The sequence below is a fragment of the Pinus tabuliformis genome, chromosome 4_2 (assembly GCF_031772625.1).
Source record: "Pinus tabuliformis cultivar Carrire ecotype Pingquan chromosome 4_2, CPIR1, whole genome shotgun sequence".
NCBI lineage: Eukaryota > Viridiplantae > Streptophyta > Pinopsida > Pinales > Pinaceae > Pinus > Pinus tabuliformis.
This window is the reverse complement of record NC_142304.1, coordinates 1069701281-1069773369: the sequence shown is the minus strand read 5'-3', so window position 1 is coordinate 1069773369 and position 72089 is coordinate 1069701281. Positions and strand designations below refer to the sequence as shown.

Here is a 72089-nt window from a genome sequence, read left to right as displayed (position 1 = left end):
ACATGGGCAAGAGTTAACGAGCCTGTCATAGGGCATTAAATGCCCGCTTAGCTGCATACTCGATAACACACAAGCGCGCGGGGACTAGATAAATAAAAAATAACATCGATGTGCTATCAGGGTATGGAGTATGCAGCTAAGTGGTCATTTAATGCCCTATGACAAGTTCGTTAGCTCTTACCCTCAGACATGTGGAAGATTGGAGAGTGACAATAGCAAGTAACTGTTGACGCCGGACAAAGACTTTTGAAGGATTTTGTATCTCCAACTCAACGTTTGACGAAGGATGGATTTTGCAAAACTTCAACGTTGTGATTTTCTTTATCACACTCACTTAGAATAAGCACCCACGTTTATGCAAATCAAAAGAAACGCATCAACTCTAGCTGCTATTTCCGAAGAAAAGTGAACGCAACTTTTCAGGACTCTAGAGATCATTGGAGATACATTTTATTAGATTTATAATTGAATAACCAAGTTAAATAAGCATTAATATTATTTTAAAATATTTTCAATTTAACTTCGAATATTAAATTAAATTAGTCACTCAATCTAAACTCTGAAATAATCATAATCATATGCACGGCTACGATACTTTTGCTAATTTTTCTTTGGTGATGTTGTTGATTTGAGCTGTTGAGTGAGTGATTATATAATTACGCCGATAAGCCTTCCTATTAATCAACACAGTCGTAAACACTTTCATTTTCTCGTATTCACATCTGGCATGGTTTCTTACTCGACACCTAACCCCATTAGGTGGCGCTGCATGTTTCCAGAACCTACGATTCTTTCTCACACGTGTCGAGGCAGTGGGGCAGTCCGCCAACCAGATCCGCTGAGAACAGGGAGTGATTCGAACCGGCGACCCCACACATTCTGGTATTAAGATCCCGTCAAAACGTCTTGTTTTCTGGCATATCTAAAGCCGGTTCACGGCGTCGTCATCTTTCCGGCGTTAACAGAGAAAGCGAGAACAGCTCAGGGAGAAAAATTCAGGCCGATCGCATTTATTGGACTTCCTTCCAGGGGTCTCTGTAGCACAAAATCTTTGTTTCGTTGGCAGAGTAAAACGCTCAGTGATTCAAATCCTGTTAAGTCTCAAGTGCATTTAATTATGGCGTCTACAAAAGCTAGGAGCAGTAGAATTTAAATAAGGAGGAGGTGTGACCATGTGTAAGATGTACTGTGAATTGCGTGGATGCATCGACGCGTTTCTCATCCATCATTTCTACAGAAACCTGTATGTTGTATTTGATAGACATGTACAAAATTGTTAAGACGTAGGATTAGGATATGTGGTTTCGTTGGCACCTCTCCATAAATTTAATGTCGGTTCCACGTTCCTGTTTGCTTCTAATTGCGTAACCGTTTACTCCTTGCCTGAGAAAGGAGACCTGCGAACACACGGAAAAAAAAAATCACCCAAATATCCACTCGGTGGTAAACCCTTATTAAAATATTACATGTTTATTAATTTTAAAAATTTAGCAGACAACTTTGTTATGTGATTTGTAAAGAAAATTATATCAACATTGCATATTCGTTAATTTTTATTTTAGTTTTAAATATATAATAGAGTTTTGTAAAATCTAGATTTGTAGGGTGGGTGTATTTTAATTGTTTTATATTTTGATTTTTTTTATTAAAATATATTTTTTAAGTAAGATTATATGTTTTTTTGAATGTACAAATGGATTTAGTATTTGAAAATTTCCAAGATATTTGAATTGTGTAGATTATAACATTTCCGATCATCAGATTTTTACCAGTTTTTCTAGTGGATTTATTAATTTCCCCACCGCTAAAAGCCTTTCTGTTGTAATTCCCCCTTTAATGTGGAGCATTTGCGAGAAAGAAGGGCACATTTTGTCCAGTTGCTTAACAGAGACACATCTCTGGAAGACTTGCGAGACAAATCCAACAGTGGAAAACTTTGACAGATCCAATGGTCGAAAATGAAATGGTAGACGATGGGTGGTGGCTTAACTCATTCAAAACGTACACCTTCAGTGTAAAAAAAATATTTCTGGTGGAAAAGCGGACTGGCCTGCCCTGATGTGCGCAATTTTGAATGATTGATTGGATTTTATTATATAAATAATTGAGAGAAACCAAGAATAATAATTTGTATAATTTTGATTAAGGATTTATTTTATTTTGGGCAATTTATTGACAAGGTTTAGTTTGAATGATTGAATTATTATAATATTTATTATTTTGAACCAAAATACAATTCTTTCAATTTAACATTTCTATCGACCTCTCTTTACACCTTAATTAACAACACCCAACACTTTTAATTCAATGTCTCTCGTCAACATGACCATTGCATATATAACAAATGGCATGTATTACATTTTATAATTCAATATTATATTATATGCCAGTGTTTTAAAGAATAAAAGTTAGTGGTAAAAGATATATTTTATTTGAAATAAAAGCTATAATAATTTTATTTTAAATATTAAATAAAAAAATTATATTATTTATATTAAATAATATAGAAAATATATGTGTATTTTAAAAATTAATATATTAAAGAAAAGAAAAAGTGGTACTTAATATAATAAAAAGAGATTTTAAATATGAAATTTAAAATAAGACGATATTATTTTCATTTGAAAAATTTAGTATAGAGAAAAAAAAGGTCGTAAGGTTAAATAATTTCATATTTAAAATAAATTATATTAAAAAGATAAAATAAATATAATTTATTTAAAATATATATATATATATATATATATATATATATATATATATATATATATTAATTTCAACGAAAATTAAAATTTAAGTGAGTTTAATTAACATATTTTGAAATTATATTAATAAAATTGTTTAAAATAATTGTTAAAATATATTATCATATCTTTTTATAAAGTATAAAAGATTTTATTAAATTTGTATTAAAAGGAAAATAACAAAAAGAGGTTAAGACAAAGTTGTGCTAATAAAATATTAATAATGAGGAAGGCACAAACTTGAAATCCTTAATATTAACAAATTAATGAAGGGTGAGTCAAATTCTTTTTTTTAATTAATTTTTTCAATCCATAAAAGATAGTATATTTTGATAATTAATATTATTTTTTATTAATCTTACAGTTATATAATAAATTATTTAAAAAATAAATTTTATATTATTTTAATGATATGATACGTTATCTAATTTTAAGGTCACAAACAAGCTAGGCACCAAATTAGTGTATGAGACCCCTTGTTTTTGGGACAAGGGATGCACCTTTGCACAAAGATTTGATTGCTAAAGTCTATGAAGGCATCCCCTCTTGCTTTGAACCTTTGACCTCTTACTAGGAAACACATGCTCTTAACCATTAATAAACAAATTCATAAATTATAGATTAATTGTTTTGTTTGGTGTTTTTTTATAATTTATTGTTTTGTTTGGTGTTTTTTTCTCTAACAAGTTTTAGGGTTGACAATAAAAACCACCTTCTAAGAATTAAACTATCAAGGAGGGTCCAAACTTCATATAATCCATTTATCATTAAATGAAATAAATAACATATGTAATATAAAAATTAAAATATTAAAGAAAAATATAAATATACACCTTCCCTTTTATTATTATTATTAAAATATTTTTAAGTAGATATTGTAATGTAAATACATATATCTACATAGTTATTTGTATTTTTGTTATCATAAATATATATACAATTATTCAATTTTCACGATCATATTATAATTTAAAGTGATTTTTTGTTACTATTATTATGTATTTAAATTTATTACAAAACCTATTTTTTTATTTGTATTTTTCACTAATTTTATTTTGAAATTCAAAGTTAGACCACATCATCATGAGCTTATAATATTTTTGTAAATCTTTATTATAAAGAATAAAAAATATCTAGATTGCTTTTGTTAAAAAAAAATTATCTTATTTTTTAAATTACACAATTAAAATATTAAAATAAATTAAATAATTTTATTTTTTTAATGGATTTTCAGAAATCAAATTTATTTTCCTAATAATTTTAGTAAATATTAATAATAAATAAAATTTAAATCTTCATTAATAATGATGAGTTTTTTTTGTTTTTTGTTTTTGTTTTAGTTTTGTTTTGTTTTTTTTTTTTTTAAGAAAAAAACATTATATATTATATCTATCATAAAGGTACATTATAACCATGATTTTGATTTTTGCCGCTATAGGAAAAATTACAAAAGATAGAGATATTTCTCTTCAAACAAGATCCTAGGTCCTACTTCTCACAATAGACAAAACCATTCTGGCAGAATTGCTGATATTAGTGCATTTACAAATCAGTAGCATGTCAGAAAATACAAAAACTGTTGCAAAAACTGAAAAGAATCATATGCCTCAGTTGAAGCTGAGTTGAAGGAACACATTCCAGATTGGAGAAAAAATCCTCGTATTTGAGAGAAAACTGTGTCTTCAAAAGACCTGCTCCTTATAAGTCATGTCAGAGGTGAGTTGAAACAAAATATATGTACCATCAGATCAGAAACGAGCTTTTACTTAGATTATGACACCATCTAACAAGGAGGTACATGCCTTCCTCGTAGAGGACACTGTTTTTGCCCAGTGGCCAGGCAGATAACCTTCCAGAAAATTTACAGAGAAAAATATGAATATATGCTTACAAAAAATTCCAACACTTCAGCTTTTATAGGGCAATTTTGAGAGATCTTTCTCTTCAAAGTTATCCTAAAATTGATTTAACAGTATGTACTTATCTAGCAAAATTTACAAAAATAGTAGAAAAGACAGTTTCAAGTGGCAAAACATAGTGTTCTTTAACCTGGATTTGGAAAACATCCCATGTCGAAGGTGGCCTACTCCCATGTAATCTCTAGATGCCAATTGTCAGTGTTTGTTAGTCAGACTTTTTTTGATAGAGTGTCTGCTTCCATATTAAATTGTCTTCCAATGTGCTGTATTGTGCAACTATCTTGAGCTTTCCATTGAAGATCAATTCTTTCCATCCATCCTTGCAATCTGGGGTTGTTTATGGATGCCTTTCCCAAGACTTTGTCAATTATTATTTTGGAATCACCATATATTTGTAGCTGTGGGATGCCCAGGAAGCTGTTGAACCACAGGAGACCCTAGAGAGCTACAGCTTCCGCTTTGGTATTAGAACCACTTCCACAGCTCCAATGCACCCTGTATGTCAATTCAGCATTGAATGCAATCAAAAAGCCAAAAGCACATTTGTTTCCCTGCACTGCTCCATCAAAAAAACCCATAGGATAAGTTAATTGTAATTCTTTCTTCATTTTGGAATCCTCTTTTGTGATTAAAGGTTTTGCAGAATATAAAGAGAGATTTATGATTATTTTATCTAAGATTTTGGAGAAATCTTCTATACTGTTATGAAAGATGCTTCTATTCCTCCACTTCCAGATTTCCCAGAACATGACTAGAGGTATGATTCTCCAGGTTGTTTTCTGTTTACTCCACCATTGAAAAGTTTCTTTAATGCATGTGTGTTGTATATAAGGGAAGCCGATAAGTGAAGACAGTTTTTTCCAAACCCAAGTAGTAGGAGTGCAGTGTAAGAATATATGGTCATTTCCCTCCGAGTGGTTTTTGCATATGTAGCATAAACCAGGTCCATACCAATTCCTTTTTTGTAAGTTTTCCCAGACAAGATTTCTGTTATGAAAAACAAGCCAGGAAAAAATTATAATTTTATTTGGGGCTTTTGTTTTCCAGAAAGCATGGAAGGTGTGAATCCCCTCATTCCTCATTACTTTCCTTGTTAAAATCAGATATGTATCTGCTACTACTATATTTTCAGTATTCATTTTTCCGAACCATACAATTTTATCCTGGGAACCTATTCTACAAATGCCTAGAAGTTTCATGGAAGTGATAATCCTTACCCATTCATCTTGCAAATGGTCAGTTAGGCCCAATTCTTCCCGTTTTTTTCCAGATTGGGAGATTTCCATTCCAGCCGGTAATGACTTGTCCCCAGAAAAAGACACCCTGCTCATTTAGGAGTTGCAAGATATTGGATGGGATGAATAGATTTGGTTCTACCCCCAGGATTGGGTCAAAACCAATGAGAATGTTGTTTCCAGATTGGAATTTCCAAGTCAAAAGATTAATGAAACTCTTTTCAATTTTCAGGAAACTTGTCCAGATGGTAGATCCTTGTTTTTTCCCTATCGCACTAGAGCGGTACCACCATAAGAAGTCCTTGTTCTTTAAATATTTATGTTGTAAGACCATACTCCAAATTCCATTACCAAATAAACCTCTCCATAGAGATTTTATGAGTAAGGCCTCTCCAAATCTACGAAGATCTAAAATTCCCCATCCTCCCATGTCTTTTGGAAGGGTTATGTTAGATAGTTTTGTTAGATGGAATTTTTTCCTAGAGTATGACCCAGCCCAGATGAAATTTACCATGAGGCGATTTATATCATTTATAATGGATGAAGGATTATGGAAGAGATGTGCCTTGTATACTCCCATTTGAGTTAGAACAGATTGCATTAGAATGGATCTCCCCCCTATAGAAAGACATCTACATTCCCAACCGGAAATTCTTTTGTGGACTTTTTCAAAGAGCCATTTCCAATCAGCTATTCTATAACAAGACGATTTAAGTCTATATCCTAAATACTTCATTCCATTTTTCAGAGGTTTTTCCATAATTCCAAAAAGGTCTTTTATATATGTTATAGTTGTCATATCCGAATGATTAAAATAAAGAACTGTTTTGTTGGAGTTCATGTACATTCCAGAAGCATTTGCAAATCTGCTAAAAATATTGAAAAGATAATACCAAGAGAAATGACATAACATACCCATGATGAGGATGTCGTCGACAAAGAGATTATGTGATATGTTTATGTTGTTGCCCAACTTCAATGGTTTGAATTGATACTCCATCACTGCTCTTTTTATATGAAGACTCAGAGAATCCATTGTCAGAATGAATAATAATGGGGATAACGAACATCCTTGTCGAAGGCCTCTTTCAGATCTGAAGAATCTTGTTGGTAGACCATTTATGAGAATAGCAAATTGCACGTTTTCCACACATGCCATTATCCAGTTTATGCCATTTTGCCTTAATCCAATCTTGAAGAGTATTAGTCTAAGAAAACCCCAGTCCAAACAATCATAAGCTTTACAGAGATCTACCTGCAGTATGGCTGGTTCCATCTTCTTTTTTTGAATAGAGTGCATACATTCCTGTGTATTTGCTACTGCATCATCTATGATTCTTCCATGGAGGAAACCATGTTTTTCAGGAGAAATGAACTGCGAGAGGGTGTTTCGTAATCTCCCCGCTACCGTTTTTGAAATAATATTATAGATTACATTGCATAATGATATGGGTCTGTAATCCTCAAAAGTTTCAGCTGCTTTTTTCTTCGGAATCAAGGCAATGAATGTAGAGGAGATTCTTTGCTATATGCAACCCAGATTTCTTGGTTCTTCGATAATTTCTAACAAGTCTTTCTTTATAATGTCAAAGAAATGAGTGAATAATTCAATAGTCTAGCCATCAGGCCCTAGACTTTTGTCACTTTTAAATGATTTTAGAACCATCAATAGTTCTTCCTCAGTGATTGCCTTTATAAACTCCTCATTTTTCGCCAGATCAAACATACTTGGATAAGGTTCAATTCCCTAGATCAAATTTTCGATGGAGGCATCTTCGTTCCTTCTATAGGCGTTTTGAAAGTGGTTTACAGCAGCGTTACTAATCTCTTCTTGTGTGCAAACTATATTCCCTTCCCTGTCCGTTATTTCCCCTATTGTATTTATATTGTGGCAGAAATTTGCATATCTTTGGAAGAATTTAGTATTTCGGTCCCCTTATTTTAACCAAATAGCTCTGCTCTTCAATCTCCATGTTACCTCTTCCATCTCCAGAATTTCCTTCTTCATGTTCTCCAGTTGTTGTATATTGGCTCGGATAGATTCTGGAAGGAAGTGTGACGACATTGATTTATCGAGATAATAAAATTGGAACTGAATCTCTTTTAATTCTTTTTTGTTTTCTTTCATATTCTTTTTTTGCCATAGCTTTACTAATTCTCGAAGATAATGAAGCTTTTCTCGGATTTTATTCATTGGAGAGGAATCCATGGATATGGTACTTTCCCAAGTTTCAGATATCATTTTAGTAAAATCTGGATCCTGTAGAAGAGTTCTATTGAACTTGAAAGGAAACCCCATACAGGGAACACTTTCTTTCCATTGCAGGATAATAGGTCTATGATCAGATATAAAATTACTTATGGTACTTGCTCGCACGTGATCTGAAAATCATTCGTAAGTGATCTCAATTAATTAATTAATTAATGAAGGTATTACAGACTCATGTGCTGGTGTGTGTCTATGTTATCTTAGGCAACAGATCGATTAGATTGCAAAATACACAAACACTGAATAATAGAAAACAGTAAGAGAAACAAAGTAAGCAAATGCAAGAACATAATAAATTAATAAGGAGTTCACCCAATCCTCCTGGGCTACGTCTCCGGTCCAACTTTCAATGGTCGCCTTCTTTATTGTGTCTTTAAAGTAGAGATTTTACAGTGAGGAGCTCAATTTGAGTCTCCTCAAACAGATAATGCTTAGTAGGGTGGTTCTTGGATTCCCCAAGCCACTAGAGTGCACAGACTCTTCCTTACCAAGTCTCAACCTCAATTGGTCTGAATGGGATGAGTCCAATTTGGTACTCAGTTCCCGACAGATATCCTCTTAGGGATTTGCTTGAACCTCTCAAGCCTGGTTTTGTTTGCTCGATGCTACCTTAGGTCAGCTTGACTCTCTGTTTTCTGCTTCTTGCTTTTTCTTTGTTCTGTCTCTCTGTCTCACTGTCTCCTTCTTTCTTACAGTGCTCTCTCACTTTTTTTGTTCTCTATATGTTCATGGCTTAAAGCCAATCCATCCTCTAACTATTTGCTTCCCCTTCCGTCTCTTCGGATCACCTGCTGCTGTTCGTTTGGAGTTCCCTGCCTCTGCGTCATCGCCACTGTGTAACATCTCACAGGGAAGTGGCCACTTGTCCTCTCACGAACTGCGCCAGCTCTTCCTAAAACGGTTCGGTATTTCGGTTATGTTGTTAAATGATTCATCTGCCAACTCAGTGGTCAAATCGGACTTTATACTTTTATATACCGCAGCTTAATTACCCCTCGAAATTCGGTTTTCCATTGGGTGCAATCTCTTCCGTTAGATCTGGAGTCCCCAGATCCTACGGTGTTCGCTCTTATTGCGCGGTTGACTTGCTCGAACGTTAGCCCGTGATGGGAGTGGTTTTCTCTCTCATCCGCCGGACATGCATTGTTCGCTGTATGGCATCGCTGGGTCTCTTGACAATTCCGCTTACCTCCCAACACGCCTCCAATATTCCAGCGGTTTTGGAGCACGGGACTCGACTTTTGGTTTAGCACTTTTCCCACGGTTTTCAGCTTCCGTTGTGACCGAGTGCTCGAGGCCTTTCCCTTTCGAGGGGTTTTGCCCAGCGAGTGCTAATCGCACATCAGAAACGGCCTCCATTTTCTGATCCGGACTTCCTAACTACTAGTTTGCATCCTGCGCGGTCTCCATGGGCCTCGATCAGCGCGCTTTGACCGAGGTCCTCGTCGTTCCTTGCTGGCTACAAACTGCCACTATCCAAAGGTCCTTCTTGATAGCTCTTTATTCACAAGTTTTTGAAGTCTGTCCTGATTTGATACAGTCATAAAACTTTGATAATTTTCATGGATCTAATTCAGATCACGACCTTCCCACTGAAAAAGCTTTTGGACCACCAAAAGTTAGTTTTCAAGCATCGACTAAGTGAGGGTACAATTGTCTCACTTGTCCAATCTCTATCCATTTTGCACTGCTCGGCTTTGAACCCTTGAGCCCAACTCTGAGGTACTCAACATATCCCCTGCGTGTCGTTCTTACCTTCCTATCCAGAACGGTGTCTTCCTGCAATTCATTATGATATTCAGGTAATAGGTCATCAATAGAAGGCAATTGACTCTGCTCTTCGGGATCCTCAATTAGTGAAGGTTCAATCAATCTCAAGCAATCTGCATTCACGACTGAGTAGATGTGCATGTAAGCTGGTAGATCAAGGCGAAAATCATTCTCACCAATTTTCTCAAGTATCTTGAAGTGTCCATACCTGATAGGCTTTAGATTTTTACCTTCACCTTGCATCCTGTCCTTGCTGATATATAGCCAGACCTGGCCACCAACTTAGAAACTATTCTCCATCCGATGCTTGTCATGCCTTGCCTTGTATATGGCTTGGCTCTTTTCCAGCTATTCCTGTACTGCCTGGTGGATCTCTTGGATCTGTTCAATGAACGTAGTTGCCTTGTCCAAAACAAGTCTCAAAACGAGATCTCTATGTAGAAGAATGTTTTGCTCTTTTGTAACCATGCTACACATAACATAAATGTTCATCCCAAAGCTTAGGATGCTTGCTGCAATATCCCTTAAGCAACTAGATCACTGTCATGTTGACTACTTCTGTCTGACCATCAGTTTGTGGATGAAAAGCTATGCTTTTCTTCAGTTTGGTGTCCATTAGTTCCCATAGACTTGACCAAAACTTTCCCACAAATCGGGTGTCTCGATCAGATACAATGGAAGTGGGTAATCCAAAATGAACCGATACATGTTGAAAGAACAGTTTTACAGTTTGTTCAACTGTAATCTGTTTATTACAAGGTATCAAAATACACATTTTGCTGAACCTATCCACAACAACATAAAGATAATCATGACCTTTCCTGGATTTAGGCAATCCTCCAACAAAATCCATGGAAACACTTTCCCAAGGGTGAGAAGGAACTGGTAATGGAGTGTACAAGCATAGTTTTCTATTAATGGGCTTGCTTTTAGCACACATAGTACAACCTCTTACATATCTAGAAACTGTCTCATTCATTTTTGGCCAATAACAAAATCTTTGCAGCTGTGCAACTGTTTTACTTACCCCAAAGTGACCTAATATTAGAGAAGTGTGTGCTTCTCGAATTATATTTACTCTTTTAGTTTGTGGAATGCATAGCTTCCCACAATGATATAGGAGTCGGTCCTTTACATGATAATCCAATTCTTCTACTCGTTTGCCTTGACTTAAAGTTGCATATACATCTTTGGAATCTATATCTTGAGCATATTATTCAACGTAGCTCTCATGTAACACATAATTATGCTTAAGTATAGTAGATGCACTTATAATGGGTCTAGATAACATATCTACAACTTTATTGTGTATGCCCTTTTTATATCTGATGACTAAATGAAACTGTTGTAGAAAACCCATCCATCTATAGTGTCTGGATTGCTGCAACTTAGTTTGGGAGTGTAGATATTGAAGTGGTTGATGATCGATATGTATTACTGTCTCTTTGCCCATTAAGTAATGTTTCCACTTTTTCACACTTTGTACTAATGCATACAATTCTTTATCATATGTAGGATAGTTAACTACTATAGAATTAAATGTCTCTGAATGATAACATATGGGTTTACTGTGCCATGTCAACACTGCTCCCATGGCACAGTCACCGGCATCCGTTTGGATCTCAAATGGTCTTTGAAGACCAGGCAGTGCTAGTACATGTGTTGTACTAATCTTTTCTTTCAATGTGTCGAAGGCTTTCTGCTGTTTGCCTCCCCACTGAAACACCTTGTTCAATCCTGTTAAAGCATGTAAGGGAGATGCAATTAAAGAGAAATTAGAAATGAAATTTCTCCAATATTGTGCTACTCCTAAGAAGCTCCTAACTTATGTAGCAGATTTGGGTTTAGGCCAGTTTACAATGACTGCCACCTTAGAGGGATCTATCTTCAATTCACCACCCCTACTATATGTCCCAAATAATTCAAAGATGTTTTGCCAAATTCACATTTTGAGAGTTTAACATAACATTTTTCTCTTTTCAAAACATCTAGTGTCTACTTAACATGCTTTAAGTGTTCTTCCCATGTTTTGCTAAATATCAGAATGTCATCCAGATACACAATAACAAAATCATCAAGAAAAGGTCTGAGTACATCATTCATTAATCTCATGAAAGTAGCAGGAGAATTAGTCAAGCCAAAAGGCATAACCAGCCACTCATACAATCCCTGCTTTGTTTTGAAAGTAGTCTTCCATGCATCTTGTTCTGTAACTCTGACCTGATGGTATCCACTATGCAAAACTAACTTGGAAAAATAAACAACTTCTTTCAATTGATTTAAAAGATCATCTATGTGAGGAAGGGGATAACGATTTTTTATTGTTATCTTATTCAGTGCTCGGTAATCAATGCACATTCTCCATGAGCCATCTTTCTTTCTCACCAAAACGATTGGTGACCCACATGGTGATGTGCTATGTCTGATGAACCCTTTCTCGAGCAACTCCTGCACCTGCTTCTTGATTTCTGCATTCTCTAAAGTGGACAACCTGTACATTCCAATGTTAGGCAATGGAGCATCTTGCTGCAAAATAATATCATGCACTATTTCCTTTTTGGGTAGCAAACCTTTAGGTTCTTGAAACAAGATATCATACTCTGAAACAACATTTTCTAAATCAGCTTGTTGTTTAGCATTACAGCCCTCAAATACATTGGTTTTATCAGGTTTCTTTTCCTTTACAACCATTAGTAAGAATTGTTTGCATTAATTTATTATTCGTTTCATCTGCCCTGAGTTTATGAGATTATAATTATTCTTGAGCTTATGAGCTCTTACAAAGTATTCGATTCCATCTCTAACAAGTAGATACTTGTTCTCAGCTCTATAGAAAATAGCTTTTCTGTCATACAAGTAAGGACTTCCTAAAACAATTCCACATATATCCAAAGGAATTATGTCTAACTCGACCTCATCTACAAATGTTGACCCAAAAGAAAACTTGAGTTTGCATTGTCTAGTCACTTGTAGTTGTGCTTTATCATTTAACCATCCTAATGGGTATGGTTTCTTGTGAGGTGTAGTTACTAATCCCAGCTTCTTTACAATTGCTTCAGAAATTAAATTTACTTGTGAGCCACTATCAAACAAAGTATCAATCTTTTGATGTTTGGAAATAACTCGAATATGGAAAAGCTCATGTCTCTTTCTCTCATTTTCTTCATCAATAATAGATTGCGCATAATTACTAGTAGATACTTCAAAATTCTTACCCCTTATACCTGTGGCTGCAATGGTTGTTTCATCTCCTGAGTCTGACCCCAAATCTTTCTGAATAGTTGCAACAGTCTGCTTCTTCTTGCCCTCGAACTTCTTAGGTGTCAGCTCTGGATGCAGAATCCAACAGTGCTCATCATCATGCCCATCCTTTTTACAGTGGGTGCATGAAGACTTGCTCTTTTATGCAGTGTTAGCCTTCATTTCTTTCCATTTGTGCTTTCTTTTCTCCTTATTCTTGCTTGTAGTGGGTTGGGATGATCCCCCAACTTCTAGACTTCCATTCTTTCCTCTAGCTTCTAGATGAGTAGCTTGTACAGATACCTCATCTGTACTAGTGGGATTAAACATGAGGATAGTGTGCCTCATGTAGCTGTGTAGACCACCAATTTACTTCAACAGAGTCTCAGGTGAGTCTAATGAGATTCTTAGAATCAATGCTCTCTTTCTAAATTCTTGGGCGTAACCTTGTACACTTTGCCCTTTCAATTTTCGAAGAGTTTGCCAGCTCATCATAGCTTGCTGCATGTAGGCCAATGGATAGAACTATTTTTTGATTGCAGAAAAAAATTCACTCCAGACAGAGATAGTCTTACCATGTCTTTTCATGTCAGCTTGGGTCCTGCCTTCCCACCAAACCAAGGCAGTGCCTCCAAGGAGTAGGCTTGCCAGCTGAATATTGCTCTTATCTGAATCGATACTCTGCATTTTGCAATAAACATCAATTTTTCTAATCCAATTGTCCAGCTTTTCTGCATTCAACTCTCCATCATATATAGGTAAATCAAATTTAACATCTAGTTTAATCAAAGATGCCTTCTTTTTATGTTCAGGGCTATTAGGAGGTGTGAGAAAGCTTTCCTCTTTCCCTTTGCCTTTTGAGTGGTCATGGAAGTGAGACTCTTCTTCTCCTTTATCTTGTTTGGAGCCTGATGAGTCTTCATCTTTATGTTTTCTAAAGTCCTTATACATTTCCTCTACCATGGACCTTATGGCTAGGAAACTATCTATGAATTGAGGGTCTGGCCCCATAGAACCTTCCTTTGACATTGTCTTCTGAGGATAGACTCTCCCAATTTTAGGATTAGTTTCGACCAACTCTCCTTCTCCTAATTTGAGCTTTGATCTAGTTAGCATTCAACAGCTAAATCCAACACAAGCTTGTCTAACCTTAACAGCCTAAAGCTCTGATACCACTTGATCTGAAAATCACTCGTGAGTGATCTCAGTTAATTAATTAATTAATGAAGGTATTATAGACTCATGTGCTGGTGTGTGTCTATGTTATCTTAGGCAACAAATCGATCAGATTGCAAAATACACAGACACTGGATAATGGAAAACAGTAAGAGAAACATAATAAGAAAACTCAAGAACATAACAAATTAATAAGGAGTTCACCCAATCCTCCTGGGCTATGTCTCTGGTCCAGCTTTCAGTGGTGGCCTTCTTTATTGTGTCTTTAAAGCAGAGTTTTTACAGTGAGGAGCTCAATTTGAGTCTCCTGAAACAGATAATGCTTAGTAGGGTGGTTCTTGGATTCCCCAAGCCACTAGAGTGCACAGACTCTTCCTTACCAAGTCTCGACCTCAACTGGTCTGAATGGGATGAGTCCAATTTGGTACTCAGTTCTCAACAGATATCCTCTCAGGGATTTGCTTGAACCTCTCAAGCCTGGTTTTGTCTGCTCAATGCTGCCTTAGGTCAGCTCAGCTCTCTGTTTTCTGCTTCTTGCTTTTTCTCTGTTCTGTCTCTCTGTCTCACTGTCTCCTTCTTTCTTACAGTGCTCTCTCACTTTTTTTGTTCTCTGTCTGTTCATGGCTTAAAGCCAATCCATCCTCTGACTGTTCACTTCCCCTTTTGTCTCTTCGGATCTCCTTCTGTTGTTCATTTGGAGTTCCCTGCCTCTGCGTCATCACCACTGTGTAATGTCTCACAAGGAAGTGGCCCCTTGTCCTCTTATGAACTGCGCCAGCTCTTCCTCAAACGGTTCGGTATTTCGGCGACATTGTGAAATGATTCATATGCCAACTCAGTGGTCAAATCGGACTTCAAACTTTTATATGTCGTAGCTTAATTCTCCCTCCAAATTCGGTTTTCCATCGGGCACAATCTCCGCCGTTAGATATGGAGCCTCTAGATCCTACGGTGTTCGCTCTTATCGCACAGTTGACTTGCTTGGACATTAGTCCGCGATGAGAGCAGTTTTATCTCTCATCCGCCTGACATGCGTCGTTCACTGTATGGCATCACTAGGTCTCCTGAAAATTCCGCTTACCGCCCAACACGCCTCTAATATTCCGCCGGTTTTGGAGTGCGGGACCCGCTTTTTGGTTTAGAGCTTTTCCCACGGTTTTCAGCCTCCCTTGTGACCGAGCGCTCGGGGCCTTTCCATTTTGAGGGGTTTTGCCCAGTGAGCGCTAATCACGCATCAGAAACGACCTTCGTTTTCTGATCCAGACTTCCTAACTGCTAGTTTTCATCCTGCGCGGTCAGCATGCTTTGACCGAGGTCCTCATGGTTCCTTGCTAGCTACAAACTGCCACTGTCCAGAGGTCCTTCCTGATAGCTCTTTGTTCACAAGTTTTTGAAGTCTGTCCTGATTTGATACAGTCATAGAACTTTGATAATTTTCATGGATCCAATTCGGATCTGCGCGTCTCCCAACAGATCCAGTAATTGTTCATGAATTAAAAAGCGGTCTAGTCTTTTGGAAATATATGCATAACCCGATCGACCATTATCCCATATTGGAGAGATTTTGTTTGGGCATGTATCTACAGATTATTTGTGATGATGACATTTTGTATTTTGTTTTCCATAGGATCAATCTTCCTAGAGCATCCCCAGTTCTCATCTATGCTGATAGTGTAATTTAGGTCTCCTGCAATAATGAGGGACTGGAGATCCATAATACCAGATGATATGAATCAGTTCCAGAATGCCCCTTTTTCTCTGTATGGAGAATATATATTTAAAATATATACATATCCCGTCATGCCACAAATGTTCCCTTCCAAGAGAATACCTGCAAAAAATTTGAAAGCTTTCATTCTGACTCTTATCGGGTCCCATAAAGCTACCAGACCTCCCGAGAGACCCATGGCAGGAGTAGTTGATATGTGCCAAGACGAGTACATTTTTTGAAAATACTGTATGGTATCAGGTACATTGTGCATCATTTCATGGATGAGGATTATGAGCGGATGTATTGATTTCAGGAGGTTTTTGAGAGCCAGATATTTAGGGGTAGCTCCCAGACCCCTAATGTTTAGGGATATGATGCACATCATCGCAGGTCTTTTTCAGGCATCTATGCTCTAAGGGCCTGAGAGGGAGATATATCCACTATTGGAATGTCAACAAGAAATTTGTCTATGGGAGAAGAGAAAGGGTTTTTGTTGGTCCATCCCCTGAAGTGGCGACTTCCTCGGCTTTGCTTTTTCCGGACTGTGATATTCCCCGCAGAATTTGGACTAATTTGGGGAGATGAACTATCTTGTGGTTTATGAATGGTGAGTGTACAAAGATCTACGGTATTCTTTTGTAGAAGGAGGTCCAGGTCACTCCCCACCGAGTTTGTCGGAGAGGCAGTTGGAGAATTTGGAGGAGTAACACTAAGAAATGGTTATTTTCCTTTAGATTGCTGACAAGGCGGGGTTTGAGTCGAAACATAAGCTATCTGTGATGTGGATGGAACATCGAGATAAGGATGAGGAGCTGCTCCCGGGATAGGAAGGTCTTGTAAAATATCAGGCTCTGGGGGAGGATGGGAAAAATAAGCTGGGGGGTTATCAGATGTTGGAAAATCTAATTTTGTTGAGTTTATCGGAGATGATGGAATAGTAATGGGCGAAGAGATGTAAGATCCAAAAACATGTGAAGGCTAGAAATTTTGATGGGAGAGAATACCTGAATGCTTTAAAGGGTTGTTATATGTCAAATTTTCCTTTCCTTTTTGACTTTGACACCCTTTACGCCCAGAATCTGATTGAGGTCCCATGATCCCTTTATGGCATCTCTTCCCATGTAAGCGCACACCCGGCTGCAAAAGACACTGTTGTCGCATATGACCGTTCCTATGGTAGAAGGTGCATTTAAATGGGACTCCCCAATAATCCAACCTCTGATGTAGAAGGATGTCACCCCAATTCAGCTCTATATGGTTAGGGAAGCCCCCTCTGTAATCTTTCTCAATGAGGATCCATGCCACTCTTTTATCTTGTGCACCCAGACAACGGGGGTCCACATATATAAATTTTCGTATGGAATTCCCAATGTCAGTCAGAGCCTGCTTTGTCCATAATTCTAGAGGGAGTCCTGGCAGTTTGACCCAGACTAGCTTATTTGAAGGGGTGTTACGAAGAGGATTGTACCCAATGTACGATTTATGGAGGGCCAGAAAACTTTTTCCATGAATCCATGGAATAGCTAGGATTTTTTCCAAATCTTCATGGCTTAGGAAGTGGAAACTCTACCAGCCTTTGAGCAACCTAACGACCGTAGGCATGTACCCTAACATTGATTTCCATTTCATCTTAATCCAATTACGTGTATCAGAGCCTTCCATATCCGAAAAGTACCCTCTGGCAACTAGATCTCTCTTTTGTAGACTAGATATACGATAAACTAGAGTTTCACTATCCAAAGCTAGAGCGGGAAGAGGGGGAGATGTTTTAATGGGGCGGTTTTTGGAGCGATGATGATGTTGTACCAGATCCTCCTCCAAAGGATCGAGGGGTCTCTCATTCACATCTGGCATAATCCCCACATCTAACATAGATTGCCATGCATCCAATGAATGTGGCGTTTTTTGATTTCCATGTATATCTGCCCCGGTTCTCTTAGATTCTACCTCCATAGTAGCACGGATGAGTGCCGAGGTGGCAGAGACATCCGATGGGTAGCTCGCCATCCTAGTCAATCAACAAGAGGGAAAATATTTTGCGTAGGCTGACGATTGTCTGAAAACATATCAATGACTCATATGACATGAAAGATATTGAAAAGTTGTGGATCTGACATGATTAAGAGAATGTTCTCTTGGGAATGTAAATTTCAGAAAAGCTTTCCACTCTGACTATTGAGTGTACCCCGTCTATTAAGGAAATTTATGGATAATCGCCGGCGATGACAAGCCTAATAAAGATTTTTTCCAATACAAGTCTGACGAAAAGGATATATCATACGATTAACCTGTTGTTACAATATTGATTTGACAATTTTTTTTAGTATTTAAAATAACACTAAACTATACCAAAATCAAAATATTGAGATCAAAATTTGTTAAATTTTGTAATTGATTTTAATGTATATTTCATTGATAATGAAGTTTCCATAAAAATGACAACTAAAAATAGAGAAATTGTTAGGAAATTTTATTAAAACTTAACTGATAATAAGTTGTTGATGAGCCAAAATAAAATGTTTGAAAAAATCATTGTTGGTGGCCTTTTAACCCCATCCAAAAATCAGAAAGAAGAATATGACATCTCTACAAGAATTTAGAAAGAAAAATAATTCATAGATTTGGAGGACCTTAGACTCTCTTGATAACGTCAAGTTCTAGTAATATTGCGATTTATTTTCCTTATTAACCTTCTTTGCTCCTCTACCTCACTCAAGTCAAGTCAATAAACTAGATTTTCAATTTTCCAAACCAACGAGCAATAATATCGTGTTATTGGTTATTTAATACTCCAATAGGCATCCCAAAAATTCCATGATAGTACTTGATGGCATGCCCACCATACATACATGACCATGATCATGTTTGACAACTGCAGGGTCCCTCGATTTACCGGCGGTTCTACTCCAGCTTTTTTGGTAGCTTTCTTTACAACTTTGACTCCAGATGTGATCACAAGTGTTGGAGGATAAGATAACTCCATTATAACATTCAATGCTAGCTTCGTGTGAAAATTTCAAATGCTATCAGCCTGCCCAAGATTTCAAACTAAAGGGTTTCCCGCAAGATTTTTGAAATGAAATTTCAAACTAAACAATTGCCCAGAAGATTTTTGAAATGAAATGAACCCATGGCAGGATTGTCGTTGAGTTCCTGAATACGAGTTTATCCAGGATGTCATTTATGTCATTAATCGGTAGAATCCTGGGGCTAAATACAAGAGATCCAAAATGGTGTGATATTGAATGGGATGCAACAACCAGACCATTGCAGATGAACTATTATCCTCCTTGTCCACAACCATTTCGTACAATGGGAATGACTCCTCAGACAGACTCTACACTCCTCAACCTCCTTTACCAGGGCCGAGTAAAAGGTCTTCATTTTTAGTTGTAGGATGAAAGATGGATTATCGTGCCTGCTATAACCAATTAATTAGTAGTCAATATGGGAGACTTACTACAAGTAATTGTATGATAATGATTTAAGTTGTTGTTTGATGGATTAAATGCTTATATAAATTATGGTGATTGTTGCTACTTGCAGGTGTTGAGTAATGTAAGATGCATAAGTGTTGTTCTTAGGGTTGTACCGAATAGAAGAAGCAACATGCTCTTTATTACATATCTATGGGGTCCCCCTTCTATGACAGTCATAAGGCATGCGCCAGGGCTGGTAGATTCAGAGCATCCACTATTGTACAAACCACTTATGTGAGGCACAAGAGCAAAGAAGGCTAATAAGGAAATAAAAACACAATATTAACATAACTTGACGTTATTAAGAGAGTCTAAGGTCCTCCAAACCTGTGAATTATTTTTCTTTCTAAATTCTTGTAGAGTTGCCATATTCTTCTTTCCGATTTTTGGATGGGGTTAAAAGACCACCAACAATGAATCTTTCAAATGTTTTACTTTTGCTCATTAACAAATTATTATCAGTTAAGATTTAATAAAATTTCCTAACAATTTCCCCAATTTTACTTGTCTTCTTTATGGCAACTTCATTATCAATGAAATATACATTTAAATCAATTACACAATTTTACAAATTTTGAAATCAATATTTTCATTCTGGTAACATTTTAGTATTTTTTTTAAATATTGGAAAAAATTGTCAAATCAATATTGTAATTCGTTGACAATGGTCAATACTAACAAAATTCACAAACCATTGTGATGCCTAAAATAATCCTCCCCTTAAATAATATGTCTTGTTAAAAGACCTAATAGGTGGGACCTCTCTTAAAGATATACCTCTCAAATAATATTATTCAAGAAATAACTTATTATGATTAATTGTATGGCATCAGAGCTATGTATTATGGCTTGGATATATATGTGATCATATGGCTTATGGTATGATTGAAGGGTGGTTGAAGTTGTTGTTTAAGAGCATGAGAACAAACATTTTATATAAGATTATAAATTTATGCATTGTGAACATTATGGTAATTGGTATGTGAGTATGTTGTAAAGTTGTGTGTAAATTATATGTGCCATACAACAATTGGACTTCCAATGTTATATATCTTTCACACCAACTATCAAATATTTCAACCTCTGATTGACATATGTTTGAGTGACATTTTAGCGATTTGTTTTCCGGAATCAATATATCAGAACTCCATAGATTAGTATTGCAACTATTTGTTTTCTGGCAAAAAACTTTCAATTTAATTAAATGTTACACATTCCAATACAATGCCCATCCCATCGTTCCTTAATGCAGTGTTTTGATTTACGTTGATAGAGTGATGGGGTAAGCGATATGGCCCATTCTAATTTGTTTGATTGATCAGTTCATTGGTTGGCAACCCTTCCGTGGCACGTTGTAGACCCAAGTCAACTCCTTGACACGTAAATGTTATACTTTGGAAACTCAATACTTACCTTGCTCTTCTCCTGCATTTACTCTGCCACCCTTTAGTTCTTTTCTCGATGTTTGGAATTTTGAAAACCCTCTGATGCCTTGACTCATTATGTTGCAAATATCGTTACCCCACGAGGTTGGTTTCATGAGATGCTGGTAGAAAAGTTCATTGCTTTAATGGTTCAATAACGCAATGGAATTGAGTGTATAAACTCAGTTTATTCTTTACATATTGCACCAGGTATGTATCTACACACCACTATTGTTTTCATGTGAAGCACACAGATTTTTCTTCCTTCCTCTTTTAGCTTCTTCCCCTTGACTGTTTGCGAACTATGTATGCATGTTGGTCTTTCTTGGGTGATTATAGAATTTGTTTGTTGGGTTGTGTGTCTCTTAGGGTTCAGTTAGAAAATATTTGCATGGTTTCATAAGCTTAGTCCTTGTGCATTAGAGACTTGGAGCCTTTGAGGTCTTCAAGCCTTGGGCTAATTGGTCTGGCATTTACTTAGGTGTTACCATAATGGTCATGGCAGTTTATGTGAATGTAGTTGTTAGTTAACAAGTAGGGATTAACCCCTACTTACAATATACCAGCCTGAACAAAAATGTTATTATTTTCCCTCCTCAAGAACTGTCAACACATCTCGCTATATTTTGTGTCGTTACAATTTGTGTTTATGGCTAAAAATGGGTTTATTTTTATTATTCCTCATCAAGTGTATTGTTCTTTGTTTACTCTAATTAACTGCACGCAGGAACTCTAGGGCCTCAGGGTCTTGAGCACAAAACCCATGTGAAGGTCATGCACAGAGAACTGCTCAGATTTTCATTTGGTGTGGTCATTGGAAAATTTGAATACACATTCCAACTGAATAAACAAACCCGCAATTCTGAGGGTTTATATGTTTCTTGAGCCATTATGTTTGTTTTTTTTAAACATTCTTTGAGTCTATTTTAGCCCCTGTCGTATTACAATTACCTATGAGGCAACCCATAAGAGTTTTACTGTCAAATCGTAATGGACCATTACATTAGGGTTCTTGATTCAACCTTATGTTGAAAATTGTATAATTTTGTTGTTGGGATCTTTCGATTATGATGTGTCACTTCATTTTCATCTCCTCCATTACAGGTTTGTTCTAAAAATCGTAAAATAAAAAAGGTATGGACCCTTCATGTTGTTTCTCTTACTTTTATTTTTTATTACGAAGACTCATGATTTCGTATATATGTTGGCATTTGTTTTTTTTGTAAAATAAAAAAGGAGAAAAGGCATCTACTTCGAATTGACCATCAAATTTGTTTAAAAGTTCATGTTGTTGCCTGGATTCATCTTTCTGCATACAAATTTTTTCCCTATCCTTATTTGATTACTTTTTCCCTCTATTTTTTCTTCAAGCTCAGTGTTTCATTCTTGAAATAACAAATGGCATTGAATCATTAGTCGCATGTGTGTAATTAGTCATTCATTTATGCAGAATGAGTTTTTTTAATATGAACAGAGGGAGAGGTAGGGGAAGAAGGACCAGAAATAGAGATCAACATTTTGGTGTAAGAAGGGATAGGAAACCAAGGGCCTCTATCCACTTTGATGCAGATCCCCAAGAACTAAGACAATTGCTTAACAATGGTGTTATTAATTTTCTGGGCTAGATAGAACCTCAGTCTATGGTACAATCACAAACATAACAACCTCCTTTGGTACAACAACCTTTTATAGGCGTTCTTGTTCCCCCACATGTTTCTGCCCTTGTTGTTAACCCAAATAATGATGGTTGGGGACCAATGATTTCTGCACAACCTGTGCAATCTATACATGGTTGGCCCACTGTTTCACCACCTAATCCCCCTCACCACTCCCACATATCACACTTATGATATGATGCCTCACGAATAGCTCACACTCCTCCTACAACACCCCTACTACTCATCATACTCCTTTTGCACATCAGAATTCTAAGCAGCTTGTAATAATGGTTGGTCCTATTGCTCAGCCATCAAAATGCCCAGTCATTCCCATGCCAGTTACTTGTGAACAAGAAAAAAACACATAAGCCTCACCCTATGGTTCTTCTCACACACCATCTCACTCAGTCACTTCACACCCACAACAAGAGGAGCAATAAGCAGAATCATCTCCTTCTCATGGGCAAAGGAAATGATCAGGGTTCCTTTTTATGCACTTCAGTTATGCTACAGTACAAGTTACCTTACTTAGCTTGCAGTTGTGTTAATATGTTTATGAGGTGAGGTTATCCGTCTAAATTGATCACCAGATACTATGCTTATCATTTTGACAACTTATCAATTTGAGGAGAATGGTTATATTTATGTGCATATTACGCTTTGTATTTTGTGGTACCACTTGGATATGAGTTTTATGGAGTAGCAAGGAGCATGGAGGTACAAGGAGTCATTTTTTTTTAGTTTATGTGATGATTACTTTAATGATGCATTATATGCAGTGGTTGTTTATTTGTGATGGTTAATTCTTATTTGTGTTATATGTTACAACCAACAATTTGATTTGAAATGAAAAAGTTCAACAGATAAATGACACATAATGACTATTTATGATAAAATAAAGAGGAAACTTGATCGAATGGATTATAGAGGGTCCCACCTATTAGAGTCTAGTCTTAATTTAATTATTTTAACAACCTTTAAAATTTTCTCCTCTTATTTATCTAATCAACTTTGATTAGAAAAACTAAAGAAACTAATCATTTTAAGACTAAAGAAAAAATACCAAAACTGCTTGAAGCCTTCTTAAAAGAGGATAAATCTATGAAGGAAAAAGGAGAATTGTTAAGGGAGAGGTATGCTATAACTTCTGGCCACTATTTTTTATAGTTTCTCACAAACTCTGAAGCTAATCCTGATGGTGACAACAAATCTATATCATCTACGGGCAACAAGCTAGGTGACTCCTTTGAAATTACTAATTATTATTTAGGTATATTGTGTCTTTCTGATTATTTTTATTGTTGTTTTAAGGTCAAGCTAATCTACTTCCAGTGCTAACAACTAGTTATTTGCGGAAAAACAAGTTGCCCACATCTTACTCGCTTGAAGGATTTCATTTTGCTGCTACTCTTGTTTCTTGCTCGAATTATTATATATGATAGCTTTACATTGCAATAGTCTATGATTGGGTTAGTCAAAAGTCTTCACAAAGGATTGAATTTTAGAATTTTGGTTGTCTTTGTCTCATTTCAATAAAAATCAGCCATTGATTCATCAAATACCTGTTTATATACCTCTCTATGTCTTATTTGTTTTATATTATTTCTCAACAATTTACTTACTTTTTTTGATATACAAGGTTGTTGCCCCAATCCTCATTAGCTTACTTCCTTGTTTGTAATTATAACAACTTGTGTTGTACAAAACCTTGGGCTCTGATTAGTTCGCTACTTTTGTCTAATCTTTCATTTTGAATTTTCTATTTATATGTTGCATATTTTTTTATTTCAATTGTAATTATAATTGTACTTAATGTATATACAACTATTTTAATTGCTACTCTGTTTTTCTACACTTGATAAAAATCTAGAAAACTCACAAAATACATAAAATAATCCCACACCCCTTCATATATGATCTAGCATGTCTCATTATATCGTTGTGAGAATGATATTGGAGGGATTTGATTTGTTAATCTTATAATAACATCAACATATTTTTTGGTGACCATAATAGCAAACGATTTGTTCCCTCAATATTTTGAAATCTCAGTAGTTTCCTCAATCTTTTGAAATCTTATTAGTTCCATGACAATTTAGTCTCGAGAACAACCTAACCTTAGCTTTTGAATCCATGATCAAACTAATATTGCTCATTCTCTGCTTGATTTTATTTTGAAAAATTCACTTTCCAATGAATAATGTGCTAGGAATTGGACCATTATTTCCCAAGACATTGAGTTAGAGGAAATAATATTAGCTCTAGAAAGACGAGTAAGACAATATCCCAATCATTTTAAGTCTGATATGTTTAATTCATGACAATACAATCAAACATACAAACTAGTCTTATCCCTCGATTAAATGATTAAAGGAACATTGCTAATTCCTTGATAGATTATATCTTGAATAACGCACTTACTATCCGGGAACTAAATCCAGCTGTTAGGTTGTTTAAATACTTTTTTGATGGTGGAAGTTGATTTGGCACCATCAAAAACCCTCGGGGCACACAAAATATTTTTTGATGGTGGAAGTTGATTCAACACCATCAAAAACCCTCGGAACACTCAAAATCATGAAGCTCGACAACTGTAACCTAGATTTCCCGGAAATTTTGCTGAATTTTATTTAAAATCTTGCTGAAATTTCCACTATTTTTAGAGTCAAATTGTGGCCTAGTTAGACTACTCTATTTGTTATTATTAAGGATTTCAATTTTGTGGCTTCTTCATTATTAATATTTTGTTGGTGCAACTTCATCTTAATGTCTTTTCTAATTTTGTTGCCCTAACTTCATCTTAACCTTCTTTTTTTTGTTATTTTCCTTTCAATATAATTTTAATATCTTTTATACTTTTCTAAGAAGATATGATAATATATTTTAACAATATTTTTAAACAATTTTATTAATATGATTTCAAAATATGTTAATTAAATTCAAATAATTTTAATATAAATTTAAATTCACTTTAAAAATATATATAGATAATATTTTTATTAATTTTTAATAAGTTTTTTATTATTATTATATCATATTAAGTATCACTTTTCCTTTCTTTACTATATTAATCTTTAAATATACATATTTTATATAAGTAATATAATTTTTTATTTAATATTTAAAATAAAATTATTATAACCTGTATTCCCAATAAAATATATTTTTTACCATTTACGTTTATTCTTTAAAATATTGGGATATAATATAATATTGAATTAAAGAATGTAATACATGCGAAATGTTGTATGTGGGATAGTTATGTTGACAAAGACATTGAATTAAAAGCGAAGTTGATGTTAATTAATCATATAATCACTCAACAACTCAAATCAACATCACCAACGAAAAATGAGCAGAAGTATCGTATCCGTGTATATGATTATGATTATTCCATAGAGTTTAGATTCAGTGAGTAATTTAATTTAATATTCTACGTTAAATTTAAATATTTAAAAATAATATTAATGTTTATTTAACTTTGTTATTCAATTATAAATCCTGAAAAATTGTTGTCGTCGAAACTCAATCTTTGTTAGGAAATAAGTTTTAAAAATGTGAATAACAGCGAGAGTTGATGTGTTTCTTTTGATTCGTATAAACGTGGGTGTGTATTCTAAGTGATTGTGATAACCAGAGATATATAGTTTATGAGAAAAAATGTTTTTACGTAAATTAAATGATAGTACATTTGTCGACGCGTTTCGAACCAACGAATGTGGTTCATTCGTCAGGACAAGTTGAAGAATCAGATCATGGCTACCATGAACCACACTCATTGGTTGGAAATGCGTCGACAAATGTACTATCATGTGATTTACGCCGAAATATTTTTTCTCATAAACTTGATATGGATCAGAGAAGCCTCAATTCAACTAGAGAAATATATAGTGAGAAAATTACAACGTGGCAAACTCCATCCAAATGTTGATTGGAGATACAAAACAAGGAAAATGAAAGATGGAGAAATCGATTTGGGAAATCGGAAGACAATTACAGAGCTCTGAGTGTATTGACTTGACTTGAGTGAGGCCAGGAGGCCCCTGGGCCTAAAAATTGACTTGAATGGGGCAGAGGGGTGAAGAACCTATGAAAAAGTTTCTTCATAATAAAAAAATCACAGTAAAAAAATTGTAGTAGTATTCAGAAAATTTAAGGTCCTCCCAAACCTGAGCTCTCCGTCTGCTTCGTACTCGCCATCTCTTTTACTTTTCATCTGCTCTGCAAATTCAAACACACAACAAGGATTTTTTCATTGTCGTAGAATCGAGTTCCTTTTTATTTACAATCGCAATTTTTTTTAATTTATTACTTAATTCAAATTTCAATTGCGCGCCCACAGATCTCTACCGTCCAAATTCTACTTCTAATCGACGGCTGACCTTGTGATCCTCATCTCCTGTCACACGGATCAGGACAACCTGCACTTTCTATCAATAAATGTAAAAAGAACAGTAGTCGACGGGATGGAGACGAACGCCGATAGAGGGACGGAGTAGTCGACCAACACATCAGTCGGAAAAGAGCCACCACTCCCTGATCTTTGCCATACTATGTATGACCATCATCCATGTGAACCAGCACTGATCTTTGCCATACTATGTATGACCATCATCAATGTGAACCATAACTGATCATTGCCATACTATATATGACCATCATCAATGTGAACCAGCACGGCCCTTCAAGAGGGAAACTATTAAGAACAAGTCACTAAGACAGTGATTGGCTTAATGACTAGTGATATCCCCATACGCGTAGTCCAAAGAGGCAGAGGAGTTGCTCGGATAGTTATGGAAATTCCGGTCATATTTAGAGAAAATCCGACAAGGAGTTTTGTAAATCCAAGTTATAGTTGTTAAACTTTAAAATTTTAGGTGTCTTAGACGTTCTTGATGGTGTTGAATCCATTTCCACCATCAAAAACAGGATTCAAGCACTGCCTCTACAAAAAAATTTGAAATTTTTTCCTGGATTCCGACCACTTTTAGCCGTCCAAATAATTCCTCCGCCTCATTAGATGACTCCATTACCATACATGCCCATACATGATGATTTCATTTCCGATGGGTTCCATAGCTCTGACTGCAGCAGGCTCCACGGTTACTCCCGCTCTGACAGGCTCCTTCGCTCGGCAATGCCTATTTCGACCCCTATAGGTCCATTAATACACTTCAAAAGTACAGGGTGATTATTACCGCATGGATACCATGAGGATGCATGTTTTTTCATGACCATTAGTTTTCTGACGGCTCTATTTTTCCAAGCAATCGAGACTGGTCGTAAAAAATGGATGCATCATGCTGGTCATTATGTCTGGCAATTTCAAAAAGGAGTTTTCGACGGCTCTTTCTTCTGATAACGCTGACTCATCTCCCTACCTCCCATCAATGCCGAACTCCGCCCCCGAAATTTTCAAATTTCAAATGTTATCTTCTCGCCTTCAAACTAAAGGGTTGTGCACGGTATTTTCTTTGCCTACATAAATAAGAACTGGTTAGTTTCATCAGGTCGTCATGCGTGGTGCAGACTACATTTTGTTATTTGCAGTACGAATTATAGCCTGCTGCGATCGTATATACTGACTCTGTTTCTATGGAGTTCAAGAATGTTGATTTAATGGCGGAAATTAGAGGGTTTCTTGGCTTTCCAGCGGATCAAAGCATGTTAAGCTTGATACTAAGGACCGTTTTTCTCTACGGGCTTTTCACTTCGCTGTTTCGATATGTTTTCCCGAAGAAATTTAAGCCCTTTTTCGACAGCAAAGCTTCTGAAAAAGCTTTAATGGCGGATAATAAAATCGATGGGGTTCTGGACAATGCGGTCGGCAAAGAGGAGCTGAGGAGGGTTTTCTCGACCTTTGATAAGAACGGCGACGGGCTAATCAGCCAACAGGAGATGAAAGAGTCTTTTGAAAAGCTCAGGTTGTGCATTGGCGAAGAGGAATTGCTCCACACGATTCGAACCGTGGACGTCAATGGCGATGGGTATGTGGATTTCGATGAGTTCGTGACGCTGTATGAATCGATGAGTGGTAAAGGAGGTGAGAAAGAAGAAGCGATGGCGGATCATATGGACGGAGACGCGGATCTGGCTGAGGCGTTCGGCGTTTTTGATGAGAATGGAGACGGTTTGATAACTGTGGAAGAGCTCCAGTCTGTGCTCAAGTCGCTGGGTCTCAAGGAAGGCCGAACGGTTGGGGATTGGAAGAAAATTGTTGGAAATAATACTTAGGTGGGGTGAATTAGTATTAGCAATTTAACAATATTTCATTTCATAAACAGAGTTATATATGCTACTTCTGTTAATGCAACTTGCGTATATACGCAACTGTGCTTAGAGCAACCAACGTATACCTTGTAAACTTATAATTTAGTCAGTTGATCTTTAATTTGTGTATCAAAACCATATAAGCAGTAATAGGTATAGTAAAAACATAGCAGACAATCACACAAAGAACACAAGATATAAGGTGGAAACCCAATGTGAGTGAAAACCACCTGCTGTAATTCGCTCTATCCTCTTTTAATAAGAAAGTTCTTTTTACACTATTTTTGTACTGGTGCAGTGTTATCCCGGTACGCAGGCTTCTACCTGCAGAAGGCTACAACCTTCTCTCGTTCTCCAACTTCTCCTGGAAGGGAGCTACAACCCCCTTAGCTCTTGTACTAGCTAATGTACTAGTACGTAGGTGCTGACCTACAGAAGGCTACAACCTTCTCTTTTCTTCCAGGGACCACGTTTCATAAATTTTTAGACTAGATCCATCAATAGCATCAATCAACCATCAAAATATATTTTCATCAATCATCTCCCTTGCACTAACCAAAACTGAATCAAACAATCACTTCTCTGAATTTTGTAACCAGAATACAGTAACAGTACCAGAACCCAAACCAAAACCCAGATCACTGCGACAGTAAACAGAAGTAGCTAAAACATATTTTATGAGATGTACGCTACTTCAATGTGTCGAACCTGCATTCATACGCACTTTTCTCAAGGCTTACCTGCATATACACTCTTTTGAAATGTCGAACCAACATGTATACACACCTTTGCTATACTAAACCTGCATACAAATCTGTAAAACATGATTTACGCTTTACAACTATTTAGACATCAGTTATACCCAGATCATCAGATTTACATATTAAGACATGAGCCAATTATAAAATATCAAAACCACACAAAGATACTTCTCTTCAAGCCTTAAGATCTTGACCCATCAATAGCACTTATCTTTCTTCATGCGTTCATGTTCCTCCTTGATTCAGATCTGGCTATGCACCATAACCCAATGACCAGTATTCTAGATCTTGCTTTTCATTAGATATTCAATACTTGAGTGCCTTTGCCTAATGATCTCCTCCTCCTTTTAAAGTCTTATTCCTTTCTCAATACCATGGTCCAAAACCACTTAGAAGCAATACCTTGGACCAAATACTTGGGGTCAACACTTTGGACAAGATACCTTGGACCAATACCATGGGTCAAAATACCAAGGACCAAATACCATGGACAAAAACCAAGTTTTCCAACATGTATGTGCTTTTCCTTGCGTGAAAATGCATGTATACACATACGTGCCTTTTGGTCGGCGAACCCGCGTGTATACGTGGCTTTGTCAAGGTAAACCTATGTATACCTCTTTTTCCTTCATTCTTTGAGCCTGAACTGTGATCTGTCATCTAAGTGAGTTGCCATCAAGGACAACACCTGTGTCATAGTGCCAAACCTGTGTCATAATGCCAACAATCTCCCCCTTTGGACTTGATGGCAACTCCAAGTCACTCTCCCCCTTTGTCATCAAGGGCAAAGGGTTATGCTCCCCCTGAGTACATGCTGAATTTTCTGATATGCTGAAGTGTGTTGGTCATGCTCCCCCTGACTGTAAGCAAGGTCTGCAAGGATGTTCTACAAGAAGAACAAGACTCTATACATCATAAATGACCTTCCTATCACCAACGACTCATACATACATCCATCTCCCAACCAAGTGGGGATATACCAAGATTGACTCATCCACCCAACCAAGTGGGGATACATCAAAAGGTTATACATGATAAGACAAGAACATTACATCATCCATCCCAAGCATAGTGGGGAAACAAAATAGGTTGTTACATGACCTTGATAATAAAATATATACATGACAGAGACAAAATATCTAAAACAAGAGAGTTATCAGCAACTATCATCAGCAACATCTGTTAATCACCATTAGCAACCATGATCTCCGTCTGCATGTGTTCCACCTGAAACAAGAAAACAACTGTGAAATTGTACCAGTATCTTCTAAGATAATGCTAACAATACATTATTAGAAGTATATGCTCCCCCTGAACCTGTGCCAGATGATCACTGTCAGACCCATATCAGACTCTTTTCATCCTGAGTCTGTCCCACTGATATTCTTCAAACCAACATATACGCGACTGTATCCACAGCAACCGGTGTATGTACGCAGATACACTTCATGAAACTTGTGTACAACCACTTTTCTCTGAAACAGATAAGTATCAACTGCAAGAAGATGCATCAACTACTCCCAGCGTCTGTCTGAGATATTAAAATGTCTCTCTGGGCAGTGGTTTGGTGAATATATCAACAACCTGTTCCTTGGAGGGAACATACTCCAATTTGACCTTTTGTTCAAGCACTTTTTCCCGGAGAAAATGATATTTGATAGGTATGTGTTTGGTATTCGCATGCATGATAGGATTCTTTGAAATACTAATTGCACTTGTATTATCACATAGAATGGAGATGGGTGGAGTACACGTGATTTGAATGTCTTGCAATGTTTGCATCATCCAAAGAAGCTATGTGCAACAAGATGGAGCAGCCACATATTCTACTTTAGCTGTAGATAATGCAATTGAAATTTGTTTCTTGTTGAACCAAGACACTAATCTGGAACCCATAAAGAATGCACCACCACTAGTGCTTTTTCTATTATCCACGCTTCTTGCCCAATTTGCATCTGTATATGCATGAAGTGTAACATCTGTATCTCTAGTATACCATAAACCAAAGTTTTATGTTCCTTGAAGATATTTGAAAATCATTTTGACTGCCTGAAGGTGTGCTTCCTTTGGATTTGCTTGGAATCTTCCAACTATTCCCACTGCATGCATGATGTCTGTTTGGATACATGTTAGATAGAGCAGACTACCAATCATGGATCTATAGGTTGGTTGATGCACTGTTGTTGATTCATCGTTTGCGCTAAGGCTACATCATGTTACCATAGGGGTACATACTGGTTTAGCATCTTCCGTTCCATCTTTCTTCAAGATCTGCTTGAGGTACTTGGTTTGTGATATAAAAATACCATCTTTATTTTGTTGAACTTGTAAACCAAGAAAATATGTGAGTTCACCAAGGAGGGACATTTCAAATTATTTTTGCATTACCAAAGAAAAATTTTGACTCATGGCTTCTTCATTACTACCAAAAATGATATCATCAACATACACAACAAGTATTAACAATTTGTCATTGTCAATTTTTATATATAGATTGCTATTAGCTAATCCTTTTGAAAAACCTTGTTGATGAAGGTATTTGTCAAGACGATAATACCAGGCCCTTGGAGCTTGTTTTAGACCATAGAGAGCCTTTCTGAGTCTGCATACAAGTTTTGGCTAATTTCCAAGGATGAATCCATCTGGTTGCTCAATATATACTTCTTCTTCTAGATCTCCATTAAGAAAGGCAGATTTCACTTCCATTTGATATACTTTGAATTTATGATAGCTAGTAAGAGTAAGGAACATTCTTATGGCTTCAAGTCTAGCAACATGTGCAAAAGTTTCTTCAAAGTCTATACCTTCTTGTTGAGCATATCCTTTACAAACAAGTCTAGCCTTGTTTCTAACAACCTCCCCATTTTCATTCAACTTGTTTTTGAATATCCATTTGGTTCCAATGATATTCTTATCATGAGGTCTAGGAACTAATTCCCAAGTATTATTCTTTTCAATTTTCTCAAGCTCTTCATTCATGGCCTTGACCCAACATTCATCTTTGCATGCTTCATGAACATTTTGCAGTTCGATGGAGGAAAGAAATGCTAGATAGCTTGAAGCTTCTGTAATAGTTCTTCTTGTTTGTACACCTGCCTCTTTCTATCCCAAAATTTGAGTCTCTGGATGATTTTTCTGAACATATCTGGATGGAATCTTTTCTTCTGTCGTTATCTGCTCTTTTGGTGCTTCATTGGTTTCTTCTTCTTCAGCATTAGTCTGATTTGATGTGGAAGGATGATCCTCATCTTCTTCCCACTCTTTAGTTTTTACCTGCTTTGGATTTTCGCCTGCTTCATTAATCACAACATCAATACTTTCAACAATTTTCCCTAGTCTTTTATTACAACACTTGTATCCTTTACTTCAGGAAGAGTAACCAAGGAGAATACCTTCATCTGCTCTAGGTTCAAACTTGCCAAGTTTTTCATCAGTCCTTTTAATGTAACATTTTCTTCCAAAAACTTTGAAGTATTTTATAGTAGGAGTCTTACCATACCAAAGTTCATGAGGACTTTGAGTGTTGTTTACCCGAATTTTGTTTTTGTTGAGAATAGTGACGAAAACAAATGCAGCTTCACCCCAGAAGGTTGCAGGAGTTCCAGACTCATCTAGTATAGCACGAGCCATTTGTTGAATAGTTCTGTTCATATTTTCTTCCACTCCATTTTGCTAAGGAGTCCTTGTGGTAGAGAATTCCCTTCTTATTCCATGTTCTTCACAGAAGTTGAAGAATTCATCCGAGGTAAATTCCCCTCCTCGATCAGACATGAGGCATTTGATTTTATGATCTGATTCGTTTTCAACCAAAGCTTTGAATGCTTTGAACTTTTCAAATGCTCCATCTTTATGCTTTAGAAGTCCTATCCAACACATTCTGGAAAATTCGTCAATGAACAATATAAAGTATTCTTCTCCACGAGGTGACTTTTTCCTTGATGGACCACATAAATCAATATGGACAAGTTCAAGTGGCTTACTAGCTGATCCTTCTTTCTCAGGGAAATGTGTTCTGGTTTGCTTACCAAATTGACATGATTTGCATATTTTATTTTTTGGAATTATGATGTCTTGAAGATCATGAACAGCCTGGAATTTGCATGCTTTCCTTATCTGAGGGAAGCTTAGATGCCCCAATATTTTGTGCCATAGCCAGTGTTCATCATTTTTTCTTAGATGGCATTGTTGTTGTCCTCCCTTGAGTATGTATAAATTATTTGGAGTTCTTATGCCTTTGATCACTGTTTCTCCTATATCAAGCTCACGAACAACACATCCATTTGATCAAAATACTACCTCATTTCCTTGATCACACATTTGACTAACACTCAATAGATTATGCTTTAAACCATCAACATACATAACATTCCCAGTTTTGACCTTTTCTTTTAAGAGAACAGAGCCTTTACCTTTTATGACTGCAAGGGTGTCATTTCCAAATGAGACCTTCCTTTCCTTTTCTAAGGCACTATATGACTTAAGTTTTTCTTTATCACCTGTCATGTGTTTCAAGCATCCACTGTCGATATACCATTGATTTTATTGTCCTTCTGCATATAAGGCTATACCACATATTTTGGTTTGTGGTTCTTTCTTTTTCCATGTTTTGGGACCCAATGAAGCTTGCTCCGTTTGAGATGTTTTTCCGAAATTTACTCCTGCATTCAGAGTCTTAATGACTGAAGTTGTTATAGATAGAGCATTCTCATTCATTTTCAAGAGCAGAAAAGTTATTGTAGGTCCTTTTCATGATCCCAGTCACATTCCTTTGATTTCGTGCTTCTCTAGTCATGATGGTCTTGCAAGCAACACATTGAGTAGCTTTGTGTCCAAAGTTATGACATGAAAACCATTGGCCATTAAAGAAATTCCTGCGATTATCGAATCTACTAACCTGATGATTGTAGTTTCCATTAACATTCATTCTTGAAGAAAATTGAGAATGATTTACCTGTGGTTGGTTATAGCTTCTGTTCATCCTTGAAGTAGATTGAACTCGATTTACCTGGTGATCTGATTTAAGCCTCTGCTGACGGTTGTCAACCTGTTCATTTCTCCTTGCTGCATCAAGATAGCTTTTGGAGGTTGATGGCTTTTGTGCTTGAGATGGTTCTTCAGTATATCCAAGATCTATCTTTATCAGAGGAGAATGCTGCACTTTGATAATTTCATCTAAAGTGTCTGATCCTTTAGCAAACCTAACATTGAGAGCTTTTGTTTTCTCAATTTCTTTTCTTAGACCCACAATTTCATATTCTAAACTTTTCATTGCGTTTTTCCCTTTCAGAAAGTTGGAATGCCAGATTATCTATAATCATACTCTTTTCTTATAAACAGATTTTAAGTTTAGAAATTTCTTCATAGAGACCATCCTCATCTAAAGCATCCAAGAAATCATCATCTTCAAAAGCCATCAGAAGTCTATAATCATTACTATTTTCATCTTCATCACTATTTGATAAACCATCACTATCTTCATGCGCATAGTAGCTCTTCTTATTTACACTTTGTTTTCTATTCCATTTTGTTGATTCCTTACCTTTATCAAGCTTATCTTTGTGAGGACATTTGGCAGCATAACGACCTACTCTTTCACAAGCAAAACATTTGAAAGGTAGTTTACCTCTGAATCTTCCAGAACCCCATTGAAGGTTCTTGACAAAGTTTGATTCTTCCTCTCCTTCTAACGTATTGAGTTCTCCTTTTCCTGAGGCTTTGAATGTGGCTTCTCTCATATTTTATGGACCCCCTTTTCTCATGTCGAAAGCAGTTAGGATTCTGTGCAACTGTGACATAATAATACTCTGAAGATTTTGTTTTTCTTCTATGGCAGAAACTTTTTATTCAAACTTAGAAGACAAGGATCTTAGAACCTTTTCAACTAAAGTAACTTCTTTTATCTCTTCTCCCAAGTTTTTCATGCGATTAAAAATCTCATCTATACATAAGAAATAATTAGCTATACTTTCATCATTGCGCATTCTGAGAGTTTCATATTGAATTTTGAGAGATTGTAGTTTTGTATGTTTTACTTGATCATCTCCTTCATAGCTTAGAATGATCTTGTCCCATATTTCTTTGGCAGTTTTGAGCTGCATAACCCTGACAAATTATGATTGTGACAGACTCCCCAATAGAGTATTTACAGCTTTTGCATTTGTTTCATACTGCTTTTTACCTACCGTATCTGTAGGAATTGCTGAAGGAAATGTGTATCCTCCTTCCACAATTTCCCAAACATCTATTCCAAGAGATTGAAGATAGGTTGTGGTTCTTATCTTCCAATAGATGAATTTTCTCCCATCAAAGATTATTGGCCTGATGGATGCCTCTCTCTCGTAGTTTCTCATGATGATAGATCTTCCTTCAAGCAATCAAGATTCTTCTGAAGGACCTGCTCTGATACCAATTGTTGGAAATAATACTGAAGAGGGGGTGAATCAATATTAGCAATTTAACAATATTTCATTTCATAAATAGATTTACGTACGCTAATTTTGTTAATGCAACTTGCATATATATGCAATTTTGCTTAGAGCAACCAACATATACCTTGTAAACTTATAATTTAGTTAGTTGATCTTTAATCTATGTATCAGAACCATATAAGGAGTAACAGGTATAGTAAAAACAGAGCAGACAATAAACACAAAACACAAGATATAAGGTGGAAACCCAATGTGGGTAAAAACCACCTGCTACGATTCATCTCTATCTTCTTTTAATAAGAAACTTCTTTTTACAATATTTATGTACTGGTGTAGTGTTATCCCAGTACACAGGCTTCTACCCATAGAAGGCTACAACCTTCTCTCATTCTCCAGCTTCTCCTGGAAGGGACCTACAACCCCCTTACTCTTGTACTAGCTGATGTACTAGTACGTAGGTGCTTACCTACAGAAGGCTACAACCTTCTCTTATCTTCTAGGGACCACGTTTCATAAATTTTCAGACTGGATCCATCAATAGCATCAATCAACCATCAAAATATATCTGCATCAATCATCTCCCTTGCACTAACCAAAACTAAATCAAACAATCACTTCTTTGAATGTTGTAACCAGAATACAGTAACAGTACCAGAACCCAAACTAGAACCCAGATCACTGCAATAGTAAATAGAAGTAGCTAAAACATATTTTATGAGGCGTACACTACTTTAATGTGTCGAACCTGCGTTGATACGCACTTTTCTCAAGGCTTACCTGCGTATACACTATTTTGAAATGCCGAACCAGCGTGTATATGCACCTTTTCTATACTGAACCTACGTACAAATCTGTAAAAGATGATTTACCCTTTACAACTATTCAGACATCAGTTATACTGATGCAAGAGCATCTAGCTCACCATGACCGGGTGAAGTCTCTGCCAGGTTGGAAGGTTGTTTGAGTATCTGGATTGTTTTTTTTTAATTAGTTTATGAGGTCATGAGATAGGATTTTAGTTTATTTTACTTTTAGTTTCTAGGTGGTCAAAGTTAAATGTCAAAGTTAAATTTCGGTTAAGGGTTGTTATGATTCAAAAGTAATAAGTGGTAGTTTAGGAATTGATCTGTCAACTTAGGAAAGAAAAGACAAAATTATCTAAATGCAGATATTATAATGACAACTGAAACTGTAGTTGCACAACCAATTGTTTCTGTTCAATTGACAAACAATTACAGTTTCAATTAACTGTAACCAAAATGTATAAAAGCAGCAATGTAAGACAAGAGAAAGGTTCAGCAATTTCATGACAGAGAAATAAAGAAACAGAGACAGATCTTATTTCCAAAAACTGTCCATCTGTATTCATTGCCTATTTACTGTAATACCGTGTTTTCTTTTCATTTATCGAATTGTAAGGAACAATGTTAACAGACAGTGAATGACCACAATAAGGTCGTGTTATCTTTGTGTTCTCTTCGAACAAACAAACCACAACAAATTCATACAAATGCCCAAATACAGAGCGAAGGACCAAAGAGTTGAACCACAGTCTGAATAGTGAGATACAACAAAACGACCGAGAGCAAACAGGACCGGAAACAAAGTGCCGGAGAAGCAAACTACAACAAAGGTATTCTCGAACGATTCCTCATAATTTTCATAAGTCAAACAGATATAACAAAACTATGTTCTCATTGCTACTGACCGAGACATAGATGTATTACATTCATTGATAAAAAAAAACAAGTGCCGCGTCCAGAGTGGACAAACCCTAGCCTAGGGTTTGGTAACAACAAACGCCAATAATCATTCAAATGAGCCGTTAACTAGAATAAGAATTACAACCAGGCCGAAGCTTCATCTTCGCAAGGGACAACAACCACATACGAAAGCAAAGACGACAAACTATAATATTTACAGAAAACACAAAAACCTAACAGTGCATTGACAGATTGAACAACCAGAACCTACTGGCAGAGGTTTGCCACCCTTGGAATACCGAATCCTGGAGGAACCTGCATACCCAGGTCGAGCCAATGACCTGCACATACAATAGAGCACAGTTAATACATTAACATAGCAATCAACTGAAGTTTAAGCAACCATCAAAACAGGAGGGTTTCATATATTACTTGAGTAAGCCGGACCAAGGGTTTGAAGAGCAGAGCTGTTGCCGAAATCGACAGAGTTGAGACAGAAGGAGCATTTCTGGTTATTGCCAACACCATGAGGAGGTCAAACTGAATCAGGGAAGGGGTCAATACCTATTCACAGCCGCGGAAATCTACTAACTTGTTACCTGAGTCCAAAGATGACAAAAATTAAACCATTTCCCATACAGAACAGAGACCAGAGGCGACCATAACCATAGCAAAGACAACAGTACAATAATGGAGACTATAAAACAATAGCAGGGGATGATTATTGGACGAGACACAAAATTCTACAACCAAATCATAGAAAAATGGCAGGACGAGACTAAGAATCTTACCGTGTGAAAAGAAGTCGAGTGAGCGCACCACCAGAACCAGAACAGACACGAGCCACCGGAGGAAACCATCGACTAACACACAACCAAGTTGGGAAGGCCAAAATTCACCCACAGTCATGCCCGGAGAAGAACCAGGGATTTTCATTTTCACCAGAGAAAAAACCACATAACATAACCAACCAACCCTCGCAGCAACCTCACAGGTGAATAGAACAATCTCGAATGACGAGAAGCCAAAGTGTTTTGGACAAAGAACAAATGGAGGAACCAGGCCCAAGGTGTGTAGGTAGAAATTGAATGCAGCATTAACTACTCCCAGTTGCCAAACAAATATTTACTGACAACCTTGCATGCAACCGCCGGAAAATACCCAAACCTAACACGTCGTAAAGTCCGGAAACAGGTGTAAAGCCGAGGACACGCGGAGTTGTGGGCCAGTGTGGGCTGGGTTACGTTAGAGTGGTATCAGAGCAGTTGTTTATGTTAGTAGGAGGAATGGAGAGAGGAAGGCGAGGTCGTGGCAGAGGTGCTCGAAGATTAGCAGAGGAAGGATTGAGAGGAGATCAGAATTCTTGCTGCTCGGTTGGAGGTAGTAGAGGCAGGTAGACGAAGAGAACCGGAAATAGGCGATGACAGTGAAGAGGAAGTTGAAGTAGCAGCAGATGGACCAGAAGGTGAGACTGCAGAAGTGAGATTGTTGAGATCTGTTTTAGTAGCAAGTAGTAAACCCAAGCCAGAACTCCCGACGTATGACAGCAGCCTGTCTATTGAAGTTTTATTGGATTGGATCAGTGAGATGGATAAGTACTTTGAGTGTGAGGAAGTCAACGAAGACCACAGAGTTAAGTTCACTGCGACGAAATTGAAGGGACACGTAGCCCTATGGTGGGATAGTGTCCAGAACGAGAGGAAGCGATTGAACAAGGCACCGATTAAAACCTGGTCAAGGATGGTGGCCAAGTTAAAGGGCAGATTTCTGCCGAGAGACTATCAGATTGCCTTGCATAGGTAGGTGCAGAATCTGAGACAGAAAGGATTGATGGTGAGGGAATATACGGAGGAGTTCTATTGAGTGAATTTGCAAGCTAGATATACAGAGGATACAGCAGAAAGAATAGCCAGGTATGTTAATGGGCTAAGGTTAGATATTTTGGATGAAATTAGTATTTTGTCTCCGAACAACACTGAGGAAGCGTATCAGAGTGCGTTGAAGGCAAAAGAGAAAATTACCAGAAGGCAGAATGCCCGGAGAGGACGAGGAGCCAACAGGGGGAAAGGCCAGTCCTATGGAAGAGGCCGAACTGCTAATAGCAACGATGAAGGCAGTAGTTCTAAAGCTTCCGGATCAGCAGACAGAGGTGACAGCGCGAGAGGCGGTAGGTCATCCCAGCGAGGCAGGGGAAATGGCCGAGGTAGAGGGGCTGGTTATCAGTGTTATAGGTGTCATAAATGGGGACACCGATCATTTTAATGTCCAGAAGCAGATCAAGCTGGACAGTGGGGTGTGTATGTGGCACAACCGGAGGAAGCAGTGGCACCTCCCCAAGAAGCAGAGAATGCTCTAGAGACAGGGGAAGCTCTAGTGCTGCACAAGGTGTTGTTAAAATCAATCAAGGAGGTCACAGAACAGAAGCAGTGGAAGTCTTTGTTTAGGACAATTTGTAAGTCGCGAGGTAAGTGTTGTAAGTTAATTATTGATAGCGGCAGTACTGATAATTTAGTGTCCATAGAGATGGTGGAAAAATTGGAGTTGAAACGCTCGAAGCACCCCAACCCTTACAGAGTTTCATGGCTGCAAAAAGGCCATCATTTGCTAGTGGATGAACAGAGCGAGGTAGAGTTTCAAATAGGCAGATATAAGGACAGAGTTGTTTGTGACATCATGCCGATGGATGTATGTCACATACTGCTGGGCAGGCCTTGGCAGTACGATAGGAAAGTGATCCATGATGGATTGATGAACTGTTATAAAATTGTGAAGGATGGAATCAAGCATATGCTTGTACCCATCAAGGAAGAAGGGACAGCAGAGACCAATGAACCAAGAACATTGTTGGTCAGTGGAAAACAATTTTTAAAACAGGTTGAGGATAGTGAGATAGGTTATGCGGTTGTAAAGAAAGCAAGGACAATATTGTTGCATACAGAGGTATCAGATTTACCTATGAATATCCAACAAATGTTGCAGGAGTTTACAGACATAGTTGTAGATGGCTTGCCAGACAAGTTACCTCCCAAACGGAGCATAAGTCATCATATTGACTTCATACCTGGAGCCAATTTGCCGAAAAAAGTGGCATACCGAATGAGCCCCAAGGACAATGAAGAAATTAGGAAGCAGGTGCAAGAGTTGTTGGACAAGGGATTGATAAGGGAGAGCTTAAGCCCTTGTGTTGTTCCAACGGTCCTCGCTCCCAAGAAGGGAGGGGAATGGCGGATGTGCACCGACTCAAGGGCCATCAATAAAATCACCATCCAGTATAGGTTTCCGCTGCCGTGGATCGATGATATGATGGATTGTTTAAACGGGGAAACTTATTTCTCTAAGATAGACTTGACAAGCGGGTACCATCAGATTCAGATACGAGAGGGGAATGAGTGGAAGACAGCCTTTAAGACAAATGAGGGGCTATACGAATGGCTGGTCAAGCCATTTGGGATGAGCAATGCGCCCAGTACATTCATGAGGTTAATGAATGAGATGTTGAAGGAGCACATTGGGAAGTTTCTGATAGTATATTTGGATGACATACTTATTTTCAGCAAGACAAGAGAAGAATGCCTTCAACATGTGTGTAAGGTGCTGGAGAAATTACAACAGAATAAACTGCTAATAAATTTGAAGAAATTTACTTTTCAGCAGAAGGAATTGATTTATTTGGGGTTTGTAATAGAAAATAATGAACTGAAGATGGATCTGGAGAAGGTGGCAGCGATAGTGAATTGGCCATCTCCGAAAAAATTATTTGAGGTACGTAGCTTTCACGGATTAGCGAGTTTTTACAGGAAATTCATAAAGAATTCCAGCGAGATTTGTGCGCCTATGCTAGACACCATCAAAAAGGCCAGCCAGCCTTTTCGATGGATAGAGGCGGTAGAGAGAAGTTTCCAGTTGTTAAAGAGAAAGATTACTAAGAGGCCGATCCTGAGATTACCAGATTTCAAGAAGTTATTTCAGGTTCGCTGTGATGCTAGCGGGACAAAAATTGGAGATGTACTTAGTCACGAGGATAAGCCGGTAGTGTTTTTCAGTGAGAAGCTGAACGAGAGTCAACAGAAATACTCATCGTATGATAAGGAGTTCTATGCTGTTATACAGGCATTAAAACACTGGAGGCATTATCTATTGGGAAATGAATTTGTGTTGTTTTCAGACAATTCTGCGCTACAATATGTAATGCAGCAACACAAACTGAACCACAAACACACCAAATGGGTGGAGTATTTGCAGAGTTTCAATTTCGTATTGAAGCATATTAGTGGGCAAGCAAATAAGGTAGTAGATGCACTGAGTAGGAAAGCTTTACTTCTGCAAGAAATCACTATGCAGGTGCTAGGTTTTGAGCACTTACAGGACTTATACCAAATAGATACAGATTTTAAGGAGGCCTATGAGGCAAGTCAGAACCCTTTAGTGAGAGATAACAGTCCTTGGTTGGACTACAATCTACAGGAAAAGTTTTTGTTTAAGGGAGGACAGTTGTGCATACCCGACTGCTCGATGAGGGAGAATATTGTTCGAGAGAAGCATAGTGGAGGTTTGGCCGGACATTTCGGCATGGACAAGACCCTTGAGTAGCTTAGTCATTTTTACTTTTGGCCAAAGATGCGGAGCGATGTACAACAATTCGTAGCCAAATGCAAAGTGTGCCAGTTAGCAAAGGGTCACAGTCAAAACATAGGACTGTATACACCGTTACCTGTTCCAGGCAAACCATGGGACTTAGTCAGCTTGGACTTTGTCTTAGGTCTACCGAAGACACAATGAGGATACGACTCGATAATGGTAGTAGTGGACAGATTCTAAAAAATGGCACATTTTATTCCTTGCAGGAAAACCAGTGATGCCACCCACGTGGCCCACTTGTTTTTCAATAAAATTGTCAGGTTGCATGGATTTCCTAAATCTATCCTTTCGGACAGGGATGTGAAGTTCACGGGACATTTTTTGCGTACCACCCGCAAACCGACAGGCAAACAGAGGTTGTAAACAAGAGTATGGGAAACCTGTTACGAAGCTTGGTCGGAGAGAATTCACGAATGTGGGATCGAGCGCTTGCACAGGCAAAGTTCGCTTACAACGACTCGCCTAACCGCAACACAGGTTTCAGTCCATTTCAGATCCTGTACGGCATGCATCCTCACGGAGTGCATGAACTGTAGGACCTTGGACTGAAGGAAAGGCGAAGTGCAGATGAAGAAGATTTCGCTAACGCGATGAGAGATTTGCATGAATAGGTACAAATTAAATTACAGGACAGCAGCTTAAAGTACAAACAGCAAGCACATTTGAAGAGAAGGGAAGTACAGTTTGACGTGGGGGATGAAGTCCTCGCGCATTTACGCAAAGAACGTTTCCTTAAAGGTACGTACAATAAACTAAAGTATAAAAAGATAGGACCTTGCAAAGTCCTTCGGAAATTTTCGGTGAATGCCTACAAGATACAGTTGCCACCCGGAGTAGGCATTTCACCTATCTTTAACGTAGCAGACCTGTTCCCTTATATGGCTGACCCAGAGGAAAAGGAAGAAGATGGAACCACGCAACCCACACGAAGTACCCAGGATGAAGGAGAAGCTTGGAAGAGACAGATGCCTTACGTTCAACCTCCCGAGATCGAAAGCATTCTCGACACTCAGGTGGTTAAACGAACTCGGCGGAAGGAGTATGTACAGTACCTGGTCAAGTGGAAGAATTGTCCTATTGAGGACAGTTCGTGGCTTGATGCTAAGCAAATTGATTAGACAAGTTGTTCAGTCGAGAAGCTCATGGACCGGAGCCTGATGCAGGAGCATCTAGCTCACCATGACTGGGTGAAGTCTTTGCCAGGTTGGAAGGTTGTTTGAGTATTTGGATTGTTTTTTTTTAATTAGTTTATGAGGTCATGAGATAGGATTTTATTTTATTTTAATTTTAGTTGCTAGGTGGTTAAAGTTAAATGTCGGTTAAGGGTTGTTATGGTTCAACAGTAATAAACGGTAGTTTAGGAATTGATCTATCAACTTAGGAAAGAAAAGACAAAATCATCTAAATGCAAATCTTGTAATGACAACTGAAACTGTAGTTACACAACCAATTGTTTCTATTCAACTGACAAACAATTACAGTTTAGATTAACTGTAACCAAAATGTATAAAAGCAGCAATGTAAGACAAGAGGAAGGTTCAGCAATTTCATAACAGAGAAATAAAGAAACAGAGACAGATCTTATTTCCAAAAACTATCCATATGTATTCATTGCCTATTTACTGTAATACTGTGTTTTCTTTTCATTTATCGAATTGTAAGGAACAGTGTTAACAGACAGTGAATGACCACGGTAAGGTCGTGTTATCTTTGTGTTCTCGTCGAACAAACAAACCACAAAAAATTCATGCAAATGCCCAAATACAGAGCGAAGGACCAAAGAGTTGAATCACAGTTCGAATAGTGAGATACAACAAAACAACCGAGAGAAAACAGGACCGGAAACAGAGTGCTAGAGAAGCAAACTACAACAAAGGTATTGTCAAACGATTCCTCATAATTTTCATAAGTCAAACAGATATAACAAAACCATGTTCTTGTTGCTACTGACCGAGACATAGATGTATTACATTCATTGATAAACAAAAACAAGTGTCGCGTCTAGAGTGGACAAACCCTAGCCTAGGGTTTGGTAACAAAAAACCCCAATAATCATTCAAACAAGCAGTTAACCAGAATAAGAATTAAAACCAGGCCGAAGCTTCATCTTCGCAAGGGACAACGACCACATATGAAAAACGAAGACGGAAAACTACAAGATTTACAAAAAACCCAAAAACCTAACAGTGCATTGACGGATTGAAGAGACAGAGCCTACCGGTAGAGGTTTGCCACCCTTGGAAGACCGAATCCCGGAGGAACCCGCGTACCCAGGTCGAGCCAACAACCTGCACATACAATAGAGCACAGTTAATACATTGACACAACGATGAACTGAAGTCTAAGCAACCATCGAAATAGGAGGGTTTCATATATTACCTGAGTAAGCCAGACCAAGGGTTCGAGGAGTAGAGCTGTTTTCGAAATTGATAGAGCTGAGACAGAAGGAGCATTTCTGGTTAGTGCCAACACCATGAGGAAGTCGAACTGAATCAGGGAAGGGGTCAATAACTGTTCAAAGCCGCGGAAATCTACTAACTTGTTACCTAAATCAAAAGATGATGGAAATTAAACCATTTCCCATACAGAAGAGAGACCAGAGGCGACCATAACCATAGCAGAGACAATAGTACAATAATGGAGACAATAAAACAATAGCAGGGGATGATTATTGGATGAGACACCAGATTCTACAACCAAATCATATCAAAACGGTAGGACGAGACCAAGAAGCTTACCATGTGAAAATAAGTCGAGCGAGCGCACCACTAGAACCAGAAAAAATACGAGCCATTGGAGGAAACCACCGACTAACACACAACCAAGTTGGGAAGGCCAGCATTCACCCACAGTCATACCCGGAGAAGAACCAGGGATTTCCATTTTTCGCCAAAGAAAAAACCACACAGCATAACCAACAAACCCTCGCAGCAACCTCACAGGCGAACAGGACAATCTCAAATGACCGGGAAGCCAAAGTGTTTTGGAAAAAGAACAAATGGAGGAACTAGGCCCGAGGTGTGTAGGTAGAAATTGAATGCAGCATTAACTACTCCCAGTTTCCAAACAGATATTTACTGACAAACTTGCATGCAACCGCCAGAAAATACCCAAACCTAACACGTCATAAAGTCCGACAATAGGTGTAAAGCCGAGGACACGCGGAGTTGTGGGCCAGTGTGGGTTGGGTTACGTCATATACCCAGATCATCAGATTTACAGATTAAGACATGCGCCAATTATAAGAGATCAAAACCACACAAAGATACTTCTCTTCAAGCCTTAAGATCTTGACCCATCAATAGAACTTATCTTTCTTCAAGCGCTCAGGTTCCTCCTTGATTCGGATCCAGCTATGCACCATAACCCAATGACCAGTATTCTAGATCTTGCTTTTCATTAGATATTCAATACTTGAGTGCCTTTGCCTAATGATCTCCTCCTCCTTTTATAGTCTTACGCCTTTGTCAGGCGGAAAGAGTCATTTGTGCGGACACAACCAACCTCCCTAGCAGCCTAAGACTCTCTAGTGACAAACAAGACAAACAAGAGCAATCCTTCTCTAAACATGCATTTACTATACGGGAAATCAAGTGTTTAGATCCTACCTGTAATCCAACGTTGTTGTAGCAGTCCAGCTCCACTGATCCGGATGAGCTCCTCCTTCACTTTGAAACCTGCATACACTAACAACCAAACGATTAAATAACACTTGATAATCTCATAGAATAAAACATATTTAACACATAGACCAAGGAGTACATGAAACAACTCATAAATAACAAGTTATTGAGAAGAATGGACTCATTTGCATTAATAGGTAACAAAAGGAACAAATACAACCTGAGCCTTGGTGTTGTGCAAGTCCCTCCCAGGGTCCATCAAGAGTTCTCCTTTACTTTGACAAAGCTCACCCAGTTCCAAATAGAACAAGCAAAGATGGCAATCTATCCTCACAAGCTTCTAAATGGGAGTCCTAATTCCTGCAGCATTTACCCTTAGAAATGTATAGCTTTCAACCTCTTCTCCTTCTGGCCCAATGCCTGTATTTATAGTGCTCAAGAGGAAGTTAATCAGGTCCACCATCAATGGGATAATCCCCTCTTTGGATGGGATAGCTCCCCTATTGATGGGATAAGTTCCTCTTTGGTAGGAGTGCATGAACCATCTGGAGGTGCTCAATACACGTCGAACAACCTTCTAGAATGCTCTAGAAATGACCACAAGTGACTTTTTAAAGATGAAACTTGCGCATTTTAACCTTTTCAGGGGGACGCACCTGCACCTTTACATACAGAGCGTCCAAAGACGCAGTTTTTGTGAACATTGGGTGCGTCCCCGCAGGTAAGGTTGAGAGAACCTGCGTCCCCAGAGATAAATACATTTAAAAAGACTTTCTCTCTTTTTTGGAGTTTGACATGGAGAGCAGAGGCATAAGACTTACCTAAGAGGGTAGTATGACTGTTGATAGATCCATCCTAACTGTGAATAGTCATGGTGACATTTTTTAGTGTAACAGATTGCCCCCTAAAGTGCGAAGCCTGAAATAGATTAGGGTTTTGTATTATCTAGGAAGGGTGAAGCGCTTTATCATTTCAAGGATTATCTCGTGGAGAGCCTGGTCAGAACCTGCAATTTTCAACACAAAATACATGTATAAGATTATATCATCACTGAGGTAGGCATTCCCATACTTAGATTTAAAACTTTAACTAACAGACTAACTACTCTGATACAGGAATGATCTTGCAGTACATCATAATCATAGACTTTTGTAGACACAGTATGGGCGCAACCATCTGTTTATGATTAGTCTACTTAGATAATGAATACAAAACTCCTCGCAGCCTGGATGGTGGAAACTAGATCCAGGGTCTTCATTTCTACTTCCCGAATTGGTACGATTCTAGCCATGCGAATAAATGAGTTGATGTCAAACATGGTAGAAACCACTTGATTACCAGTCGATGATGAAAACTGTTAACAAGCGTGAGAGAGACCACCAGTAATGTCAATGGTTCTCAAAGTACCCAGTACAATCCATGAGATGTGAATGAATGAGTTGATGTCGAACATTTCACGGAATCCTTCGATCGAAAGTCAATGATGTAAACTGACGTCAAAGGCGAGAAACCTGCCATTGATGCATGCAGACTTCAAGGTACTGATGATTTCTAAGTCATCTCTCTAGATAATGTGCTGATGTCGATAGAAAGCGACCCGTTGCAGGCAAGCCTGCAACACGAAATCATTGTTCAAGTTGAAGAAATGTTGCTGTAAGGACTGACTCAGGGATGGTCAAATGGATGACAAGTATTTTGCAGATGAAAGTTTTTCTTGCAAACCTCTTGAACACATAACGACACGACAGATGGCTTGGTGCTGAATAACTCAAAGTTAATCCCCGGAACCCGGCTGAAGACTTTCAAAGTGGTTTGATTAACTGTGAGGTAAAGGATTTCCCAACCCAGGTGAATGAAAAGTGTTGTGTTCAAGAGTGGTAATAAAGTTTCTTCTGAGACAAATGGTAACGAATAGGCTCATTCTTCTCTCTTTTCCCCACCATTTCTGGCAAGTACCTCTTTATTTTTAACAAGCTTGAGGAGGATAACATATGCTTGATTATAAGCTCATCCTTCGGATGAGTCCAACCTAGTTTTGATTCGAACCCTAGGAAGGAGTGGTTCGTTCCTGTTTGTAATTGAACAGGTCCTTTACTGTAAAATGTTTAACGAGCCCAGTATAGGAGAAACTCGGCGTTTTTCAATTTTAGAGAGTTTGAAAAACTTAAGAAGACTCCAAGTTGAACTTTTTCGTAGATTTGTGTCCCTCAAGCCCGAAAAAGTATAAAATAATACCTGGGGGAACCGCTTGATCTTGCGACCAGGGAGTACTCTCATAATTAGTGTCACTGACCTGAAAAGTAAAAAGCGATCAAGGACACGTCGTTTTATTTCCGTATCGAGTTTGAAACGACAAAAACCCGGCAATCTTTTCCTGATTCTACGGTCAGAAAAGACCTATAAGGGGACCGTCGTTTAATTCTGTTTTCACGAGTGTAAAAGAAACCCTCGGCAATCTTTTCATTTTTTAGGAGTCGGAAAAGGGTTTAAAAGATGACTCTGATATTTTGGTTCGTGAAAAATGACAATTTTCCGTCTAAGTCCCTTTGTCCTGCGCAAAAACAACACATTACTCATACCTGTTTAAGATAGGCAAAAATACATCGAAAAACATCCTTCCATGGTGAAAAATGAACGAATTCATCCAAAAAACCTATAAAAAGACTTTTTACAATGTCATTTTTACCGTTTGACTGTTGAGGTTGAAAAAAGAGCTTTTGGCAAGAAACTTCCCGTGGTCGCTGCGGAAAATCTGACCGTCAGAATCGAACGCCGTCTCTTCCAGGTATTTTACAACATCCTACTCTTCAATTTCATCCGATTAAAATTGTATTTTAGGTTTTAGTTTTGTTTTTTGGGGGGGTTTAGGTTTCAAAATGCGCCCCTCGGTGGATGCAGGTGCCCTTCGGGTGACCTGCGTCCCCCGACTTTTTCCTATACAGGAAAATGGTCGGGGGACGCAGCCCACCTTCAGGCCAGCTGCGTCCGGACGCCCTGTGTTGTAAACGCGGGGTGCGTCCTCCGTGAAAGGCGGATTTGAAACCTCAATCTCCACAAAGAACCATTCAAAATTCCCCAAATTAATTCTAATCATTATTTCTTGGTGTGTAGGGCACTCACCATGTTGGATTGGAGAGAAAGAGAGCACGAGGACATTGATTTAGCTGCAATTGAACATCAACCTTCCATTGATGCCCTAAAAGAATGCGGGCTATATAAATACTGGGCCATACCTGGCATGAGGGCTCAGGTGAGATTCTTAGAATGGCTGGTTGAGGGATGGAACGTTCAAGAGCAATGCTTTTACATAGGAGGGCACCAGCTCGAGATAGAGCCCTCTGATGTATACTTTCTCACTGGCTTGCCAAATAGAGGCGAGCAACTCAATCTAGCCGGGACTAGGCCGGGTCGCCAATCCCTTGTTAGTCTCCGGGAAGATTGGTGCACACCCAATGCACACCATTCGAAAGACGTGGAAATCAAACACATCTCTTTGCGTGAACTCAAAGTTATAGCGTTCACGGTTACCAGAATTTGCGGCGCAGCCGCTTTACACATTGCTTCCGGGTCCCAAATGCGGATGGCAATTGACTGTTACCAAGGCACCATTTTCAACTGGTGTGATACTGTGTCGGCTAATGTGAAGAGCCAACTGACTAAGGCAAAGAACGAACGACTGAAAACTTTTGGATATGGGCCTTTAGTCGTGAGCTTTGCCTTAGAGAGAGTTCCGATGCTGATCCCTCAGCAACTCACTGTTGATATCTTGGGTCCTCGGGAGCCAAAGCTGGTACGATGGGTTGCGGTGATGGCCCGGCATCCTGACGAGGGCGCGGCAGTTGTTCGATTTTCTGATAGTTACTTTCACTGGTTAGAGGACCAGGTTTTCTCGATCCAGGACTTTCCGTATGTCGGAGTAGATTTTCGAGGTGATCCGGACATGGTTCTTCCACAGGGAGAACAATGGGATGACAGAGGTACTTTATTTTTCACAAGTTTTTAAATTATGTACTTTTTTTTTTGTTTTTTATATATATCGTCTCAAAACTGACAGTAAAAATTTTCAAAATGCAGATGTTGGTCCACAGCGCCCAGCCAACCTCCGGCCTTTTGAAAGGAGACATCCAGTTGCACCGGTACCGGCCCCACAGGACGCGGCTGCAGAGGTACTAGCTGAGTTGGAGCATGATCTAGAGTGTCTGACGGCGGATATGCCTGAGACTACTATGGATGATATTCCTATCAGGCTTCAGTGCTATGTAGTCGCAGTCCCTGGACCGTTTAGGAGATTTTTGCGTAAGGTAGCCCGTGCAATGGTGTCGTATAGGGAGCACCACCAGTGATTGGCTAGTCACTTTGTAGACACATGCGACATTTTTGACTTTTTGTACTTTATCATTTTTGCCAATCATAAGGTGTTTTTCAACCTATGATCGAAGACGATGTATATTTTTTGACACACTCCTATCTATATATATATCACTATTACCGACTTATCTTGTTTAACATATGTGATGTAATGCTTTTAAATTTACTTGCATGATTTATCGTAAATGTTTGTCCAACACTCGAGAAGCAATTGCATCTGCTAATGTATTTAAAGACCTTGGAATATGCTGATATTCAATGTAATCAAATTCACGTTCCAAGAGACGCACTCTAAAAAACAACCTTAATAACACAGGATTTCTAATGGCATAAACTCTATTAAGCTGTAATACAACAAGTTCAGAATCTAACCTCACTATCAAACGTCGAATTCCAAATGAAATAGATTCGGATAATAATTCAACCACTGCACTGTATTCTGCAATGTTGTTTGTTGTTTGACTGAGGCTTACCCCATGCATAGAAACTAACTCGTCAGAGGGTGAATAGATAACCCAAGCTGCAGAAGAGATATTCCGTGTACTACGACAAGCACCATCAGAAAATCCCATGTATGTTTGGAGAGGCGTCGACATCTGCAATATCAAGAGTAAAACCAAGATAAGCCAGAATAACGACGAAAAACACACTCGCTAAGCTAAGCACACTGACTAACTAACAAACATACTAGCTAGAAAGAAAACCTAACCTAACTAAAACTTCTCCATACCCACCATTTAAGCATAATACCTCTTTAGGTAAAGTCCATTTCTGGGTTTACCCAAAGAGTCCCCATCAAAATCTACCAGCTCATAAGCCCCTTTTGCTAGCTTTCGCTTTACAATATAGGGTCTATGCCACATAGGAACGAATTTTCCAGCACCTAGCTTATCGTTAGCTTGATCATATAATAGCACTAGGTCTCCCTCCGAAAAACTTCGAGGGGTTACATTTCTATCATACTGAGCTTTCATTCGCTTCGCGTGAGTCTCGATTGCCAATGCAGCGTCACGTCGAGTCTCATCTAATTTAGCTAAGTACAATAAACGTTTCTCCTCTTCGGAAGTAGCTGGGAGTAATTCGACAGCCATTTGAAGTGATGGGATTTCGCATTCAATGGGTAACACAGCTTCCAAGCCATAAACTAGCTGGAAAGGAGTGAACCCTGTTGAAGTTTTCACTGAGGTTCGGTATGCCCATAGCGCCGAAAATAACATGTTGTGCCAATTCGACCGATGAATACCAATGGTTCGTCGGATCATGATAACCAGAACTTTGTTGATAGACTCAACCAAACTGTTGGCTTGCGGATAATAAGGAGTAGAGCTATTGTGGCGCAAACCAAGCTGGCTTGTAAGCTCAGTCATCATGATGTTTCGAAAATGGCTCCCATGTTCAGCAATGATTGCTTGTGGGACACCAAACCTAGTTATAATATGATTGAATACGAAAACTGCAGCTGTTTTTCCGCTTGCGTCGAATGTAGGCATCGCCTCGGCCCATTTAGTGAAATAATCAACCGCGAGGATGATATACGCATGCCCCCCGGCCGAGTGAGGGTTACAAGTAATAAAGTCGATACCCCATTTGGCGAATGGACCAACGACAATTATAGGGTGGAGAGGAGCAGGTGGTGCGCGCATCTTTCGATCAAATACTTGGCAGTTGTGGCACTTCCGGACTGCAATGATACAATCTTTAAACATAGATGGCCAGAAGTAACTAGCGCGCAACACCTTCTGAGCTGTGGCATACCCAGACATATGACCGCCACATGCTCCAGAGTGACAATCATTCAAAACCCTCTCAGCCTCTTCGTGAGTTAAACAACGTCAAAAAACTAAGTCTGCCCCCCGGCGATAAAGTGTATCTCCAATAATTTTGTATTGCTGGGATTGAAACCAAATTTTTCGACGTTCCACCTTTGAAGCTTCAGGCCGAAAGGTTTGGGTTTGGAGATAGATGATTATATCCCCGTACCACGGATCTAAAGTACTGATAAGAAACAAAGATTCGTCTGCAATGGACTCCTCTGCCACAGTCTTTGTGTCAGTACGCGAGAAATCACACATCAATTCCGCAAAAACTAAGGATTTCTTAGACTTGGACTTCTCGAATTCCAAGTCGAACTCTTGCAGGATAACGATCCATTTAGAGTACTTTCCCCCTAGCAGTTTTTTTGTCAAATGTAAATCATAGGGTTGCAATCCGAAATAAATGTAGTTTTACGGAGAAGAATGTAGTGACGAAAACGTTGGACAGCTTGAACGGCTGCCAGGGCCAATTTCTCCACATGCGAATATTTTAGCTCAGTGGGATTTAAGGTCCTACTGAGATAATATATCACATGTTCCGCCCCGAATTCATATTCTTGAACTAACACCATTCCAATGGTGGAATGCGAAGCCGCGAGGTATAAGAAGTAGTCCTGGTTGTAGTTGGGAGGATGCAACAACGGTGCATGAGTCAACGCGTGTTTAAGTGCATCAAAAGATTATTGGGCAATCTCGTCCCAAAAGAATTGAACGTTCTGTTTCAACAACCGTGTAAAACCTTTAGTGACCTCGGCGTAGTTTGGGATGAATCGTCGTAAAAAGTTCGCTTTCCCTTGCAAACTTTGGAGTTGGCGCAAACTCGAAGGAGGAGGAAATTTGATGATAGCTTCGACCTTCGAGGGATGACGCGAATGCCGGCTTTCGAAACAACAAATCCCAGCAATCGACATGTTTCTATACAGAAAACAGATTTGTGGGGATTCAACTGAATTCGATAATGCCTACACCTCATAAAGATTGCTCATAAGTGGACAAGGTGATCAGCTCGATGTAATGAATGAGCAGGCAAATCATCGAGATACGGTTGCACAATGTGCTTGATATCATGAAATGCGTAAGACATTGCCCATTGAAAAGTGGCCCCGGCATTCTTAAGCTCAAAAGGTAATTTGCAATAAGAAAATGTCCCCCATGGACAAATGAATGCCGTTTTTGGTTGGTCGGCAGGTATAATATTGATTTGATTATAGCCCGAAAAACCATCCATGAAGGAAAACATTTCACTTCCGGCACAATCATCAATAATTTGATCGATATAAGGCGTGGGATAGTTGTCTTTTGGACAAGCTCGGTTGATATCCCTATAGTCGATACAGATTCTTATTGTTCCTTGTTTCTTGTTGACCGGAACAATATTCGATACCCAATCCGTTAATGGGATCGGATAAATGAAACCTGCTTTCAACAGCTTTTCGACTTCTGCTTTAATGGCAGCCGCTTTTCGAGGGTGAATCTGACGCAACCGTTGCCGGACGGGTTTAGCATCCGGGTAGGTCTTTATTTCATGAACAACAATGGCAGGATCGATTCCCGGCATTTCCTCGTAAGACCATGCAAACACATCGCGGAATTCTTGGAATAGGGCCTTGTAAGTTTGGATTTCATCTTCTGTACATGCGGCACCTATATGAATGTTCTCCTCAATTCCGGGCTTCACTGAAATATCAATGGGAATAGTACGAGAAATATTCCCTAAATTCAACTCTGAATCAGAATGTTTCGTTGGATCCTGAGCATCTTTGACATATTCAGCGGTAAAGATAGATGAAAAATCATTTTCAAATGCATCATCCTTAGGTAAAAACGAAGATCTGTGATGGAGATCTTCCCATGGTAGATCGTCTACACTTAGGATTTCACGAAGTTGTTCGTCACATGACACGACTTCGGGAAACGCTATCCGTTCTAAGGATGAGGTGAAAAGTGATTCTTCATTGACCACATTCATTTGGTTGATCTCGGTTGAATGAGAGTCGGTAAAAGACATGACAGCTTCATAAGCAACTTCATATGGACTCAAAGGCATAGCATCACCGAATGAGTCTATCTCAAAGTCAGATGGGACAATCCAAGGATCATCATAAATAATGTTTTCTGATGTAATCATATGAATTGTTGCAAGTGAAGGCTCTACGCTGAGTGGAGGGAGAGGAAAAGTTCCCAGTAAATCGGAATCCTTAACTAAACCTACACCAACGTCCCTATAAGGGATTGTCGTCTTACCGACATGCTGGATACTCTCTGAAGAGGCTGGGTCGGATGAAAAGTATGTCAGTTGATCAATAGTCACGATCTTACCGTTATGTGGAAACTTAATTACTCTGAAGACCGATGAAACGACCGTCGTCATAGCATATGACCAACTTCGACCCAAAAGAAGGTTGTAGTCTAGAGGGGCATCAACCACTTCCACATCCAGACTAACGGTTTTACCTTCTACCCCTATAGGCAATTCCTGTAGAATACCAAACGGACGGAACCCACGGCCATCAAAGGCCTTAAGGATGGTGGGGTATTGGTTCAATGAAGGAGAACCAAGGGATCTCCAACATTGAATCGACATAATACACGTAGAAGCTCCCTCATCAATCACAGTCCTATGAATAGGCTTCTTTTTTACTATCACTGGAATTTGGAAAGCCATTTGATGGGGGAGACGCGGTGTACTATTTTCTAGATCGAAGATTATTAGATTCGGGTCCTGAACATCAACAGCTCCTATAGCCGACAAAAGCAATTTTCGTTGTGCTGGGCATGATTGCAGCACTTCTAACACCGACATTGCTGAGGGTGAAACAGCTAAGTCCTTAACAATGTTGTAATTATGGGCTGCTCTCGCATGTGGATTGAAAGCAGACCTTCGAAGTACACCCTTGGCGGGCGGTTTAATTACTAAGTCCGGGTTAGGTTTCTCGATCTGTAGTGGATCGGAACCAGGAGCTGAGGTTGATGGGTTAGAGTGAGAAGATTCTGCTTCCTTACCATCAACAGGATTCTTACTACCATAATCTTGCGATCGAGTCGCAATCCTCACATGAGACATCATCAAAATGGGTTCTTCACTGGAATTCGAGGAAGAACCTATCATCTTATTCTCCTGCTCCGGAAATGGATTTTTTAACACAGCAGGAGTGGGAGAACCTTTGACTATTTTCACAACCTCGACCCGATGAGGGCAATCTCTCGTAAAATGATCCTCTTCACAAATAAGACAAGGATATCGAGGTTTGCGCTTTTCGTCATTAGTTTCCGACTTTTCCGTTTTCTCCTTCGGAGCCTTGTCTGCTTTAGTCTTCTTCTTTCCTTTCTTCTTTCCGCCGTTTTTTGGTTTGGCCGTAGATGACTCTACAGCGTGAATATCGACAATAAGTTCAGGAGAAGACTCTCCTGTCGGGGAATCAGGAAAAGTGATAATAGGAGTAGTTGAAGCCTTGGAAGACTTCTTCTTGCTCTTTGTATTCACGATACCAATCATACCATCAGCGGCATGAGATCCCGAAGGAGCAGCAACGATTTGATTCAACTTTGGAAGATCCGGAATCTTCTCGTGTAACGTACCCGACTGAGTGTAAACTAAGTCAAGGTATTGCGCCTGAGCAATGACTTGCTCCTCAGTAACTACTCCAGCCTTAGCTACATCTTCAGTAATCTTCGGTAATAATGATTTAACAAACCATTCAGCTAAGATTTGGTCCGGGATAAAAACTTTCACTAGCCTTCTTCGACGTCTCCACTCATGAATGTGATCAGAAATATACGTGGACGTTGATTGTTTTAGTGAAGTTAATAACTCTGTGCCATTATCGTATCTGACCGGCAACTGAAAGTGAGTTAAGAACGAGGTAGCTAACTGGCTAAAATTGTAAAAAGAGGCCCGTGGTAACTCAATGTACCACTTGGCCGCGAGACCAATGAGTGTACGCTCGAAAAGACGTAAGCGGATCGAATCATCCGAGATAGAATTTGAAGCACACCAGAGGTGGTAAGTCATCACGTGATTGGACGGATCCTCTCCAGACTTACCTTCGAACTTGGGTATATCGCTGGGCAACTTATTTGGCATTGGCGGCCAGAATGGAAGATATTGAATTGGATTGTTCGTTAGGCGCGTCAAGTCTGGTAAATCCAAAGTTGTGATAAACAGTAACTGCCGGTTAGGATCTCTAAAACTCTGGGTCACAATACCGGCCCCAGGAGGAGGATATCCAGGATAACTAGGAACAGGAGTCACATTTGGGATATTATATCCTCCTGGAAAACCAGGATTAATCGGACTGTACTGGGGTTGTTGAGGTTGTTGATAAGTATACCCAGGATACAGTTGATACTGGTAAACCGGTTGTTGGACAGCTTGCCCAGGTTGGTACTGTCCCTGGTACGGTTGGTGAACAAATTGAGGTTGAGTAGTGACAACTGTACTTATACCAGGCTGGCCTGCAGGCATCTGGACCGTGGTTTGAATCGTAGATCCAGACAATGGTAAAGATGTCTGAGGAGTGGTTACAGAGACAGTAGAAACCGGAGCCGTCGATACTCCAGAAGTAAGTATGGTAGATGTGGCGGTAGTTGCAGCAGCCGTTTGAGATGGAGTACTAGGTGCAATTGGCGGCTGAGTAACTACCGAAGTTACAGAAGTTTGAACACTTGACTGGATAGGTTGCGGTTGCTGGGGTGGACCAGAAACTACGGGTTGTCCAGCTTGAGGTACCAACTGTATACTTGGCTGCAACACCTGTTGACCCTGTGACGGATCCCACACTAACATTCCAGGGTATTGACCCGTAACAGGTTGAGGATACTGAGATCCATAGCCGGATTGAGGATAGGATTGATAATTGTAAGGTGCAGTTCCCATACCTTGACCATATGATTGACCTTGAGATGGTTGATAACCTTGACCTGAGTATTGACCTTGAGGTTGATAACCTTGAGGTAAATACGGATACTGGGGTTGACCTTGACCTTGAGGTTGGTACCCTTGAGGCTGATACCCTTGGGGTTGATACCCTTGGGGTTGCCATCCTTGAGGTTGATATTGATGCTGAGGTTGACCCTGGGGTACATATTGAGGCTGGGGTTGACCTTGAGGTATGTATTGCCCCATACGCGCGTACTGACCTTGAGGTTGCCCCCCAGACACAAATGATGTACCTTGAGGTTGCTCCCCAGGCATTAACTGAGGCTGCCCCCCAGGCAGTAATTGGCCACCTTGAGGTTGGGAAACGGGAACTGAACCTGACATCATGTAAATGTCTCCTACACCCAATGGTACATGACCACTATTTCCAACTAATAACCCATGATCAATGGGTTGAGGAGATGCCCCCGCAAAGGTACCAGAAAGAGATTGATACCCAGTGGGAACAGAAGGACCGCCATGTAAGAAAGATTCAGGACTTTGAGTAAACACGGACGACGGACCAGCCATATTGACAGGAGTATGAATACCTCCAGGTGGAAAAGGAGTACGAGGTGTAGAAAAACCTAACCCAAAGTTGTCTAAATAATTGGTTAACGAAAGGTACCAAGTAGTACTTCTAGGAGGACTGTAAAAGATAGATTCACGCTCCCTTAGATCAAGAGTAAGTTGATCTTCAAGATTAGAGACGCCTATTTCTTCCTCTGGAGCAAGTTCTTCGATAGCAATCAAACCAGTAGGAAGATTTTCGGTGATAATTCTTTCTATTCTTGGTGAATCAGGAACACTAGAAGTCGGAGTAACAGGTTCAGATATTTCTGGTTCTTCGCCTGTATCACTAGCAGACGAAAAACTACCAACAAGCTCAGAAACTGTAACAGCTTCGGGATTATAACCTGTCTCTAAGCCTTGGTAATCTGAATGGACTACCAAGGAAGATTCTCCTTCTTCAGGTGAACTTACCCTACTGCCACTAGGAGGAGTTACAAGGACCTTTAAACCTTCTAGATTACCCGGGTCGTCTCGAGGAGGTGATCCCCTAAGCCTACGGGATCTTCTCAACAATTCGGCCACAGAAACAACTTCAGGAGACTGGCCCCGAAGTCTACGGGACTGTCTCGGTAATTCTGCCACAGCTAAAAATCTTTTAACTACTACACACGAAAACAAAATAAAATTTCAAATCAAACCACCTAAAGTCTCTAAAGAACCAAACAAATTTGAATGACACGCCTAAAGAATCTAGAGCGTCAAACCAAGCACAAACAGTAGCCTTCCAGACCGAAAGCGCTAGTTGGTGATGAAGCCCAACATCGCTGGATTCAGTACAGAAGTGGCGGGTGGAACAGTTACCCCGACAACCTGCTTAATGAATAGACTGGACCAAGTTCCTCCACTTTAACCGTCTCGAGTGAAGTGAACCCCCCAGAAAATCCAAGTGAGTCTAGCCGACGTCTGCTCCAGGTACAGTGGGACCTTCCCTCCACCGTCACCTCGGTAGAATCCTAAAGATAATGGTCACTAAGGTTACCAATCGCAACAAATGCACCTGGGGGAACAGTCTAAACTCCGACAGCACGCAAGGGCAGAGTAGCAAGCTCAATCCCCTTGCCGGCTCCTTGACAATAATCCAAGGTTTACCGACAAGTGACCCCTGGCTCCTCGACAATGGTTAATCCGAGGTTTACCGTTTGTAATACGTGCGTGTCTGGCGTCGTTCCCAATGAGGGGGGATTGATCCCCTCACTGGTTCGGACACGAGCTCGTGCTTCTCCTTTAAGAGGAGCTTTCCCAGAGTACAAGTGAGACAATTGGATTTATTCTATCACAAGATAAGCTACTTGTTTGGTTTTGTTTTCTTGGAGAGTTAATTACTCACCTACTCCAAGACACTAGCCTGATCTAAATTGGTGTTTCAGAGCCCTATTAAATAAAAGTTACTACGTCAATTTTACTTTAAACGTTAATTTTATGGTTTTTCTTTAAAGACAAAAGGTAGCGGAAGTGAAACCAATGGTGTGTAGACTTGACTCAAACCACTACAAAGATGCACCTGAGATGATTTACGCTATTTTCCTTTTTCAATGAAATTCTTAACTAAGAGAGTTGAGAGATGCAAATTTTATAGAAAACCACTTCCTTAGAAAAGACAATCAAAGAAACAATTCTCTTTATCTTTTCAAGCATACAAACATGACCACTCCTTACGTGCACGAAAAACTCTTTTTCTTTCAAAACTTTTCAAAGCTACTTGAAACAAAACTTTTCAAAGGAGGTGTTTTTTGTATTTTCTCTTTTTAATAAAGCATATAAACCTATCTTAACAAAAAACAATTTCAAAAGCTACAAAATCTATGAAAACTTGACTCACAAGCAAATCAAAAGGGAAATTACTCTAAGCAAACCTAACAAGGCAAAAGCTCACAAAGATGATTCTAGGTTGTTTTACTTGACCAAAATCAAATCAAGGACCAACTAATGCAGAATCAAAAGATTAGTCAAAACAAAACTCAAATCTTTTTGTTCTTTTTGTAAAATGGAATTCAAGACTTAATCAACAAGCACTTCGAAATTTGCCCAAAGAGACAACTCAATGGTAAGTTGCTCTCACAGGTAGACTTTAGGACAGGTCTGACTTCTTTGAATGCTGACAAAACCAGAGAGATCTAAGGTTTGACAACTTCTACCGCCAAAGTCACTACAAGACCTACTCAAAAATCAAACCCTAGGTCTTAAACTTCGATGAAATCCACTAAAACACTCAATGCTATCGAAACAAGTTCAGGTGAAGATCTTTGACAAGGGACTAATGAATCTGGGCAGTAAAAACTAAGAAAAAACAAAATCTAAGAGTAAAAATGCAAAAAATGGAATTTTCTCAAATTTTAGCAGGGGACACAGGCGACCCGTTAGCACAGGTGCGGGCCCGCTCTGTGCACACAGCGACAGTGCGTCCAGGGACGCACTCTGCAACACTCAGAGGGTGCGTCCTACTGAAAAACTCAAGAAAAACCAAAATGAATCTAATCCTAAGCTAACCCACCCAAAGACAAAGTCACAGAGCCAAAACCAGAAAAATAAACCAATTTTCTCAGAGCAAAGTTGACACAAAGGAAAAGACTTTTCACATCAATGGAATCCCCAGCGGAGTCGCCAATTTGTCAGGCGGAAAGAGTCGTTTGTGCGGACACAACCAACCTCCCTAGGAGCCTAAGACTCTCTAGTGACAAACAAGACAAACAAGAGCAATCCTTCTCTAAACATGCATTTACTATACGGGAAATCAAGTGTTTAGATCCTACCTGTAATCCAATGCTGTTGTAGCAGTCCAGCTCCACTGATCCGGATGAGCTCCTCCTTCACTTTGAAACCTGAATACACTAACAATCAAACGATTAAATAGCACTTGATAATATCATAGAATAAAACATATTTAACACATAGACCAAGGAGTACATGAAACAACTCATAAATAACAAGTTATTGAGAAGAATGGACTCATTTGCATTAATAGGTAACAAAAGGAAAAAATACAACCTGAGCCTTGGTGTTGTGCAAGTCCCTCCCAGGGTCCATCAAGAGTTCTCCTTTACTTTGACAAAGCTCACCCACTTCCAAATAGAACAAGCAAAGATGACAATCTCTCCTCACAAGCTTCTAAATGGGAGTCCTAATTCCTGTAGCATTTACCCTTAGAAATGTATAGCTTTCAACCTCTTCTCCTTCTGGCCCAATGCCTGTATTTATAGTGCTCAAGAGGAAGTTAATCAGGTCCACCATCAATGGGATAATCCCCTCTTTGGATGGGATAACTCCCCTATTGATGGGATAAGTTCCTCTTTGGTAGGAGTGCATGAACCATCTGGAGGCACTCAATACACGTCGAACAACCTTCTAGAATGCTCTAGAAATGACCACAAGTGACTTTTTAAAGATGAAACTTGTGCATTTTAACCTTTTCAGGGGGACGCACCTGCACCTTTACATACAGAGCGTCCAAAGACGCAGTTTTTGTGAACATTGGGTGCGTCCCCGCAGGTAAGGTTGAGAGAACCTGCGTCCCCAGAGATAAATACATTTAAAAAGACTTTCTCTCTTTTTTGGAGTTTGACATGGAGAGCAGAGGCATAAGACTTGCCTAAGAGGGTAGTATGACTGTTGATAGAGCCATCCTAACTGTGAATAGTCATGGTGACATTTTTTAGTGTAACAGCCTTGCTCAATTCCATGGTCCAGAACCACTTAGAAGCAATACCTTGGACCAAATACCTGGGGTCAACACTTCAGACAAGATACCTTGGACCAATACCATGGGTCAAATACCAAGGACCAAATACCATGGACAAAAACCAAGTTTTCCAACATTTACGTGCTTTTCCTTGCGTGAAAATGCATGTATACGCATACACGCCTTTTGGTCGGCGAACCTGCATGTATACGTGGCTTTGTCAAGGTAAACCTACGTATACCTCTTTTTCCTTCATTATGTGAGCCTGAATAGTGATATATCATTTGAGTGAGTTGCCATCAACGACAACACCTGTCTCATAATGCCAACAAAAATGATATAGAAAGTTGATAAAGATGGCGATGGGATGGTCAATTATTTGGAGTTTCAGGAGATGATGAGCACAAGGTTTGGGAAGATTTAGCCATCAAATTTCATTGAATGTTGCAGCAGATATCTGAATGAATTGAATTCCTTGGTTTTGCTTGAAATTGCAGATTGTATGTTGTAGGGCATTGTTCTCTGAATGTGCTTGAAATTGCAGATTGTATGTTGTAGGGCATTATTCTCTGAATGTGTATATAATTTCACATTTTTTGGGGCGCGGATTGTTTTGTAAATAATTTTATTTTATAAGGAAGGTGTGAGGTTGGAAGTTATTCTTGAGAATTAAATTATTTCCAATTTGCTGAAACTTTGTAAGTTTCACATAATTTTGGTAATAACATTTTACGAATGTATAAATCATTTTAAGTTTGTGATAATTTTAATGGAATGTTTTTATTTATGTATTGATAATTTTTTTGGTCAGTGTATTTTATTTATGGTTTAGTTTTAGTTTAATAATGAACATATATATAATTTATTTATTTTTAAATGAAATGTTTAAATTTTAGATTTTAAGTGGTTTTAATGGTTAAGAGAATGTGTTTTTTCTTAAAAGGTTAAAGGTTTAAAATCGAGTTGTCTTTAGTACGATTTTTTGGAAGTTTTTCCAGTGGGTTTTTTCGGTTTAATTTCTCTAAAATCAAGCAGGAAATTCACTGAAATCACAAGTTTGATGGGTAACCCTTGCACAATCCAAGTGCCCTAGGGGTTTTTCAGGGTGCTCAATCCATATATAAAGTCAAAGAACAAATTTAAATAACACAAATCAAGATTTCACCTCAACTTTTTCAGCCGTATTCATGCATTGGAAAGTCCAAAAACTCGCACTATAGACAACTCCATTTAAAACTAGAGGGATAGAGTATGTATGCATGTCAGGCCAGGGTAACTCCAAAATGGGCAGAAGAAAACTGATTGATTATTTCATTAGATAACTATCATTTATATACATAAATGTGACGGATCAGTTCATCTTCTTGATGACTGTTCACGTTCCATTTTACCCAACCGTTGAAGATTAGGTGTGAACATTCCCCCCCTTAATCTGAAGGGATGTTGGTGAGTCCAAGAATCGTTCTGAATCTTTCAAGCTTTTCTCTTCCAAGCGCTTTGGTGAAGATGTCTGTAATTTGCTCATTTGTGGAACAATGACGGAGATGGATTGTTTTGGCCTCAACATGATGTCGGATCAGATGATATTTAGTATTGATGTGCTTAGTACGATCATGGAACTTTGGGTTCTTGGCCAACTTTATTGCAGAGGTGTTATCAATCATGAGTGGAGTTGATTGTACTTGTTTTACCTGCAAATCTTCAAGAATTTTCCTGAGCCACACAATTTCTTTCGTTGCTTCAGCTGCTGCCACGTATTCTGCTTCTGTTGTGGAATCTGCTGGAACTGACTGTTTGCGTGATCTCCAGGAGACAGCTCCTGATCCAAGACTCATAGCATATCCTGAAGTAGATACCCTAGTTTCTTTGTCTCCATCGAAGTCTAAATCAGAGTATCCAATCAAGCTGAAGTCGTCCACCTGTGTATACTTGATTCCAAGGTCTTGACTTCCCTTCAAGTACCTTAGAACTCTTTTTGCAGCAGACCAATGTCCCTCACAAGGCTTTTGCATAAACCTGGAGAGGATTCCAACGGAAAATGAAATGTCTGGTCTACTAGTAGTGAGGCAGATGAGACTTCCTACACGCTGTCTATACTTTGTTGCATCCTCAAATTCCTTTCCTTCAATAGATGTGAGCTTCAAGTTTTGTTCCATTGGAGTAGAAAGAGGATTGCACTCTGTCATGCCAAATCTGTTTAACAAATCTCCAATGTATTTCTTTTGAGAAAGAAATATGGATTTTGGATGTTGGGTTACTTCAATGCCAAGATAGTAATGAACATAGCCCAAATCAGTCATTTCAAAACTTTTTCCTAATTCTTTCTTTATGGATGCAATATAGCTTTCATTGTTCCCTGTCATTAAAATATCATCTACATATACCACAAGATATACAACTGTTTTGCCAACTTTCTTGAAAAATAAAGTTGCATCATCAAGATCAAAATGATTGAAGTTGAGTTTCAGAAGATGCTCAGTTAGTTTTTCATACCAGGCTCGTGGTGCTTGTTTGAGGCCATACAAGGACTTCACAAGTTTGCATACTTTGTGTTCATGTCCTTTCACAGCAAATCCTTCAGGCTCGGACATAAAAACATTCTCTTTTAGATCTCCATTCAAGAATGCAGTTTTTACATCCATTTGATGGAATTTCCAACCGTTCTGAGCAGCTAGTGCAAAGAGTGTCCGGATGGTGGCCCATTTTGCTGTGGGGGCAAACGTTTCCTCATAATAGCCCCCTTCCTTTTGTGCAAAACCTTTTGCCACAAGCCTAGCTTTGTGCTTGTCAAGTGAGCCATCAGCTTTGTACTTGTTCTTGTAGACCCACTTGCAGCCAATTGGTTTGGTTCCAAATGGAGGATCAACCAGCTTCCAAGTGCCATTCTTTATGAGGGCATCATACTCCTTCTGCATCGCTTCTTTCCATTCATCATGAGAAGAAGATTCTTTGAAGGAAGTTGGTTCAAAATCTGTAGACAAGTTCAATTCACAATCATAAGTAACATCCATATCAACAGGTGAATTAGAGTTATCTACATCACCTCCATCTTGTCGGTTTGTATTTCGGGTTCCTGTTTTTCCAATTGCATCAGGATGAACACTTTCAAGTGTCTTTGTCAGCCACTTTGGGGGACCTTTCTGAGATGGTCCAAGCTGCTCTGTTGATTGAGTTGGGACTGAATCAAGATTAAGTCTCCCAATTCTATCAATTACATCACTTAAAGGATCATCCGGTGTTGGAGTTTCATGCAAGGGAGATTGTTCTTCAGAAGAAGATTCCACATGTTGATCTAGTATAGGAATCCCCCCTTCAAGATGTGGAATCTGATTATCAAACTCTTGAAATGATTTCGTTTTTGTGAATCTATCCAAGCGATCAAGTTGTCGCTCAACAACACTGTCAGATTTGGATGATTCAAGAAAAATGACATCTCTAAATACAACAAACTTTTTATTTACTTCATCATAGAGACGGTATGCTTTAGAGGTGTTTGAATACCCCAGGAAGATACACTTACGACTTCTAGCACCAAGTTTGTTTCTATGTACCTTTGGTATTAAAGCATAACAGGTGGAACCAAAAATCCTGAGATGTTTTACCGAAGGAACATGTCCATACCACAATTCATAAGGAGTCTTGTTTCTTATAGCACTAGATGGACATCTATTCTTTATATATGCAACACATAGAATAGCATCAGCCCAAAACATTATCTTTACATTTTTGAAGAAAAGCATGGATCGTACCATATTCAAGATTGTTCTATTCATTCTTTCTGCTACACCATTCTGTTGGGGATTATAAGGTACAGTTGTTTGATGTTTGATCCCATGTTGGCGAAGATAGTTTTCAAATTCATTTGATGTATATTCTTTTCCATTATCAGTGCGAATAGACCCAATATGAGATTGTGCATCATTTTCAATCCACTTATGAAAATTCTTGAATGTTTGAAAAGCATCAGATTTGTTCTTCAATAAATAAACCCAACACATTCTGGTGTAATCATCAATAAATGTCATGATATATTTATTTCCATTTGCAGAAGGAACAGGCATTAGACCACATAAATCTGAATGAATGAGTTCAAGCTTCTTATGTGCTCTTGAATGTGAATCATGAAAAGACTGTTTGCTATGCTTTCCTAGAATGCAAGCATCACATTGCTTATGTTTTCTAGGAATTGTAGGCAAACAAGCAACACCATTTTTCTTTAATAAGCGAAGACTGTCATAGTTTAAATGTCCAAATCTAGCATGCCATAATAAACTTGATGGAAGTGTACCTTCTTCATGATGAAAAATATATGAGAAATGTTTTGCATGAGCAGAAGTTCCTTGCAGTTTAAGAAGTCTTTCTTCTTCTATTCCCCTCATGACAAGTGAGTGGTCAGATGCCTTTCTTACCTCAAGCTTTCCATCAAACATATGAATGGAGTGACCTTGCTGGCGGATGTGGACCAAGGACAACAAGTTTCTCTTGACCTGTGGGAGATATAGAACATGATCCAGAAGAAAGTCTGGAAGACCAGGCAATTTAAGCCTGATTGTGCCAAGCCCTGATGGCTTGATTTTTGACTGATCTGCAAAGTATATTGTTCCATCAACATTGTCAGTGAAATCTTCAAAAAAATCTTTCCTATGAGTCATATGACAGGTTGCTCCTGAATCAAGCAACCAATCATTTTTTGAAGAAGCAAGTGAAGCATTAAACAAATCTTCATTTACTCCAATGTTACATTGTGCCTCAATATAGTGAGCGGATTCAGGTGCTTTACCTTTGTCTGTGTCATCAGTTTTACCTTTCTGCTGGTTTCTTCTCTGCTCAATTTTGTCCCATGGTAACTTGCATGTAGAAGCATCATGTGATCCATTTCGTTTGCAGCGAATGCAATGCAGATCTACTTTTTCTCCTTGAGAATGTCTGCCCCCCCTGCCTCTGAAGTATCTTCCTCTTCCTCTTCATCCACCTCTTCCTCTTGTAGAATCTTGAGCAGGATGCTTTTCTTTATGAGCAAGGCAAACAGTCTCTTCAGAAGATTCAGGGATTGTCTTCTTTCCAAAGGCTTTCTCTCTTTCAGCAAACTTTTTCACAAGAGAGTCAAAGGTTATATCTTTAAGATTTCCATTTGCTTGTAATGACTCAAGATAATTGGAGTAGGTAGGATAGAGTGCTTTGAGGAAGGCAATAAGAGGGATATCCAGCTCAACCTTAGTGGATTTAATATCATGCATTATAGACTTTACTTCAGATGCAAGAGCAAGAGGATCATTATTTTTAAGTTCAAGAGTGAAGAGTTTAATCATGAGCTGAACAACTTCAAGTGCAGAATGTGAGTCATAGAGTTCTTTCAGCTTTTGTAAAGCTTCAAAGGCAGTGGAATAAGATGAAATATGATGACTTACTTCTTCATTTACAAATGCTCCGATCAATGCATAGGCTTTGCTGTTCTTGTTTTCCCAAATGACAAGTTCTTTATCTGATGTAAGTTGCACAGGGTCTTTGTCTTCTTCTCCGACACACACTCCTTTCCACAACTCATTGTAGATGAGGGTGTGTTTTACCATCCGAGACCATTCAGAATAGTTCTCCTTTCCAATGAGAACTATTCCTACCATAGAGATGATTGAATGCATTCTGTAAAAAATTACTTCTGCTAAAAAAATCCTTATGTTACAGCCTTCAAATCCCTCTAATATTTGCTAAAAGCATCAGCATTTCATTGTACATATTATTGCAATACTACTATGTTTTGAAAAAATGCACAAGGGATCACTTCAATATATCAATATATCATGAAATAGTACAAATGCTTTGGTATATAAAACATTCTGGAAACACCGCAATATTTTGAATGATATACAAACGCTTTGAATTATTTAAACTGTGTAATATCATGAATTCAACAAACTGCTCAACGCTATACCAAAACTGCTATCATAAATATACACTGAAGAACTGCTCAACACTATACCAAAACTACTATACACCGAAGTTAAAATCATCTGTGCAACACTATACCAGAACCGCCATACTGAAGTTAAAAACATCTCTCTTGTCATATATCGGCATTCTCAAACTTAAGGGACACGTTATACCTCCTCGCAGAAGACAAATGCAAAGCCTTTTCATGCGGAGTCTCTGCCTTGTCGAGTGCTAAAGTCCAGGCGAAATTGGTATGGCATCGGTCTCACATCTCAGTCTTGGGATACCACAGTTCAGCAACGCACCACAGTCTCACATCTCAGTCGTATGCGGAGTCGCCAGCGTTCTTGGGATACCACGAGTTTAGTTTCAAAGTCTCAAAAACTATACTCAGTTCACAAATCCGAGTGTAAATTCACCTTAACTCCAGAAAATCTATCAAAAAATTTTGCAATTAAAGGTAAGAGCCGATACCAATGTCATTTCTCAGAGAGGATCACTTGAAAAGGATTATGGATGTCATTGCTCAGAGAGGATCAACTTGTCCTGACGATGAACCACACTGGTTGGTTCGAAACGCGTCGACAAATGTTTTTCCATGTGATTTTCGCCGAAATCTTTCTCTAACCTAATATGGATCACAGAAGCCTAAACTCGATTATGGATGTCGTCGAGCTCGCAGTCGAATACAACGTCAATACTTACACATCTCTCTTGCAGCTCTGTGCAGATAGAAAAACATTAACGCAAATCCATGCCCATATATTTATTCAGGGGTTGGATCAAAGCATTTTCTTAGCAACCAAACTCGTGACCAAGTATGCAATGTGCTGCCGTTTGGAGGTGGAGGCGGAGAGGACAACAAAGCCCTCAGTTGCCGGCGCTTCTTCGCCCTTCGTAGACAAAACTCCAAAGAAACAGCAGCTAGCGAACCGTCTACCTCCTCGGACGAAGATTGGTAGGCTATGGCGGAAGACTATTGTGCCTCAATGAGCGTTGGGTCCAACGCATCTTTGGGCAGCGACAGAGTTAGTGCAATGCACCATCATTTCTGGGCAGGCAAACGTTCAGGCAGAGGCGCCAGGCAAACGTTCAGGCAGAGGCGCCAAGCAAATGTTCAGGCAGAGGCGTTATGGCCAGAGGAGTTACAAGGAATCTGGGACCTGCGCTCTGATACCATGTCAAGCCAGGGTAACTCCAGAATGGGCAGAAGAAAACTGATTGATTATTTCATTAGATAACTGTTATTTATATACATAAATGGGACGGATCAGTTCATCTTCTTGATGACTGTTCACGTTCCAGTTTACCCAACCATTGAAGATTAGGTGTGAACAATGCAAAGTCCAAAAACAGACAACTCCGTTTAAAACTAGAGAGATAGAGTATGTATGCCTTTCATAAACTTAACACTCAAATAGTTATAAAAAGATAAGTCTCTTGCTCCATAAATTAAAAAATCTTACACACCAATTTGATTTCTTGCAAAACCACAACTTTAAAAATAAATAATTATAATAATTTTATCATTAAAAACTGTCCATTTGTTTATACATAATTTTAATAATAAAAATTACAATTTAATTACACATTTATATAACCGGAATTATATTTGTTCAGTATATACTTTTGAAATGGCTGAGACAACACATCCCCATTCTATGGATGCGTGCTCTCCTTTGTTTAAGTGCAGATTGTTTTGCAAAATGCAATGGATTTATTGAATTAAGTTTATTAGTCAGTTATTATTATTGAAGTTGTTATTATCATTTTTTAAATTTTTAATATTATAAAGATAATTTCAATAGGTTAATAAAATGTTTAATTTTTTTAATGCTTAATGTTTAATTTAGGTTAATATGAAATATTTATAAAAATTATGAATTGGTGTAAATTTATTTTAATATTAAATTTATTAAATTTCTATAAATATTATTTTTTATTTTTTATTTATTTAATGAATAGAATTTTTTTTTAATAAGAGATTTAATGTTAAGATGAATTTATATTGTATACTCTAAAAGGTAGAAAGTATTTTACTTTTCAAAACTCATCATTATTCTTTTTTTATTGAAGAATGCTATATACTTTATAAGGTAGAAGGTATCTTAATTTTCAAAACTCATCATTAATCTTTTTTTTTTTTTTTTACTATTGAAGAATGCTATTTTATTGAGGAAGAGATCAATTCAAGGTATTTTGTTAGATAAAATTCAAAATTGAAAACCACCATTCTTTTATTAGTCCCTGCCTGGGACTCTTAGTGATCGATTGTGTGTTGACCACATATTAATCTCTTGTTTGACAAAAAAATATTGTTGTTCATTACAACTTTAACCAAAGTTTTCATAGTAGAAAATAATATAAAATTTATTATGTAATTTTTGATTGGACAACAAAGTTGGGGTCTTATTGCGGGCTTCGCAGATTTCAAGACATTATGTTCGCCGTAAAAATAAGATATCCAAAGTTTTCGCAGATGAAAAGTTTTTGTTATCCAAAGTTTCCTCATATTGCTGAGCTTTTCCAAAACAACCTTTTCGAAATATGAGAGGTTAAAAGTATTAGACAAACAGTAATGTATATTTGTGATAAATAAGATTTTTTCCAAAAACATATATATATATATATATATATATATATATATATATATATATATTACAAATAATCAGGAAAATAAAAATTAGTCATCTAACTTTAATATTATAAAAATGTAAAAATTTTAAAAAATAAAAACTAACCTAACCTTATCATAATTACATCACCGCATCCTAAACATTTCCAATTTTTCACCAAAAAAAATTATAATAAAATTAGCTCTAATAACTTTTTCAATTATCGAAACTCATTTTTCCAATTATAACTCATAAAATCCTACATTTCAATTTTTTTTCACAAATATATCTCATAAAAACTATTTTTTTTGGGTGTATGTTTCCACTAATTTTGTGCTATTATTTTTTTGTTATTTCCTGTTACTTTTTGTCTTTTTTTACTGTTAACAAATTATTAGTAAGAACTCATATTTTACCAAAATATTGCACATTACTTTTTAGAATAAAATAAAACAAAAGTCACTAAACACTATTTAAATGATTCTAAAATTTTCTGAAATCTAATTAAATATAAATTACTGGATAAGAAAAACATATATATATATATATATATATATATATATATATATATATATATATATATATAACAAATAATCAGGAAAATAAAAATTAGTCATCTAAATTTAATATTATAAAAACTTAAAAAGTTAAAGAGATAATAATCTAACCTTATCATAGTTATCAATGTAAAAAGCTAAAAACTAACCTAAGCTTATCATAATTACATCACCGCATCCTAAACATTTCCAATTTCTCACCCAAAAAAATTATAATAAAATTAGCTCTAATAACTTTTTCAGTTATCCGAAACTCATTTTTCCAATTATATCTCATAAAATCCTACATTTCAAATTTTGTTAACAAATATATCTCATAAAAACTAATTTTTTTGGGGTGTACGTTTCCACTAATTTTCTGCTATTAATTTTTTGTTATTTTCTGTTACTTTTTGTCTCTTTTTTTTACTGTTACCAAATGATTAGTAAGAAATCATATTTTACCGAAATATTTGACATTAATTTTTAGAATAAAATAAAACAAAAGCCACTAAACACTATTTAAATTATTCTAAAATTTTCTGAAATTTAATTAAATATAAATTACTTGATAAGAAAAACATAATAATAGGATGTTTATTGAAAAAGTTTTTGGCATATCAAAATTTATTTCTCGAGGCATTTCTCCGTGTCCTGCATGTAGTGTCGTGCATCCTGCAAGTGCCACCTGTTTGCATATGTAGAGGCATCTACGGTGGTCTACAAATGCCTTGTCTGGAGTCTAGAGTAAGTTCAGAGCAGAGAGTGTCGAGCAACTAATTCTCCAGAGTAAGTTCAGAGTAGAGAGGAGCAGAGAGCGTCGAGCGGAGGTTCACCTTTACAACTTGTAAGTTCTATTTTACAATGACTTAATATTACTTTCCACGATTACAGCAGTTCCACCATTACATTAGTTGTTTTTGTTCATGCCATTTCTTCGTCCACCATTACAGTAGTTGTTTTTGTTCATGCCATTTCTTCATCCAGTAAAAGTTCAGCCACTCGTCTTCCATAGTTATTCCTTAAGTTGAATATATTAGTTCCATTTCCATTTTAATTTTGGGATTTGTAGATGGTGTTTAAGGGTTTTTTTAATTGCGAAAAACTCTATTTGTTAGGATCATCCATAACTCACATTCGCAGAATTTACAGCAATAGGCTCTTATAGTGACTTATATATTGTGTTTCGTACCTTTATTAGAACATATTTTTATCATAGAACCCAACACAAGGGAAGGCGGGGTCACAAGTTGAGATCTTCCCTATGATATGTTGTTTTGCAGGTTTTTTGTAGTGGCGAATGCAATTGCCTCTGTTTTCGTTCATCTTCTCTGTAACCGGAAAATTTTCCTCCTCTACACTGTTAGCCTTTCTTCTCTTTGTCACCAATTTGGTAATGTCTTTTTCTTCTTCTTTGCTATGAAGGTGTGAAAGCTGCGTTATAAATGTTGTTAAAATCTCAAATTGAATTTCATAATTGTGTGCAGGTGATGGTGGCACTGGTATCCGCGGGTACAAAGGAAATTCTCATATAATTCTTACGTATAATTCATAGTTATTTTCGGGTACAAAGGAAATTCTCATACTCACTGGGGAAAACTCTGCGGTATATA

At 38.1% G+C, this 72089-nt stretch overlaps 1 pseudogene; it reads left to right on the top strand.

Annotated features, from left to right (window-relative positions):
• The first annotated feature begins 28166 nt into the window (after positions 1 to 28166).
• Positions 28167 to 61821, top strand: LOC149173336 (calmodulin-like protein 3 pseudogene; annotated as a pseudogene).
• The last annotated feature ends 10268 nt before the right edge of the window (positions 61822 to 72089 follow it).